We start from the raw sequence: 72,089 nt of genomic DNA on the forward strand, positions 1-72,089 counted from the left end.
AGCCCGCGCACCGAAATGAAAGATCCCGCACACCTCAATGAAGATCCAATGTGTTGCAACTAAGACCCAATGCAGCCAAAAAAAAAAAAAAGAGAAAAAAGTGGTATAATGGTTAATTTCATGTGTCAACTTGGCTCGGCCACAGTGCCCAGATATATCATCAAACATTATTTTGAATGCCTTCTGTGAGGGTGTTTCGGGTAAGATTTACATTTAAATTGGTAGACTTTGAGTAAAGCAGATTGCCCTCCATAATGTGGGTCAGCCTCATCCAATCAGCTGAGGATCTAGATATAACAATAGACTGACCTCCCTGGAACAGCGTGGAATTCTCAGGCAGTCTTTGGACTTGAACCGCAACGCTGGCTCCTTGCTGAGTTTCCAACCTGCCAGTCCACCCTGCAGATTTTGGAAACCCCAGCCTTCACAATCATGTCAGCCAGTTCCTTAAAATAAATCTCTTCATCTATATATCTATCTATATCTATATCTATCTATATATCTATCTATATCTATATCTATATCTATATACTATTGGTTCTGTTTCTCTGGAGAACCCTGGCTAATACAGGAGGCAGAGAGGTAACCAACTTCCAAGTAGCTTTTAAATACTAAAGGCTTCATTTTGTAATTATATGTGATGGTCCACCTCATTTGGGGCTCCATTGACATCAGATAGAGGTATGAAAAATTTAGTCAGTTCTGAAAAAAATTTCTCTGAAGAGAAAGAAAATTCAGAGTATCAGTGAATTATGTGTCTCTCATATATGGCATACAGCAGTGTAGCTGATATAAGTGATCTAGCTACAGTAATTATCAGAATAGCTTTCCTACACAGTTGCTTGTACACAGAATGTTACACAAGTTTTCAAACCTAATTTAATTTGCAAAAAATAATCTCCAGGGACTGCCCTGGTGGTGCAGTGGTTAAGAATCCACCTGCCAATGCAGGGGACACAGGTTCGATCTCTGGTCCGGGAAGATCCCACATGCTTCAGAGCAACTACTGAGGCCCACATGCTCTAGGTCCCATGTGCCGCAACTATTGAGCCCACGTGCTGCATCTGCTGAAGCCCAAGCGCCTAGAGCCCATGCTCCGCAACAAGAAAAGCCACCACAATAAGCCCTCGCATGGCAACAGAGTAGCCCCCGCTCTCCGCAGCTAGAGAAAGCCTGAACGCAGCAACAAAGACCCAACTCAGCCAAAAATAAAATAAAATTTTAAAATAATAATAATCTCTAAAGGAGTCTAAATATATCTTTAGATGTTCTCTTTGTCCTCCAGGATATATTTTCTATTTTAAAATAATGTAGCATGCGCCAACTTTAAAAACATGTTACTGTAAAAAACTTAGAAAATATAGGCAAGCAAAAAAGTAAAAATAACAATCTTCCGTAATTCCCCTACGCAGAGATAGTCACTGTTAACATGTTGTGTTTCCTTTTAATCTATTTTTATCTATGGGACTATATCTAGATTCCCTGCCTCCCGTATTTTTTTTTAACAAAAATGGATGTATACTGCACATAGATTTGAGACTGCTATTTTCAGGTAATATGTTTGTAAATTTCCCTGTGACCTATTTTTGGTTATCTCATGCACTTTTAAGAAATTTACCTTTTCTTCCTTTCCAGTTAAGAGAGGATATTGTCAAACAGAAATATATAAAGTATATTACTACACTGAGGAATTCAAGTATATGTGTTAAATTTTTCTCTTCTGAAATTGTACTTTCAAAACTTTGAAATCACTAAGATTTTCACATTTAACTACAACACAAAGTCTATAATACAGAAAGAATATTAATAATCTCTTTAAGCTAAAATACAAATTCCCTTGGGATCGACATATACACACTACTCTTCTTGCCTCAGCACAAAAGAATTCAGAGATGAAGTGATAGGTAAGAAATGGATTTATTTAGAAAGAAACACACTCCACAGACAAAGTGTGGACCATCTCAGAAGGCGAATGAGCCTCGAAATATGCTGTGGTTTTTATGGGTTGGGTAATTTCATAGGCTAATGAGTGGGAGGATTATTCCAATTATTTCGGGGAAGGGGTGGGAATTTCCAGGAATTGGGCCACCGCCCACTTTTTGACCTCTTATGGTTGGCCTCAGAACTGTCACGCCGGTGGGTGTGTCATTTAGCATGCTAATGTATTACAATGAGCATATAATGAGGCTCAAGGTCTACTGGAAGTCAAATCTTCTGCCATCTTGGACTCAGTTGGTTCTAACCAGTCTTTGTCATGTCCTATGGCTGTATCATTGTTTTAAAGGTTGTGCCCTACCCCCTTCCCTCCTGTTTCACTACTATATATAAAATAGATAACCAATAATGACCTACTGTATAGCACAGGGAACTCTATTCTGTAATGACCTATATGGGAAAAGAATGTAAAAAAGAATGGATATATGTATATGTACAAGTGATTCACTTTGTTGTACACCTGAAACTAATACAACATTATAAATCAACTATACTCCAATAACATTTTTAAAAAATAAAATATAAATTTCCTTCCATGAAATAATAAACTCAAATGAAATAATCAACTCAAACGTCTACTTTACATAGATATTCTCTAGCAAAGGTTGGCAAACTACAGACTATGGGCTGAATCCAGCCTGGTGCCTAATTTTGTACAGCCTACAGCTAATATGGTTTTTACATTTTAAGTGACTGGGGAAAAAATAACAGTAACATTTTATGACACAAAATTATATGAAATTCATATTTCAGTGTCCATAAATAAAATTTCATTGGAATACAGTCATATTTATTTACCTATTGTCTACAGCTGCTTTTACACTACAATAACGGAGTCCTCATGACTGAGACCATATGTAGCATTCTGAGCTCTTATTAGTGCTGCTACACACTACAAATCACAGTAACACTTTTTTTTTTTTTTTTGCGGTACGCGGGCCTCTCACTGCTGTGGCCTCTCCCGCTGCGGAGCACAGGCTCCGGACGCGCAGGCTCAGCGGCCATGGCTCACGGGCCCAGCCGCTCCGCGGCATGGGGGATCCTCCCGGACCGGGGCTCCCGAACCGGGGCACGAACCCGTGTCCCCTGCATCGGCAGGCGGACTCTCAACCACTGCGCCACCAGGGAAGCCCATATTAACACATTTTTACTTGACAGCATTTCATGTGCCATGTGTATCGCCATACTGTGACATTTTATTATTAGTTTTATGACCAGCATATACCTATCATGTCAAAACAAAAAAAAAGAAAATGGTAAGCTTAAAATATTCCATCTTTTTTTTTTATTGCGGTGCGCGGGCCTCTCACTGCTGTGGCCTCTCCCGTTGCGGAGCACAGGCTCTGGACGCGCAGGCTCAGCGTCCACGGCTCACGGGCCCAGCCGCTCCACGGCATATGGGATCTTCCCGGACCAGGGCACGAACCCGTGTCCCCTGCATTGGCAGGCGGACTCTCAACCACTGTGCCACCAGGGAAGCCCAAAATATTCCATCTTTAAGATACTGTGAACTGCAGATTATTTTGTTAACAAATTAGATGGCAAAGCATTATGTTTATTACGCAGTGAACCTATATGCTAAAAGAATACAATATATGTCGACATTACCAGACTGAGCAGTCATTATAATATTCAAATCACAGAAAATAGAAAAGTTAGAAAAAGTAAATAGAATATCTCATCATTGTAAAATTTCTTCACCAAAAAAAAAAAAAGAGAGAGAGAAAGAAAATTAGGCTGCAACCAAAGTAATTTCCAAGTGGCTCATTTGTTAGGCAAGCAAGGAAAGTCATTTACTTATGGTGTGTTAATTAAATGATGTTTGACTGCAGCAGCTGAAGAAATGTATCCAGAAAAAATAAACTTGTTTAAGATCATTAGCCTTTAGGTAAGAACAGCTGCTTTAAGGGTTGAGCACACTGGGAACATCAATAGTCAATTTAAATTATTTAGTGAAGCCTAATTATTTTGAATCGTTTTCCTTGGCTCTTAATGAGTTGACAGGTGTTATTGAAACTGCTCCTTTGTTCTGTTTATTCAAGAAGTCAATTTTTCAAGTGACTTTAGAATTAGCCTTTATGAATAGGCTGTATTGAACAGGTGAGAATATTTTTAAAGAAGTTGAGAAAACACTAATTCAATACACCTAAGTGGAATCTTCTGTTTTAAAAAGGTAGAAGAAGCCTTAGTTTGACAGATTTACAACACTTGTGAAAATGTAAGGTGTAAAGCCTATGGTTATAACATCATTGTATTATTAATTAGCAGATTCTTTGTGGAAAACATTTGAATCCACCACGTGTTGAGCCAGTGGTGTCAACAATAAACTTCATTTGTTCTTATGGGTTTACCATCATCAGCCCATGAATTTTTGTCAGAAATAGCAGCTGAATATCCTGACTTGCCCTACCACACAGTGTTTGATGACTTACCAGTGGTATCATTTTATTATTATTATTAATTTTTTTTAGCTCAGGGCCAAGATTGAAATTTTTTCAAATGAAAAGAACCTCCCTTAACCACTATTTTGGAACACTTATTGAATGGCTTTAGGATTCGTTTTTTGCTAATTTTGATCATGTGATGATGCTTCTTAACAAACTCAAGCTAAGGACAATGCAGCACTTACATGCAAAACTTATTCTGTGGTAAAGTCATTTCAATAATCACTAACGTTATTTGATTCAAAAGTTAAAAAGGAAGCTGTCCATTCTCAAACAAATTTGCAGTGGTTATATTTTTCGAGCTCAAATTACAGTTTTAGTAGTGTTGTTGAGACCTCAATGCAAATGCAAAGAAAATTTCCATGTTTCAAGACCAATTTAACTGTGCATTTTGGAGCTTTCACTTAACTTTCAATTGGAAATAATTAATCTGACATGCTAAAAGGAAAATATCAAGAAAATAGTCTAATTCTATAATTGCCTTCCAAGAGATTAATATGTTCAATTTAAATCATATGTCCTTGGATTGATGGCAGTATTTGTCAGGGTGAAAAGACATTTTTCAAAGACAAAAGTTGTAAAATCTCATTAGAGATCAGGATTAACAGATTAATATTTGCAATTGATTTTGATGATAGGGAAATGTTAAGAGAAATGTTATCCTCCCCCTCCCCAAAAAGAATTTCATTCTTTTCTTTAGTAGATCTGTTTTACAAAAACGTACTCAATATTATTATATTTTAAATTTTGTCAATGGATATATTGTGGAAATTGGTTTTCTCTCTTGTTATAGAAATACTTATATAAATATTCTCAATTTTGCCTCTTAGCCCATGAAGCCTAAAACACTTAATATTTCCAAACCTCTGTTCTGGAGGAAATAAAATCTGAGTAGGAAATTAGCCAGTGAAAGGGAGGAAAGATTCCAGCCAAAGAAGACAGCTTGGGCACATGCGTGAGAACCAATAGAGTATGTGAACAGTACTAAGCAGTTATTGCATTCTGAATCATATAAATACCATGCTTCGTTCCTCTTGCATTTTTGAGCCAATCGGTAATACCAGTTTCTTCCAGAAGATGGCTCCCTTCATTTAGCCAAAATTTTATTATGAAACATTTCCAACATACAGAAAATTTGAAAGAACTTTACAGGGAACACTCATAAACCCACCACTTTGATTCTCTTATCAACATTTTATTATACTTATTTTATCACATATCTATCCCTCCCCTCCATCCATCTCGTTTTTTGATGTATCTCCCTATATACTTCAACAAGTATTTCATTAACTAGTGTTCAAAATTTATTTAGTTTCCTGTTTTTTTTAAATAATAGTTACGGTAATTCCCTGGCGGTCCAATGATTAGGATTCCGAGCTTCACTTCAGGGGGCACAGGTTCAATCCCTGGTCGGGAACTAAGATGGTGCATGCCCCGTGGTACAGCCAAAAAAAAAAAAAAAAGATATAAAGTAAAATTTACATGAATACTCAAATCTTAAATGAACATTCACTGAGTTTTGACCAACTGTGTTTAATTAACCCAAAATCCATAAAGACATAGAACATTACCATTAAAACAGAAAGTTCTCTCATACCCTTTCCCATTCAATAATTCCTCTCCCACCCAGAAGCAACCACTGTTCTGATTTTTTTTTCCATCATAGGTTAGATTTGTATGGTGTAGAACTTGATACACACAGAATCATACAATATGTACTTTTTTTTTTGGTAAGGCTTCTTTCATTTAGCATAAGGTTTTGGGGACTCATGTTGATGAGTAAGTCAGTAGTTTATTCCATTTTATTTGAGTAGTAGTCCATTATATGAATATATATTATAGTTTGTCTATATATTCACATTTGATACAACACCGAGAGTGTTTCTTGTATGTATTATGAATAAAGATGATATAAACATTCTTGTATAAAGTGGGTTTTTGTTTGTTTTAAAAATTTTTTAAATTACAAAATAATACAGGTGGTACTTATTCCTCCTATTTTCAGGATTGAATTGCGGGGCTTAAATCTTTCAATCCCTAAACACTTTATAATTGTTTGAAACTTTTTATCATGGAAAAGTAATTAAAAGAGTACATAACAGGACTGCCCTGGTGGCACAGTAGTTAAGAATCCACCTGGCAATGCAAGGGACACGGGTTTGATCCCTGATCTGGGAGGATCCCACATGCCGCGGAGCAACTAAGCCCATGCACCACAACTACTGAGCCTGCACTCTAGAGCCTGTGAGCCACAACAACTGAGCCCGCATGCTGCAACTACCGAAGCCCACACGCCTAGAGCCCGTGCTCCACAAAGAGAAGCCACCGTGATGAGAAGCCCGGGCACCGCAATGAAGACCCAATGCAGCCAAAAATAAAGAAGAATAATAATTTTTTTAATTAAAAAAAAGTACATAACTATATAGACTATTGTGATGAACTCTCCTACACAACACCCAGCTTCAACTATTATCCACTTCTGGCCAATCATTTTTTTCATCCATGCCCTTACCCACTAGTCCCTTCCTCAGATTATTTTAAGGCAAATCCCAGCCATCCTGCTATTTCATCTGTAAATATTTAGTATGTATCTCTAAATTTCAATATAAGAACTCTTTTTTTTTATTAAACACACAGTACAATTACAATAGCTAAAGAATTGACAGTACATCTTAATATCAAAAGTCCAGTCAGTATTCAAATTACCCCTATGGTTTATCCAGCTTGGTTGTTCAAATCAGGCCTCAGTTAAAATCCATATGTTGCAATTAGTTGAGGAGGCTCTTAAATTTTTTTTAATCTATAGGCAGAGCCAGCTTCAAGTTGTGCAACCTATGCAGTCACACTGGGTCCCTTGCTCAGGGGTATCCCATGCTTGGAGTTTAATGCTCTGCAGTCGCTGTCTTGAAAGTCTTAATAATTGTATCCTTGCATTTGTGTTTTTTAAGTGAAGTATAATGGGACGATAAAGCATGTGCCTGGGGCTTGCCACCTCAGCTCCCTTGTAGGCCCACTCCTTGCAGCCTCCTCTCTTTCCAGGGATGGGTTCCAGAGGGCCGCTGGTTCTACAGTCCCTTGACTCACTCCTTCCCCTCCCCCTCAGCTCTCTCCAAAGCAGGCAGCACCATCATGCATTATGCCAGTTTGACATCTACCCAGGAGAATGGTGGAAGGAGATGGCTGGCTGAACTTCCCAGCAGCACTGAGGCAGTTTGTTGGTCCGGTGCCTCTAAGGAGGGGGACCTGAGAGCAGGTAGGCCTGGAATGTTCATGCACAATGTCAAGTCACAGGGCAGGACCCTGGGCACCTATGAGGGGCTGCATTGGCCCAGCGAATGTCCTTGCCTGAGAGAGCATGAAGTTAAATAGCAATTGAAAAAATATCATGAAAGGTCGAGAGATAGATTGCAGAAGAAAGGAAATAGCTTATTTTAGTACTTTAAGGACATCTTTTTCCTGCTTTTTGACAAAGGGACCCCATACTTTCATTTTACACTGGACCCTGCAAATTATTTATATAGCTGGTTCTGTTCATTCGTTCTTCTCTCTCTCAATTTTACATGATGTTGAAGAAATTAAGTCATCCTGTAGATGCCAGTTGCAACCATGTGGAGTCATTTCACATGTTCCTCTGTCCCCTATAATTTATATAATGGGTAGATATGAAAACTTGATTAGAGTTATATTTTTAAGAGAATTCTTTAAATTTTAATAATGCTTCATAATTTTAAAGAAAGATTCATAATTGTTCACTGAGTAATTTATTGATTGATTTATTTATTTATTTTGCTGTACGCGGGCCTCACTGTTGTGGCCTCTCCCGTTGCGGAGCACAGCCCCCGGACGGGCAGGCTCAAAGGCCATGGCTCACGGGCCCAGCCGCTCCGCAGCATGTGGGATCTTCCCAGGCCGGGGCATGAACCCGTGTCCCCCGCATCAGCAGGCGGACTCTCAACCACTGAGCCACCAGGGAAGCCCCACTGAGTAATTTTTAAACCTAGTTATTTTCTAATCTAGTTACTAGGCATTCCTTTCAAAGCCCTCCCTGAGGCCAATGCCTGAGAGTCTTGGGATTGATCAGCCTACTGGGAACTCTGATGATAGATTCTAAAAAGGCAGGATCCCTCCCCACAAATGAGGAGAGAATGCTATTGGAAGAAAACACTAAGATTGGTGCCTAAGTCATTCCGAAGGCATTCGTGTTTACACATTCCTGTTGTTGTCTTATTTTAACTTTTTCTGCCTCTTAACGCTGTCAAAATTCTTCCATAGGCTTCTGTGAGATGACTGTCATGGATATCTATTTCCTTTGACCTCATCTGCTCAGCCTCCTTCAGTAGATTCTTTCTCCATTTCTCCTATCCCATAAATATTAGTATTTCCTGATTCCTTTGGCTGACTCACTCTAGTCACTCTTTCTAGGGGTGGCAGACCCAGAGATGCCCTATCCAGATCCCTCTTCAAGCAAGAGCTTGAAGACATCATAGTTAGCAATGTCCTCCAGCTGTCAGCAGAGTCTGGCTCAGCTGCTGAGCACCACCTCACTTAGGTCATGAACTCCCTGGGTCAACCCACATCTGCTGACTAAGCAAGGTGGGGGTATAAAGAGAATTGATCATTTGACTCAAAAAGGGATACTCTGACAGGCAATAATTGTTCCCGAGCTCCTGGCAGGGTTGACTGGGGTTTAGTTGGGCCAGTAATGCATTTGCCTTCTTCTGCCTAACATTGCTTCCTCCTTCCTTTCATAGGACCTGGTCCCTAATAAATACCTTTTGCTCTAAACATAGTCTCAGTAAGTGCTTCCAGAGAAGACAGCCTGTGACAGTAGGTGATGCTCTCCCACATATTCTACTATCACCTATAGATCCATTACTCCTAAAATACATCCTATTCCAAACACTCCTCTAAACTTGTTTATCTTCCCACTACACAATTCCACCTTAACATCCTACGGGCATCGTGAACTTGGTCTTTCCCAAAGTGACCCTTTCCTCACAAACACGCTCCTTCCTCTTATCTGTCTTCTTTTGACAAATGATACCGCTATTCACTAAGTCTCCATCTTCAAATTTTCCTTACTTCCTGCATTATCTATTGCTATGTTAACAAATTATTCCTAAAACAAAGTAGTTTAAAACAACAAACATTTATGATCTCACCGTTTTTATGGGTTAGGAATTCAAGAGGGTTTATCTGGGCGGAAACTGGAAGAGCAAGAAACATGTTCTACCCCAGAGCCTCCGGAGGGAGCACAGATCGCTTGACTTCAGCCTAGTGATACTGATTTCAGACTTCCAGCCTCTAGACCCATAAGAGAATACATTTGTCATGTTTTAAGCCATCAAGTTTGTGGTTATTTGTTACAGCAACCACAGGAAACTAATACAGCAGGAGACTATGTATAAAAGGTGAAGAAACAGTGAAGAGAATGCTCTGTTCTCAGGAAGTATATAGACGCCCAGAAAAGCACCAATTTTGGAGTGAAGCTGTCTTTTGCCTATGAAAGAGAAAGGATAAAGTCTGCAAAAATTTATGGATGGTGTTGGAAACTGTGCTTTATGACACTATATAAAATGCTTTTAGGGGTTTCTGTATAATTTCTTCTTATTATAAGAGTGTTTGAACACAATGTAAGGTGTGATACATACAAAGTGTTATAAAGAACCCTGAAATGCCAGCTCTAGGAAAGAGTAAAAGAGCTAAAATCCATAAGACCGAGTCTCCTGCTTTTCCTCCACGGAGTTAGACCAAAAATAATTTCGAGGACCGACAGAACAAAATCTTCCTAAAATGCTTGGGAAGGGACTATAAATTCTGGGGTTCTGTGAAGTAAACAGATCCAAAATCCTGCAGGTAGATCTTGGCTCCACCCTCTACTCACATCCAGCTCTGCCTTGTGGAGCTTGTAGAAGCCAGGACTATTCCAGAAAGATTTTTTTTTAAGTGATCAAACAATTTTATCACCAGTAATTTAAAACAAAGAAAGTTAGATGGATGTCAGAGTCAAGTTCAAAAACCATGGAAGCTGAGGTATCCATCTGCCTGTAGTCTATTTAGACAAAGTCTTCTAAGTATACCAGACACTCTCAACAGCTGGTCAGAGTTGGTCAGGCTGTCAAATTCCTTCCCTTTGCTTCTTTGGTTTTTCAACTCCATTCATATCTCTATTCATTCATTCTTGAGATTGTTTCCAACATATGTGCAGCTTTCTTAATATCAGTCAGCCACCTTGTTGGACTTTTTAAATCTCTTCAACCACCTATTTGCAGAACTTTTTAGGGTGCGTTGCTTATATAGAGAGTGTCCAGAAGAAGGAAATTTCCTACTCTACCCATTTTGAGTTCTTGTGGCTGGACTAATAATAAAATCAACACACAACAGATGAACAGGAGAAAAAGAAAATTAAACAAATTTAATTCATGTGCACAGAGGTCTCACAGAAATAAGTCCTAAGTAAGAAGTTGCAAAAGCAGGCAGCTTGTATATTTTTTAGACAAAGGAACAATAATTAGTAAGGAATTTAAGCAAAGTTTGGGCTTTGGGTAGTAAATTAGTATCAAAGTTTGTTTATACAAGCTTCTGTGCCCTGAATTCCCTATCTCTGGTAATAATGATGTCTTCCTATCTTCTGGTACAGTACAGCGAGAGAGTATGAGAGATTTATTTCCTGCTTCCAAGGGGACACAGAGGAGGGTCTAAGTATCCCTCTTGCACCTACCGGTTCTTAAGTAACATGAATGCAAAATATCCACTATGCCATTGAGGCATACTTTGGAGCAGCCTGCCAATGGGCTCCAACAACAGCATAAACCGATCATTAGATTTGTTTCCTAGTCAAGTACTCCAGCCTCGCACACAATTCAAGGATTCTCTCTTGCCATTCCCCATCATTTGCTGAACTACCGAGCATTACAGAAGGGGTCAAGCGATCCAGGCATCGGCCTTCCCGGTGGGCCCGGGCAGGGCTGCCTTTTCCAGAGAAGGGCTTTACCGTTTCCTGAGCAACCACCGGCCGCTACCCCCACACCCCCGCCTCTAGGTAGCAGCCGGCAGCCTGGCAATCGACCGCCACCGGCAGTCGTCATTTTGCAATGCTTCGGCGCTTACTTAATATAGAGTTTGTAAACTAAATGAATTAATGTATGCATATGATTTAGCACGAGTCCTGGCACACAGAAAGAGAACACTCAACGAACGTTAATTATAATTAATGCAAAACGCCATCAAGCACAATTCCATTTGCACGGCCTCAGAGACAGTTCAGATGTCCTTATTTTTTTGCAAATGTGGAAACTATTACAATTTAATTTTGTTAGTTAAGGAAATGGGCCAGCACAGAAGGCAAAATATGATTTTAGGTTTTACCTAAGCGGTATTCATCTATACATCACTAAACTATAATAGGGAGGGGAGAGAGGAGCCTCTTCTCTTTACCTCACGTTCCCTGCAGTAGGACGAAGCTCTAGGAGAGACGACAGAATGACTCAGAAAGCAACTGCCTGCCTGTCCCTCCCTCCCCGCCTGTAGAGCCTTAACGGCCTCTAGCGCAGTTACTCCAGAGGCAGACGGCCACCGGGGAACTCTAGACGTGTCTCCCCGGCGAGGTGACGTCATCACCGAACGCCGGGGTTAGGGAAGAGAATTGTGGGAGGAGATTGCTTTCCCACGACCTTATAAGGGCTTTTCCCATGATCCTTTCCTTCTTTTCGCCATCTTTTCTTCTCGCCGGCGCTAGCAGCAATGAAGTAAGCAGGAACCTTATATCCCAATCCTCTTGCATCTTCGGGCAAAGGGCCTCTCCGGCATCCCAGGCATGGCTTCTTCTTTCCGAAGATATCCCCTACCCCACCTAATGTGCTTTCGCTTTTCGTTACAGGGTCGAGCTATGCAGTTTCAGCGGGTACAAGATCTACCCAGGACACGGGAGGCGCTACGCCAGGACCGACGGGAAGGTGAAAGGCCGCTTGGGCTAAACGCACCTTTGCTGCTAAGGAAAGACCGGTCTCGTTCAGTCTAGGCGGGATCCTTCACCACATGACCCTTGGTCCCTGAAAAGCTTGTTCCGGGGACCCTGTGTGCAATGATTGTTAGGATCAGAAACCTCTAAGTGAATCAGTCTTGAGCTTTGATCGAATGTAAATCAGGTCGGAAGTTAGGAGCTTGTGTAACAGTAATGTTCCAGTGTAAGGGCAGTGGGCCACCGGGGTATTTGGCTATTTTATGGGCACCAGGTCCTTTTGGAATCTCGGGAGGGACAGGAGTTAGATGCCTTCCAGAATTTGACACCCAACTCTCTTCTGCGTTATGAAGTTAGGTTTGTCTACTCGAGAAAAGACAGGGCGAAACGCAGAGTTTCCTGCCAGTTCTGTGATACAAGCCTTTTGGTCTGTATGGGCCTCAGTTTTGTAAAATGAGAGGATAGAATTAGAATATTAATTCACTAGTAATTTCAAGCTCAAGACTCCTACTTTGAACTTGTCACGACAGGTTTTCCAATTTCTTAATGCAAAATGTGAGTCGGCATTCCTTTCCAAGAGGAATCCTCGTCAGATCAACTGGACTGTCCTCTACAGAAGAAAGCACAAAAAGGGACAGTCGGTAAGTGAAATGCACTTTCATGTTGTTGAAACTCTGAGCATCATTTACTGCTTTTTAAAATTAAATGAGACAGTGTGAAAGTACTCCTAACTGAAAAGCATCAGACAGTGAAGTGAAAATGATTGATATAAAGAGTGCCTCCTTATACATCTTAGGCTCACAGTAAAAATATCAAGTTGAAATTTGAAAGCATTCCCCCTTCCAGAGTTAGGTAAATTACATTAAGCTCACTTGGGTTATAGTGCACCATTAAACTGTTTAAGATGTTCAAGTGGTGGCAACTAAATAGTTCTGTGAAAACTTGGTATTGGTTATAATGCTTATAGAATTATTCCCAATGTAGGTATCATATTGTGGAGTCTTCCAGCATATTAGTTCTTAAAACTGGTTGTGTTTTTTGAAGTGGTCTTTTAGGTTGTTGAAACAGATTTTTGAGAAAAGGTTTGAGTGTCATGGCAAGAGAATTAGTATTCAGGAGGCTTGTGAATATTTAGTGAGTGAGCACCTCCTGGGTGAAAGACATGGCTAGATATTATGGGAGTTCAGAGGAAGGAAAAATTCTAAATAGGGGGATGTGACATACCCAGTAGGGTGGCCGTTATCCAAACGGGGGTGGGGGTGGGAGGAATTACAAATGTTGGTGGGGATGTGGAGAAATTGGAACCCTGTGCATTGCTGAATGAAGATGGTGCAGGCACTGTGGAAAGTGGTTTGGCAGTTTCTCAAAAAGTTAAAGAGAATTACCGTCATATGATGTAGCAATTCCATTTCTAAGTCTATATACGCAAAAGAATTGTAAGCAGGGACTTAAACAGATTACTTGTACACTGATGTTCACGGTGCTGTTATTCACAGTAGCCGAAAGGTGGAAACAACCAAATGTCCCATCAGTGGATGAATGGATAACTAAATGTGATAAATACATACAGTGAAATATTATTCAGCCTTAAAAAGCTGACAGGCCTGACATTATGCTAAGTGAAATAAGCCAGACACAAGAAGACAAATATTGTATGATTCCACTTTTATGGGGTACCTAGTTGTGGACAAATTCATAAAGACAAAGTAGAGGTTACCAGGCAGGACTAGGGGGGAAGGTGGAATAGGGAGCTATTATTTAATGGGTGCAGAGTTCGTTTTGAATTATGAAAAAAGTTCTGGAGATGGAAGTTGGTGTTTGCACAATATTACAATGCCACTGAATTACACACTTAAAAATGCTTTAAAATGGTCAACTTAATGTTATATATATTTTACCACAATAAGAAAAATATTTTTTAAATGGATTTGAGGTAAGAAAAATATAAACAGGTAAATACTGGCATTTTCTACAATAAAATTTCACCTCTGTATAAAGTTTAAAGTATTGGTAAAACGAGCATTTTGGTTAACCACAAATGTGCCCTCTTTTCTCCATATGTCCTGTTTAAAAATTTTAAGATATTTTGCGTATCCCTGCTTTAATAAATAGTTCATTTTATTTTTTCTTGGACTTAGAGATGCACACAAGATCTTTTTTCTCACAAGCACTGTAGCATAGGTTTCAGTATAGAATCTGCAGCAGATGTGTGAATTGTACTGTCTTGATTCCCAGACATTCCCTACATTTGGTGGCTTTCCTGTCTTAAATCATCTTCTAACTTGACTATTTCTCCCAGTGTCAATACTTGGAGTAAAAACAAAATAGAGTTGAGGTTTGATAATTTTTTTCCGAAAGCACATTCTTTATCATAAAGTCTTGTTAAGAGCACTTTTAAAGTACTATTCAGTTAACTTCCTTAGAGTTTAACTTTCTGTTCTTCTAAATAATGGCCAGGATTTGTAATAGATGGTTTAACCAATCCATAATCGGAAAACTTATCTGTGTATTGTAGTATTTTACATATAGATACTTTAAAAATATATATTTGTATGTATATTTCATTTCAAATAATTGCATGGATTATTTTTGGTCTTTTTTTTTTTTTTTTTTTTTTGCTGCACTGTGCAGCATGTGGTATCTCAGTTCCCCAACCAGGGATTGAACCTGGCAGTGAAAGCCCAGAGTCATAACGACTAAGCCACCAGGGAACTCCCTGGTTGTATATTTCTGTGGTCTGAATTGTGTTCCCCCCCAAATTCATATGTTGAAACTGAGCCTCCAAGGTGATGGTTAGGAGGTGGGACCTTTGGGAGGTGATACAGCCATGAGGGCAGAGCCCTCATGAATGGAATTAGTGCCCTTATAAAAAAGGCCCGAGAGAGAGCTCATTTGCCCCCTTCTGACATGTGATATATTTCATTTCTTCCCGACATTCATGAAGCAAGGTTGCTAAGTGTGGTCCCCATCTTTTTGTTCTGTAGGAAGAAATTCAAAAGAAAAGAACCCGCCGTGCAGTCAAATTCCAGAGGGCCATAACTGGTGCATCTCTTGCTGATATAATGGCCAAGAGGAATCAGAAACCTGAAGTTAGGAAGGCTCAACGAGAACAAGCTATCAGGTGAGGAAGCTTTCATTATGAGCATTTCAGCTGTTGGAATGGATTTTAGGTTATGTTTGGGTTTATAGGCACAGAAATCTTAATCTCATGTTATTTTGTGTTGTGTTACTTGCATCTGTATAGGAATTGTGAAATTGTAAACACTCATGTTTAATAATACAGAAGTTTATACTATAGTCTAAATGATTTGTTGAAATTCTATATGCAATTATAAAGATACTGTACAATTTCTAACAAATGTTAAGCTGACTTGGTGGTTAATGACATTTGTTAATAAATCCTTTGGATTTATCATACAAATAATTGCAGGTGGGGAAGGAATATGTTAATTCTACTTTTCCCAAACACTAACCTCTTGTTAATAGACTATACCCTTAAGGAGTAAAGTGCTTTGCTTATGTTATTTTTAACCCCACAGGGCTGCCAAGGAAGCAAAAAAGGCTAAGCAAGCATCTAAAAAGACAGCAATGGCTGCTGCAAAGGTAATTGTGGGATTATCTTGGATTTCTCATTTAAAGCAACAGAAAGATTTATTTTTAATCCAAATTGTGGTAAATGAAAGTTTCAGTTTTTTTAAGGAATTTAGTTCAAGGCTCTAATGGAAATGATGTCCATAATTGATTTCTGAGTGAGTGATTCCGGTCTCCAGAGAGGTCCCTTTGCTAAAGCCAAATGCGTATGTTAGTGCTATATAGAAATAGAAAGGGGGAAAATAAAGGTGTTTTAAAGTTTATTTTGAAATAATTCTAGATTTTCAGTAAAATTTTCTATAATTGTACAGAATTTACCCAGCTTTTATCAGTGTTAATTTCAATAACCATAGTAAAAATTTCAAACCAAAAAATTAGCATTGGTCCTTCTTCTGTTCTTAGGATACAGTTCAGGGTCCCACACTGCATCTAGTTGTGTCTCTTAACTCCTTCAATCTGATATCTTTGTCTTTCGTTTATATTTCATATAAAGGTGGACTTCGTAATATTAGGAACACAGATAATTAGGAAAGCAGTCTAGGAAACAAACAGAATCTGGGCATAAGAGAGCAGTGATTGGGGGAAAAAAACCAAAACAAAACCTCACACGGAATAATGCCACATAACATATTGTCTTTTTACAGGCTCCCACAAAGGCAGCACCTAAGCAAAAGATTGTGAAGCCTGTGAAAGTTTCTGCTCCCCGTGTTGGTGGAAAACGCTAAGTTGGTAGCTTGGATTTTTAAATAAAGATCTGACTATAACTAGATTGTGGTGGAATTTTTACTCCTAAATTAGGCATGTTCAGCCTACACAGTAATAGCTAAACTACACAGTTAGGAATTTAAGAGCTAGGTGGGTTTTTTTGTTTTAATAAATTATTTATTTATGGCTGCATTGGGTCTTCTTTGCTGTGTGGGCTTTCTCTAGTTGCAGTGAGCAAGGGCTACTCTAAGTTGTGGAGCATGGGCTCTAGGTGCGCGGGCTTCAATAGTTGTGGCGTGTGGGCTCAATAGTTGTGGCGTGTGGGCTCAGTAGTGTGGCTCACGGGCTTAGTTGCTCCGCGGCATGTGGGATCTTCACAGACCAGGGACCGAACCCGTGTCCCCTGCATTGGCAGGTGGATTCTTAACCACTGCACCACCAGGGAAGTCCAAGAGCTAGGTATTTTTTAAAGATTTCATTTCTTGGGAATAGTGCCTCCTAATGTAAGCCTCTTGGAGAGATGTTAAGCAAGATTATGTAAATAAAATAAGATCTATATGGTTGAATGCAAGCTTTGCTCAGCTGAGGCTATAAGGGCATGTTACAGACTGCATTGTCTAAACTTTTTTTGTTACATAGCTACAAGTACTAGGATGTTGCATAGATTTTAGCCAGGTTGATTGCTAAAAGATGCATTTTTTTCTTCTGTCTGCAGAAAGGAAGCCTTCTTAATGAGTTATTTTCTTGTTAAATTACCCTTCTCCATAATAGACACATTTATTTCATATTGGGGATGCCTTTTGGTTCACTAGTATCTCACCTTTTAATGATTAGCTTATAGCTGAGTTAAAACTACTTAGAACTATCACCTGTATAATCTGCTCTTGCTTCCAGAAAATAAGCTTAAATGAATACAATTTCTTTTACATAAATGGGGTAAGGAAAATAGTAATTGTAATTGTTGTTAAGAATAGGCTTACAGGGCTTCCCTGGTGGCGCAGTGGTTGAGAATCTGCCTGCCAATGCAGGGGACACGGGTTCGAGCCCTGGTCTGGGAAGATCCTACATGCTGCGGAGCAACTGGGCCCATGAGCCACAATTACTGAGCCTGCGTGTCTGGGGCCTGTGCTCCGCAACAAGAGGCCGCGATAGTGAGAGGCCTGTGCACTGCGATGAAGAGTGGCCCCCACTTGCCACAACTAGAGAAAGCCCTTGCACAGAAACGAAGACCCAACACAGCCATAAATAAATAAATTAAAACTTAAAAAAAAAATTGGCTTGCACTTCTTCAAAAAGCAGATCATCACGTACCACACTGTGCTAAGTTGCAAGGAAACGATGAACAAGGTACATCCTCTTGAGAAACATGCTTTTTATACATAGGAATAGTATGTGAAGGTAAAATACATCAACACTGCCCCTCACCTCCATTCTATCCAGGGTGATGGAATTAATGAGTATATCTGGTGCTTGTTAAATTCAGGCATTGGTCTAGGTGTTGGGGATAAAACAGTCTTTGGAGGACTTGAAAACTGAAAAGGTTTATAAAGTAAATATACATATACAAGGTAAGCTGGTTGGCTGGCTTTTGCTTAGATTTTGTTTGGAAAAAAACCCTTTTTATTGTGATTTTTAAAAAATATATGAAAAAAGAGGTCATGCAGCTGTGAACAGAGAAAGCTTAAAAGCCAGTCAAAATACCCAACGTGAATGCAGAGCTACATGTTCTTACTTCTGAACACAATAAAATGTCCCCTTAAAAGCACTGCTTTTTTCGTCTAAATGCCTTAAAATGGAACTGCCCATTCTGATTACCTTTGAGTCCTGAACAGCTTGCAGCTCAGGACAGTATAAACACTAAATACTTGTTCTCACAGGACAGCAAGTTTAGCTTTTCTCAGGAAGACCACTGGACCACGTGTAAAACATTTTACTAAAACATTTCTCTATTGGCCCAAAGGCACAGAGGAGAATCCCAAGTTTCAGTGGACTTCTCAGGGTTTTCACGGGGTGTGTTTTGATAGAAACTGATTTGGGTGTGGAGGGATTTCGACTAACTTAGCTTCTCTTAGCCATGTCCACAACTTGTTTACTTAAAATTTTAATCTACTTACATTAAATTTAGTTTTTTTTAATGTGTTTTCTTTAAAGGTTTATTTTTAATTTTTATTTTTTTGGCTGCATCGGGTCTTAGTTGCGGCACGTGGGCTCTTAGTTGTGGTGGTGGGTTTTCTCTAATCTAGTTGTGCGCAGGCTCCAGAGTGCATGGACTCTAGTTTGGGCAGGCAGGCTCTAGCTGAGGTGGGCGAGCTCAGTAGTTGTGGCATGCAGGCTTAGTTGCCTCGCGGCATGTGGGATCTTAGTTCCCTGACCAGGGATCGAATCCGCATCCCCTGCACTGCAAAGCGGATTCTTACTACTGGACCACCAGGAAAGTCCCACATTAAATTTAGTTTTAAAGGAAGTCTATTTCACAGCAAAACTGGTGGTGCTGGCCCAGCACATATACATCCCTTGGAGGGTGGATTTGGAAATCCATTCTGGGTGCCCCACCCCTTGGGAGCAGGGGTGTGTCTCCATCTTCTAATTCCTCCCTCACCCAGCTGTAGTCTGTGGAATGAGTGGCCCTAAGGCCTGGTAGTTCTATCTTTCCTCAGGGCCTGGGAGCTCATGTACCTACAGCTAGAATGTTCAACTGCCTCAAACAACCGGGCCGTTTGGAAATTCCTGCAATCCCCACCCCCAAGTGCCGGGGAACTGAGTGCATCCCGCTTTTTTTTGTTGTTTTAATTATTTCATTTATTTAGCTTGCGCTGGGTCTTAGTTGCGGTTCGTGGGCTCCTCTGTTGTGGCATGCAAACTCTTAGTTTGCATGTGGGATCTAGTTCCCTGGCCAGGGATAGAACCCGGATCCCCTGCATTGGAAGTACGGATTCTTAACCACTGCACCACTAGGGAAGTCCCGCATCCTGCTTTTTGAGCCCACTGTTCTCACCATCTGTCCACACCTATCTCCAAAGGGTCACCTCACTCTGACTGCAGACTCTAGGCTGGGAAAGGAGAGGGTTGGCCCAGAGTTTTCAGGCTCCAATAAAGCACCGCGCAGTCTGAGCCGCCTCGGCCTTTTGTGCATTCAGTATATGTTGGGTGTAAAATGGAGAATTTTTTCCCCTAAGTTTATGTAAAAATATATGCCAATAAAGCTGTAAGAAAACACTGCTAGCTGATCTTCCTCACTCCTTGCCAACATGACTACCTTCATAGGTAAAAAATCGTCAATACATAAGCTGATCATTCCAGAAAAATGACTATTCCATGGGTAGTTAGGAACCAGCAGTCGCTTAGAAATTACATTAACTCCTATCACGGAGGGATTTAGATTTTATAACACTTAACTGGAAGCTACATTTCCATGTGAAAGGGCTTTCTTTGGTCTTACATCCAGTGGCTAATATTATACTAGGGGCCTCAAAATCTGGCGCTTTTATGTTGTCGGGTGTCTCAAAACGTAGGCGGGGTCAAAAAGACTCCTTTACACCTTGGGGTATTTCCGACGGGATTAACAACTGCCCACCACCGCCTCCTACACGTGCTCAGATCCTGGGAAAGAAGGGAAAAACAAAAAGGGAAACTGCCAGGACTTAAGATGTCTGCTCAAAACCACTTCGATTTCCCAGGAAGGGCCTACCCGCTACCAAAATGTCCGTCCGCAGTCCTAACGTCACTTGGTCGGCTAGATCAAGCTAGAAAGCCATTGCGCTCCAATCAGGTCTTAGCCCCCTCACCCACTGCCCTTGATTTGCGTCACTTCCGGTGGTGCAGCAGCCATTTTGTCAGTCGCCAGCGGATCCCGCGCGCTGGAGAAGTGCAGTTCCTCTTGGTTACCAACTCGTCAGTTCTCCCTCCACGGTGCGGGCGCCCTCGAAGAGCACTCACCACAGACACAGCCAGTCCTCCCTACAGTGCCGCCACTGCTGTTGCATCCGCCCGGAACTAGTGCGCTGTCTTCCTCCCTTGCCACTGACAGGCGCCCTCGGGGAGCCGCCGTCAGCGATGTCAAGCGAGGAAAGCTACCAGGCCATCCTGCGCTACCTGACGAACGAGTGCGAGCCGTACGCGCCGGGCACCGAGGGTAATGTCAAGCGTAAAATCCGCAAGGCGGCCGCCTGCTACGTGGTGCGCGACGGAACGCTGTATTACCAGCGGAGGCAGCGGCACCGCAAGACCTTCGCCGAGCTGGAGGTGGTGCTGCAGCCCGACCGGCGCCGGGGGCTTATCGAGGCTGCGCACCTGGGCCCGGGCGGCACTCACCACACCCAGCATCAGACCTGGCACGACTTGTCCAAGACGTACTGGTGGCGAGGTAAGACCTCGCCCGCGGTAAGGGGGAGGGCGGGCGGCTTGCTCCCAGAAAAGGCCCGCAGCCAGAGGCGGGCCTGTCTGGGCACCCGCGAGTGTGAGGGTCCGGCACCCTCCTCCCGGACGCCGCTCGCGGGCCCAGCCTAGCCCGTGCCCGGCGGCGGAGCAGCTGCCAGGCGGAGCCGAGAGGGTGGGGGACGCGAAAGGAGCCGCACTTCCCACAGGAAGGAGGCCGGGGAAGCTGGGGGCGGGCCCTGGCCCGGGGTGGGGCGAAGGGGGCTTCGCCGGGGGCCGGCCCAGCCGCGGGGAGGGGCCGGGACGCGCGGGGTGCGCTGGGCCCGCCTCCTTCGGCGGCGCGGGAGGCGGTGGCTTCTTCCCTTTGCGGACGCTTTTGGGCGGCCGTTGCAGGTGCAGTGTGTGTGCGTTTAAAAATTCTGTTTGTGCGGATGGTTTGGGAGCGGCGCGGTCCGCCCAGAGCCCGGCCGCTTTCTGCAGTGCGTTCCGCTAGGGTGTTGGCCAGCGGGTTTGAGCTTCTGCTGATCCGCTTGCCGGGGTTCCTCTTTGTGCTACTGCGGCGTGAATAAGGAATCATACAATTGTGTGCAGAAGTGATTTCGAGTGACTGTGTGGAAACAGTCATTTGAGCCTAGTTTTTAGGACAAGAATTTTAAAAGCAGGTACTCTCAATTCTGGGTATTTTAATATTCTTCCGTTTGCCGTAGTGAAGAGCGATTTGGACACTGTGAGGCACTGTGTATACCCCAGAAAAGATGAGGTTTCTGGGACTGTTATGGTTCGGGAGTGTGGCTTTAAAGTTTGACTCCTTGGGAACCAGGTTAGGGAAGGAGAGAAAGGGTCCTTCGGGTTTTTGTTTTTGTTTTTTACCGTCCTCACTCTCCAAAAAGTTGATGAATATTCAAATCGTTTATAATTTGTAAAAGTTTGCAGGTCTATAGAATAGGTTTCGTCAGGAACGATTCCGTATGGTTCTGCAGAAATTAACTTATGGAACTTAATCTGTGAGTAAGGAAGTTAGACTACTGAATATGAACTTTTCTGGACAGGTCTTTTTGCATCTTAAATAATTTTTTCGTGTTTTCAAAAACAGTCCAGCTCTCTATATTCTTCTTAAAAGCTTTTCCTTATTTTATATTTTAAACCAATATCTGACTTAAATTCCTATAGCGACATGACTGAAGGGTAAATATGGAGTAATTGCTGCATTTTGTTAGGATTGATTTGGTAAGACATAGGTTTGTTGAACAAATGTCTCAGGTTTAATATTTTATGACATGTTAAAACGATAATTATAGCTAAAGATAACACGGATCAAGCTTTTACATGCAGGCATAGTGCTGAGCACTTAATTTATTTTTACATAGTATTTAATCCTCATCAAACCTTGTAAGATGGAAACATTTGTCTCTGTTTTACAGATGGGAAAACTAAAAGCACCAGGAGCTGACCTTTGGGATTTCAAACTTTTCTTAATCACTATTATATGGTGCTAAATGGGCTTAGTGTTCAGAATTTTCCTTCCCTAAATTGATTATCTGTGAGTGATAATCTAATCCAGTATTTTGTTTGTTTGATTTTTGTTTTAGTGTGCAGTGTCTTAAAAGACAAAAAAAAAAAACCTGGGACTGTGTTGATGTTTATTTTTTTTAATGAGAGATACATTTGTGGATAAGTAGACTTTTGAAGTCCTTAAATGTCCAGAACAGCTGTTCTCTAAATTTGGTACTAAACCCCTGAACAGGGAGGCCCTGAGATCCTTTCAGAGAATCCCCAAAGTCAAAATTATATTCATAATAATACTAAGGCATTATTTGCCTTTTTACTTATTATATCACAAGTATACAGTGGCGTTTTCCAGAGGCTACATGACATGTGATAATATGGCAATAGATTGAATGCATATATGATAATCTGTCTTCTGTTAAACCACGCATTAAAAAGACTTGCAAAAGGGGCTTCCCTGGTGGCGCAGTGGTTGAGAGTCCGCCTGCCGATGCAGGGGTCACGGGTTCGTGCCCCGGTCCGGGAAGATCCCACATGCTGCGGAGCGGCTGGGCCCGTGAGCCATGGCCGCTGAGCCTGCGTGTCCAGAGCCTGTGCTCCGCAACGGGAGAGGCCACAACAGTGAGAGGCCCGCATACCGCAAAAAAATAAAAAATTTAAAAAATTTAAAAAAAATTTAAAAAAGACTTGCAAAAATGTAAAGTAGCACACTTTTCTCACTAATTTTTTTATGTTTTGGTAAATAGTATTTTTCGTATAAATGCTATTTTTGTTAATATGTAATGGGTTTATCATACTATTTTATATCATTATTTTTATTATTTTAATATTTTTTCATTTAAAATGAGAATTCATAGCATCAGAGAAGTTTGCCCTCGATTATTAGCTATTCATTTTGATGTTTATTACATTAACACTTTGCTCATTTTACTTGTTTGTTATAGGCCTATTAAAATTATCAACACTGGGGACTTCCCTGGTGGTTCAGTGGTTAGGACTCCACGCTTCCACAGCAAAGGGCGTGGGTTCGATCCCTGGTTGGGGAATCAAGATCCCGCATGCTGCTTGGGACTGCCAAAAAGAAGAGAAAAAAAAAATTAACAACGCTGCATAGACAGAAAAATAAACATTCTTGGACCTGGAACTGATAGCTGATAAAACATTCTTAACTGTCAGTTTTTAATGTGTCATACACTACAAATGGACCCTTTTTATAACAAACATACTCCAAAGCCCTGTAGATGTTTATCTGGGAATTAATAAGATCTAATCAGTGTAGATGCCAAGAAAAAAACGATTCCAAAGTCAGGGGTAGTTTACTGGGATTTATTATTTATGCTGCTTTTTCTAGAATGTTGCCATCATAAGCAATGCCATTATATCCTGGTAATCAAGCAAGTTTGTAGCAACTTCACTTGTTTGAGCACAGTGAAAAACTGGCTCAGTGCCTAAAGTTGACATATAGCAAATTTATTTCAGAACGTAAAATGTTAGTAGATAGTCTCACCCTCTCAACCCCTTATTTTATCCTGTATTATAGTTGTATGCTGGAGTTTCAAAATAAATGACTCTCTCCCCTGCCTCAGTCAAATGCTGACTTACGGGGATCTACAATTAATGCAAAATGTGAAGAGAAAATTAAATTAGTAGGAAAAAAGATTAAACTACGAAAATTATGTAATAGGTTAAATTAGCCACCCGCAGAGGTTCCTACCCTAAGAACTGATTTGTTTTATGGGGATAAATTGATGCTGACATTATCTAATCTAGAAGAGGAGGGTGTAATTTCTGAAAACCCAGCAAGAACTGGGTCTATGTTAATACAGCTATAACTGATCACTTTGTAACCTCTTTGAAAAAAAAATCTGAATGACTAATATGTATGGAGAAATAGAAATAGGAGCCACTATTCTCTGGGCCTCATCACTGATAGGGAGGGAGGGAGGTTCTTGAACAGCTAACAGGAGCAAATTGTTCAATTTGGCAGATCTCCGGAGTAAGGGTTCTCAACCCTGGACAGTTTTGCCTCCCAGGGAACATCTGACTATGTCTGGAGACAATACTGGTTGTCATAACTGGTGGTGGTGTTTGAGGGGCTGCTCTTGACGTCTGGTTAGGTGGAGGTCAGGAATGCTCCTAAACATTCCACAGTGCACAGGACAGGACAGTCTACCCACCTCTCCCTGCCCCACAAAAAGAATCATCTGGCCCAAAATGTCAACACTGCTGAGGTTGGAAAACGCTGCTCTAGAGTGAGAATCTGTTCCTCGAGTTGTTTTATCAGAGGTTGTTTACCCACTAAGTCTATGCTCAGTAAAGAACCTTTTAATGCTAATTTGGTATTTTAGGTGGACTTTCTTTTTGGGGGGAGGGGCTGCATTGGGTCTTCGTTGCTGCGTGCGCTTTCTCTAGTTGCGGCGAGTGGGGACTTCTTTTGGTTTCAGTGCACAGGCTGCTCATTGTGGTAGCTTCTCTTGTTGCGGAGCACAGGCTCTAGGCGTGCAGGCTTCAGTAGTTGTGGCATGTGGGCTCAGTAGTTGTAGCACATGGGTTTAGTTGCTCCGCAGCATGTGGGATCTTCCTGGACCAGGGCTTGAACCTGTGTCCCCTGCATTGGCAGGTGGGTTCTTAACCACTGTGCCACCAGAGAAGTCCCCTATGTGGACGTTTTTATGGAGGTTGACCATTGAGCATCATTTAATGCTTACGTAGTAGTTACCTTGTCTCAGACACTGTTCAAAGTGATTTATAAATATTAATATTTTATCATTATAACATGCTGTGAAGGTAAGTGCTCTTATCCCCATTTTGGCACAGAGAGGTTAGGTGACTTGGACATGGTCACAAAGCTAGTCAGTGGATTCAAATTTTCCTGCATAAAGTAATTTCTACCCCTTGTGGTAATTACCCACTCTTAAAATAGTAAGTTAACTACCTTTACACATTTATGTCTTTTCAGTGATTAATTTGAGTCAGATTCTTTCAGCTTAATCAGCTCTGGGCAAGCTAAAGAGGTCAGGTTCATGAATCTGTAAAGCTAGATTTAAGATGCATCCCATCAAAACACTAACACTAGAGTTAAAGAACTCCTAAAATATGATAGGATGATTTTTTTCAGACAGTTGATCGACTGTCATACATTAATATCTTTTTTTCTATAAATTTATTTATTTTTTTATTTTTGGCTGCGTTGGGTCTTCGTTGCTGTGCAGCGAGCACGGGTTACTCTTCGTTGTGGTGAGTGGGCTTCTCATTGCAGTGGCTTCTCTTGTTGAGGAGCAAGGGCTGTAGGCACACGGACTTCAGTAGTTGCGGCACGCGGGCTCAGTAGTTGTGGCGCTTGGGCTTAGTTGCTCCGCGGCATGTGGGATCTTCCCGGACCAGGGCTTGAACCTGTGTCCCCTGCATTGGCAGGCGGATTCCTAACCACTGCACCACCAGGGAAGTCCCGAGAATATAATTTTCCGAATTCATTAGTCCAGTGTGTACTTCTTTTAGTAAGTATGGGATATAATACAATTTGAGGAATATTGCTTAAATACTATCTGAAGGTTGATGTGCAAGTAATTTGGTATAATTTATCATCTTGAAACTCTTTTCAGGAATTTTCTATATACCTCTGTATCATTTTAGCTAATTAACAGCCTTTTCATTGGCATTTTACTTGGGGATTGTGGGGGAAGAAGTTTCTGTCACAGGGATTGATAAATGTGTTCCTGGGTAAGTAGCATAGTATCCTGAAAGTCATATGACTTCTGGAGGCCCACTTATGCAGTTTACTAGGTGTGACTTTGGACAGGTTACCTCTTAGGGCTTCATTCTCCTTGTCTGTAGAATGGGAATTAATTGGTCCTCCCTTACAAGTATGATGGAGAGGGGGGAGTGTGTGTTAAGTGTTCCTCCCTGCTTCCTACCCCATCCCAACATATTGAGTTGAAAGTTGAAATTCAAGGAGCTTCCCTGGTGGCGCAGTGGTTGAGAGTCCGCCTGACGATGCAGAGGACACAGGTTTGTGCCCCTGTCCGGGAAGATCCCACGTGCTGCGGAGCGGCTGGGCCCGTGAACCATGGCCGCTGAGCCTGCGCGTCCGGAGCCTGTGCTCCGCGACGGGAGAGGCCGCAACAGTGAGAGGCCCGTGTACCGCAAAAAAAAAAAAAAGTTGAAATTCAAAGTAGGGTTTTATGAGTGGCTCGTGTATAATCAACTTTTGATAGATTGTGTATACTGTTATTTAATAAAACTCTAAAAGCTCATAGCTTTCAAAGACAAGAGATATATTTTACACTCATTACAAGTTTTGGTTGTGGTCCTTTTCAGGTTGCAGATTGGCTCCACCTGTTTTTTTCATCTACATTTCAGGCTAAAGGGCAGTATCCATCTGGAACATGCTGCTCTTTGACAGAGGGGACATAAGTCAGGGAACCGATGGGAAACATTGCTTCTTAAAGCTTCTGGTGACACATGGTATCCATCATATTCATTCATATTCCATTGGCCAAAGCTAATTGCATGGTGAAGCCTGATGGTAGTAGGGTGGAGAGTTATTAGCGTGAACCACATTATTATATTACTGTTTATGAAGGTCAAAAACAGTTGAATATTGGCAATTTCATATAGTTCCTATTGCATGAGTGAGTTGAAACTCACATGGAGATGGATGGTGCTACATAATCATACAGCGAGTAAATGAATAACTAAGAGTGAACAACAAAACAGTCTACTTCGGCATGGAGACAAATTGTCATTATAACATATCTTTGAAAAAATGTATCTTAAATTCTAAATAATTCACTCTACATACTTTATGGGCATGTGTGTGTCTGTATACATGCACTTGAATATACATTAGTATACACAGATTAAATAATGAACAGTATAATCTTCAGTTTTCACATGAGAGCCGTATTAAATTTAACTAGTTAATTTTTGTTTCATTGTAGGTATATTAAAGCAAGTCAAAGATTACATTAAACAGTGTAGCAAATGCCAGGAGAAACTAGATCGATCCCGTCCTATATCAGATACTTCAGAAATGTTGGAAGAATTGGGACTAGACCTTGAATCTGGAGAAGAAAGTAATGAATCAGAGGATGACCTGAGCAACTTTACTTCGCCTCCAACTACAGCTTCCAAGCCTGCAAAAAAGAAGCCAGTATCCAAACATGAACTTGTATTTGTAAGTGGAACTTTCCATTCAGCTTAACATTGGTAACTAGTGTGTTAGTATTTATAGTCTTAACTGAATTTTTTCTTAAACCACTAAAACTGCTTCCCTTTTGGCACTGTCATTGTCATGTTGTTATATGCCCTAAAAGTTTGCTAATACTGCCTCTTCCTTAATCATAAGTATTCCTGTTGTTTCTTCTCATCAGAATGTAACTTGTTGGTTTGTTGTTAATTACTCCTCCTCTCTTCTTTTTAATAGTATATTGGTACAGGTAGACAGAATACATTTCTGGAAGCAGTCTCTGGGTCATGCAGCAAGGTAAAATTAAGCTGACTAGGTCTTTGTTTTTTGCCTGCATTAGTTTCTTATATCATCAAATAAATTTCTGACTAATAAGAGGAGGCAGCAAGAAGTGAGATGCAGATTTTCATTGGGTCAAGTAGAATGAACATAGCAGAAGATAGTGAGAACAACGTATCTTTTTATTGAAATACATAGGTAATAAAGAATATCAGGTTATTTCTTCATATTAGTGGAATCTTTTACAAGGGAATAATGTGTCTTGTTTTAAATTCTGTTAAGGGTAAAAATACAGATGATATGTAATGCAACTCTTGGTCTCAAACTTATTTTGATAGGTTGACACCAAAGGAGTGGTGAAACGTTCTTCTCCAAAACATTGTCAGGCTGTCTTAAAACAGCTGAATGAACAGAGACTCTCTAACCAGTTCTGTGATGTTACTTTGTTAATTGAAGGAGAAGAGTACAAAGCTCATAAATCTGTTCTGTCAGCTAATAGCGAATATTTTCGAGATCTTTTTATTGAAAAAGGAGCTGTTTCCAGTCATGAGGCAGTGGTGGATCTTTCTGGTAAGAATTTTCTGATATTCTTGTTTTTTGTTAATAAGTATATACTAGAAGAGGGGTGTGTATATCTTACAAACTCAGGTTTTATGCTCAAGTGAGAGAAGCCCACTTACAGAAACAGACTAAGCTGAACTGTAAGGTCCTTCCTTTTAGTAGGGTTTCCAAGATAGAGTTATGAAAAGGCTGTCATTTCCTATCACTATCCGTTAGCGGAGATGATTGTAGCAGTAGTAGAATTTCTGGGATTTACACTGTTAAAAACAGTTTGAGAGAAATCCATAATTGCACCAGTGTTATTACACTAAGTAAATATATTACTTTAAAATTGACTGCCTGAATCTTATGTTGTGCAACATGAAATTGTAGAGCACTTATGTAGGTCTGTTGTTTTTCATTTTTTAAGATTAATAATCGTCATTCATTAGATTCGATAATCAAATTGTCAATATAGAATAATCAGAATTCCAGATGTGGTTTTTTCGTTTCTTTGGGGCTGCTGCTGTTGTTGTTATTATTATTAAATGAATAATTTGACTTTCTTTTGGCCTCACTAGAATTTATGTATTGGCTTAGGAGTCAACAAATGAAAATTTAGGAAGCATTAAAATAGGTAACCTTATTTATACATTTCCTCATAATATTAATTTGCTGTAATTCTTGAATTACTGACACCACTGTGTGAAATGTCATTTCCCCTTACTTAAACAAAAAAATGACTTTATCCAGATATATAAATACTTACCTAGTTAACCACTGATCCTTTTCTACCTTATACTTGTTAAAACTCACCTTCTCTGGAAAGACAAATTCATATATTTTTCCTTAACAGTAGCTATATGTTTAATTACTAAAAAATATTTCTGAAGCATCCATTGTTTGCAAGGAACTGGCCTGGGCTATGGGGATACAGTGGTGAACAAAAACTTTTACAGAGCATAGAGTTGCATTACATCCTAGATTCGTGATATTTACTTTGGTGACTCAGAGGAGAAAATACATCTTATTCTGGGCCATCTGAATAATAAAACCTATCACAAGTGTAGTCTTGATGTGTTAGCTTTGGAATTTTTTCCTTATCTTTCATGCATCTTTTTTTTTTTTTTTTTTTTTGGCGGTATGTGGGCCTCTCAGTGTTGTGGCCTTGGGCCCAGCCACTCCGCGGCATGTGGGATCTTCCCAGACCGGGCACAAACCCGCGTCCCCTGCATCGGCAGGCGGACTCTCAACCACTGCGCCACCAGGGAAGCCCTCATGTATCTTTTTTTTTTTGCTGTATGCGGGCCTCTCCCACTGCGGAGCACAGGCTCCGGACGCGCAGGCTCAGCGGCCATGGCTCATGGGCCCAGCCGCTCCGCGGCATGTGGGATCTTCCCGGACTGGGGCACGAACCCATGTCCCCTGCATCGGCAGGCGGACTCTCAACCACTGCGCCACCAGGGAAGCCCCTTCATGCATCTTTTATGCATCTGAAGCAGAAAGAAGAGTGTGTTGCTCTTTTCCAGTTTCTCAGCAGCTTATAATAGCAAATGAAATGTCTGCCCCCAAATAACTGCAGCACAGCATTCTATTATTCCAACAAAATATCTCATTTATTCTTCATTCTATATGCTTATTTTTATATATTATTCAGCAAATATGGTGTAAACCAATAGCAGGTGAAGTAGACATTGTTAAAAATTTTGTTTGATTTTTAAATATTTAGTAGACTAATTATAAAATATGTGTAATGTATAAAAAAGCAATGATAAATGACATCTGTTTTCTAATTACCTAGTTTAATGGTTGTTGAATTCATCAGTATTTTCCTTTATGTTGTTTATGCTTTAAAAAAAAATTCTTCCCTACTCAGTCGTAAAGATATTTTCATATACTGCCTTATAGTTTTCCTTTCATATTTAACTTTTAATCTATTTGGAATTTTTTTTTTGATGGTGTGAGATAGGTGTTTGATTTCATTTTTTCCCATTTTGTTTCAGAACCATTTAGTGAAAACTCCCTTCTCTTCCTACCCATCAGCCATGCAAATTCTCTTAAAAAACACATTTTCACATGTTTGGTACTGATTATAAGCTTTTTTCCAGTCTATTGGTTGTCTCTTCTCACATTATTATTGCTTGGTCTTAATGACCTTAGCTTTATAATAATGAAAGTCTCCCACCTTAATTATTCAGGTGGGTCTTAGTTATCCATAACTCTTTGCTGTTCCATATAAACTATTAAAGCAGCTTGTCTGCTTCCATAAAAAGAAGAAAAATGTATTTTGTTAGGGATTACATCGAATTAATAAAGTTTTAGAGGTTTTTCCATAAAAGTCTCACACATCTTTTGTTAGATTATTCTAACGTAGTTTATACTTTTTGATACTACTATAATTTGTTTTCTTAAAATTATATTATTTCTGATTTATTTTTGGTAACTGTTGATTCTATATACAGTAGTACTGAATATAGAATCAACAAAGTAGTACTGTATATAGAGTACTGTATATAGAATCAACAAAGAATCTATAGATAAATGTCTGAATGACTACTAGTCATTCAGACATTTATCTATACTCTTTGAGATTTTCCATATAAAACAAATACTGAATATATTAATATATTATCTGCTAATAGTAATTTTTTTTCCCTACCTTTCCAGTCCTTATATTTTGAACTTTTTTTTTCTCACTTTACAGTGCTGTTTAGGACTTCAAAAGAACCCCAGCAGTTAAATAGAGGTAGTGATAGAGGGTTCATTTATTCCCATGGTAAAGAAAAACATGGGAATGCTTTTTTTTCTTTTTTAACCATGAAGTATATTATTTGGTGAATGTTTTAAATAGATAACCCTTTACCCCCTTTAACATTAAGGAAATTCCCTCTGAAATAGGTGTGGACTTACCACATACTTTTTCTGTATCCGTTGAGACCATCTTTTTTTCATTAACGTGGGAAATTACATTGGTTTACTAATGTTAACTCAATTTTTCATTCCTGAGATAAATCCAGTTTAGTCATAATATATCATCTTTTGTACAAACTGCTGTGTTTGGTTTAGAATGCTAATATTGTTAGACTGTTTCCAAGTGTATTCATGAGTAATTTTCCTTTTTCACACTGTTTCTGTCATGTTTTGATATCAGAGTTGGTTTAGTCTTATAGATTGTGTATTCCGTCCAATTTTTTACATTCACTGAAGTAGTTACTATGAGATTAGAATTATTTGTTTCTTGAATTTTTGGTAGAATGGTGGCTAAAATTGACTGGACTTTTGGGGGAAGATTTTTAGGTACTAATTCGACAAGTTTAATGGTTAGGGAATTCTTTAGGTTTTCTATTTCATCTTGAGTAATTTATAGAAAGTTTTGCCGTAATATGTCCATTTCATCTAAATTTTCAAGTTTCTTGGCACAATTTTTGTTGTTGGTGGTGGTGGTGCCACGCGGCCTGTGGGATCTTAGTTCCCGACCACAGACTGAACCTGGACCCTCGGCAGTGAAAGCGCAGAGTCCTAACCACTGGACTGCCAAGGAATTCCAGCACAAAATTTTTTAATATTCTCTTCTAAATGCCTCCAGTGACTGTAGATTTGTCTCTTTCATTCCTTCTGCCTTCTCTCTCATTTCTGAATTTTTTTTACTAGAGGTTTACTGACTTTTTTAAAAAAAAGTTGGCAGACTATAACTTGTAGGGTGGCCCACTGCCTGCTTTTGTAAATAAAGTTTTATTGGGAGACAGCCACACCCATGTATTTATATATTGTCTGTGGCTGCTTTTGAGCTTACAAGGGCAGAATTGAATAGTTGCTACATAAACTAGTGACCCACAAAACCTAAAATATTTGCTTATCTTGCTCTTTACAGAAAAACTCTCCTAAGCCCTATGCCAAAGCATAATTTTTTAAATGTTAAAAACCTAACTTTTATGCAAATACTATAGTACAAGGTTTTATATGATTAATTTAGGAAACCAGTAAGATGTTAAAACTGTTTCTAATAGAATTCTGAAGAAAAGAATTGTATATATTGTCTTTCAACCAGAGGAATGAATTTGCTCAAAATGAGTTTGCTAACAGATTGGTTAATACTCTATAGAGAAATGAACTGTAAGTTTTGGAGTTATATTTCCTACCCTGATAGAAAAAGCTTCTTAATCTTTCACATTTCATTTGCATTTGCAATTACTTTTCTGTAAATTAATTTTTAGAGTTATAAAATAATCTAGTCAATAGCAGTCAATCAGTGGTGCCTGCTCAACACTACTTTTTTAAAAATTTTATTTATTTATTTTGGCTGCGTTGGGTCTGTTGCTGCGCGTGGGCTTTCTCTAGTTGCAGCGAGCAGGGGCTACTCTTTGTTGTGGTGCACGGGCTTCTCATTGCAGTGGCTTCTCTTGTTGTGGAGCACAGGCTCTAGGCACACAGTCTTCAGTAGCTGTGGCATGCGGGCTCAGTAGTTGTGGTACATGGGCTCTAGAGCACAGGCTCAGTAGTTGCGGCACACGGGCTTAGTTGCTCCACAGCATTTGGGATCTTCCTGGATCAGGGCTTGAACCCGTGTCCCCTGCATTGGCAGGCGGGTTCTTAACCACTGTGCCACCAGGGAAGTCCCTCAACACTACTCTTAAAGAACACCTGACTACAAGGATATATTATACAGAACAGAAAATATAGCCAATATTTTACAGTAACTATAAATGGAGCATAACCTTTAAAAATTGTGGAACACTATGTTGTATACCTGAAAATTATGTAATACTGTACGTACACTGTACCTTGATAAACAAAAACCCAATATTTTTGCCTGATAACCAAATTTTTCTTTATTGAAGTAGAGTTGGTTTACACTGTTGTGTTAATTTCTGCTGTACAGCAAAGTGATTCAGTTATACATATATATACATTCTTTCTTTTTTTTTTTTTTTTTTTTTTTTGTACGCGGGCCTCTCACTGTTGTGGCCTCTTCCGCTGCGGAGCACAGGCTCCAGACGCTCAGGCTCAGCGGCCATGGCTCACGGGCCCAGCCGCTCCACGGCATGTGGGATCTTCCCGGACCGGGGCACGAACCCGTGTCCTCTGCATCGGCAGGTGGACTCTTAAGCACTGCGCCACCAGAGAAGGCCCCTATACATTCTTTCTTAATTCTTTCCATTATGGTTTATTACTGGATATTGAATATAGTTCCCTGTGCTATACAGTAGGACCTTGCTGTTATCCATTCTACATATAATAGTTTGCATCCACTAACCCCAAACTCCCACTCCATCCCTCCACCACTCCCCCTCCCTGTTGGCAACTACAAGTCTGTTCTCTATGTCTGTGAGTCTTTCTGTTTCGTACACAAGTTCATATGTGTCATATTTTAGATTCCACTTAAAACTGATATCATATGGTATTGTCTTTTGCTGTTTGACTTACTTCACTTAGTATGATAATCTCTAGGTCCAACCATGTTGCAGCAAATGGCATTATTTCATTCTTTTTTATGGCTGAGTAATATTCCATTGTATATGTATGTACCACATCTTTATCCATTCATCTGTCAGTGAACATTTAGATTGTTTCTATGTCTTGGCTATTGTAAATAGTGCTGCTGTGATCATAGGGGTGCATGTATCTTTTTGAATTATAGTTTTGTCTGGATATATGCCCAGGAGTGGGATTGCTGGATCATATGGCAACTCTATTTTTAGTTTTTTGAAGAACCTCCATACTATTTTCCATAGTGGCTGCACCAATTTACATTCTCACCAACAGTGTAGGAGGGTTCCCTTTTCTCCACACCCTCTTCAGCATTTGTTATTTGTAGACTTTTTGGTGGTGGGTGGGGCGGTGGCACAGCATGGCTTGCGGGATCTTAGTTCCCTGACCAGAGATTGAACCAGCAGCGGTCCTCAGCAGTGAAAGCACAGAGTCATAACCACTGGACCGCCGAGGAATTCCCATTTGTAAGATTTTTTTTTTTTTACATCTTTGTTAGAGTATAATTGCTTTACAATGGTGTGTTAGTTTCTGCTTTATAACAAAGTGAATCAGTTATACATATACATATGTTCCCATATAGCTTCCCTCTTGCGTCTCCCTCCCTCCCACCCTCCCTATCCCACCCCTCTAGGTGGTCACAGAGCACCAAGCTGATCTCCCTGTGCTATGCGGCTGCTTCCCACTATCTATCTATTTTACGTTTGGTAGTGTATATATGTCCATGGCACTCTCTCACTTTGTCACAGCTTACCCTTCCCACTCCCCATATCCTCAAGTCCATTCTCCGGTAGGTCTGTGTCTTTATTCCTGTCTTACCCCTAGGTTCTTCTTGATATTTTTTTTCTTAAATTGCATATATATGTGTTAGCATATGGTATTTGTCTTTTCTCTTTCTGACTTACTTCACTCTGTATGACAGACTCTAGGTCCATCCACCTCATTACAAAGAGCTCAATTTCGTTTCTTTTTATGGCTGAGTAATATTCCATTGTATATATGTGCCACATCTTCTTTATCCATTCATCTGATGATGGACACTTAGGTTGTTTCCATCTACTGGCTATTGTAAATAGAGCTGCAATGAACATTTTGGTACATGACTCTTTTTGAATTATGGTTTTCTCAGGGTATATACCCAGTAGTGGGATTGCTGGGTCATATGGTAGTTCTATTTGTAGTTTTTTAAGGAACCTCCATACTGTTCTCCATAGTGGCTGTACCAATTCACATTCCCACCAGCAGTGCAAGAGTGTTCCCTTTTCTCCACACCCTCTCCAGCATTTATTGTTTCTAGATTTTTTTGATGATGGCCATTCTGACTGATGTGAGATGATATCTCATTGTACTTTTGATTTGCATTTCTCTAATGATTAATGATGTTGAGCATTCTTTCATGTGTTTGTTGGCAGTCTGTATACCTTCTTTGGAGAAATGTCTATTTAGGTCTTCTGCCCATTTTTGGATTGGGTTGTTTGTTTTTTTGTTATTGAGCTGCATGAGCTGCTTGTAAATTTTAGAGATTAATCCTTTCTCAGTTGCTTCATTTGCAAATATTTTCTCCCATTCTGAGGGTTGTCTTTTGGTCTTGTTTATGGTTTCCTTTGCTGTGCAAAAGCTTTGAAGTTTCATTAGGTCCCATTTGTTTATTTTTGTTTTTTATTTCCATTTGTCTAGGAGGTGGGTCAAAAAGGATCTTGCTGTGATTTATGTCATAGAGTGTTCTGCCTATGTTTTCCTCTAAGAGTTTGATAGTTTCTGGCCTTACATTTAGGTCTTTAATCCATTTTGAGCTTATTTTTCTGTATGGTGTTAGGGAGTGATCTAATCTCATACTTTTACATGTACCTGTCCAGTTTTCCCAGCACCACTTATTGAAGAGGCTGTCCTTTCTCCACTGTACATTCCTGCCTCCTTTATCAAAGATAAGGTGACCATATGTCCGTGGGTTTATCTCTGGGCTTTCTATCCTGTTCCATTGATCTGTCTTTCTGTTTTTGTGCCAGTACCATACTGTCTTGATTACTGTAGCTTTGTAGTATAGTCTGAAGTCAGGGAGCCTGATTCCTCCAGCTCCGTTTTTCATTATCAAGATTGCTTTGGCTATTCGGGGTCTTTTGTGTTTCCATACAAATTGTGAAATTTTTTGTTCTAGTTCTGTGAAAAATGCCAGTGGTAGTTTCATAGGGATTGCATTGAATCTGTAGATTGCTTTGGGTAGTAGAGTCATTTTCACAATGTTGATTCTTCCAATCCAAGAACATGGTGTATCTCTCTATCTATTTGTATCATCTTTAATTTCTTTCATCAGTGTCTTACAATTTTCTGCATACAGGTCTTTTGTCTCCTTGGGTAGGTTTATTCCTAGATATTTTACTTTTTGTTGCTATGGTAAATGGGAGTGTTTTCTTGGTTTCACTTTCAGATTTTTCATCATTAGTGTATAGGAATGCCAGAGATTTCTGTGCATTAATTTTGTATCCTGCTACTTTACCAAATTCATTGATCAGCTCTAGTAGTTTTCTGGTAGCATCCTTAGGATTCTCTGTGTATAGTATCATATCATCTGCAAAGAGTGACAGCTTTACTTCTTCTTTTCCGATTTGGATTCCTTTTATTTCCTTTTCTTCTCTGATTGCTGTGGCTAAAACTTCCAAAACTTTGTTGAATAAGAATGGTGAGAGTGGGCAACCTTGTCTTGTTCCTGATCTTAGTGGAAATGCTTTCAGTTTCTCACCGTTGAGGACGATGTTGGCTGTGGGTTTGTCATATATGGCCTTTATCATGTTGAGGAAAGTTCCTTCTATGCCTACTTTCTGGAGTGTTTTTATCATAAATGGGTGTTGAATTTTCTTGAAAGCTTTCTCTGCATCTATTGAGATGACCATATGGTTTTTCTCCTTCAGTTTGTTAATATGATGTATCATGTTGATTGATTTGCATATATTGAAGAATCCTTGCATTCCTGGAATAAACCCCACTTGATCATGGTGTATGATCCTTTTAATGTGCTGTTGGATTCTGTTTGCTAGTATTTTGTTGAGGATTTTTGCATCTATGTTCATCAGTGATATTGGCCTGTAGTTTTCTTTCCTTGTGACAGCCTTGTCTGGTTTTGGTATCAGGGTGATGGTGGCCTCGTAGAATGAGTTTGGGAATGTTCCTTCGTATGCTATATTTTGGAAGAGTTTGAGAAGGATAGGTGTTAGCTCTCCTCTAAATGTTTGATAGAATTCACCCGTGAAGCCATCTGGTCCTGGGCTTTTGTTTGTTGGAAGATTTTTTTTTTTTTTTCTTTCAGTACGCGGGCCTCTCACTGTTGTGGCTTCTCCCGTTGCAGAGCACAGGCTCCGGACGCACAGGCTCAGTGGCCATGGCTCACGGGCCTAGCCGCTCCGCGGCATGTGGGATCTTCCCGGACCGGGGCACGAACCCTTGTCCCCTGCATCGGCAGGCAGACTCGCAACCACTGCACCACCAGGGAAGCCCTGTTGGAAGATTTTTAATCACGGTTTCAATTTCAGTGCTTGTGACTGGTCTGTTTATATTTTCTATTTCTTTCTGGTTCAGTCTCAGAAGGTTGTGCTTTTCTAAGAATTTGTCCATTTCTTCCAGGTTGTGCATTTTACTGGCATAGAGTTGCTTGTAGTAATCTCTCATGATCATTTGTATTTCTGCAGTGTCAGTTGTTACTTCTCCTTTTTCATTTCTAAATCTATTGATTTGAGTCTTCTCCCTTTTTATCTTGATGAGTCTGGCTAATGGTTTATCAATTTTGTTTATCTTCTCAACCAGCTTTTAGTTTTATTGATCTTTGCTATCGTTTCCTTCATTTCTTTTTAATTTATTTCTGATCTGGTCTTTATGATTTCTTTCCTTCTGCTAACTTTGGGGTTTTTTTCTTCTTCTTTCTCTAATTGCTTTAGGTGCAAGGTTATGTTGTTTATTCGAGATGTTTCCTGTTTCTTAAAGTAGGATTGTATTGCTATAAACTTCCCTCTTAGAACTGCTTTTGCTGCCTCACATAGGTTTTGGGTTGTCGTGTCTCCATTGTCATTTGTTTCTAGGTATTTTTTGATTTCCTCTTTGATTTCTTCAGTGATCAATTCGTTATTAAGTAGTGTATTGTTTTGCCTCCATGTGTTTGTATTTTTTACAGATCATTTCCTGTAATTGATACCTAGTCTCATAGCGTTGTGGTCAGAAAAGATAATTGATACAATTTCAATTTTCTTAAATTTACCAAGGCTTGATTTGTGACCCAGGATATGGTCTATCCTGGAGACTGTTCCATGAACACGTGAGAAAAATGTGTATTCTGTTGTTTTTGGATGGAGTGTCCTATAATATCAGTTAAGTCCATCTTGTTTAATGTATCATTTAAAGCTTGTGTTTCCTTATTTATTTTCATTTTGGATGATCTGTCCATTGGTGAAAGTGGGGTGTTAAAGTCCCCTACTATGAATGTGTTACTGTCGATTTCCCCTTTTTTGGCTGTTGGTATTTGCCTTATGTATTGAGGTGCTCCTATGTTGGCTGCATAAATAGTTACAGTTGTTATATCTTCTTCTTGGATGAATCCCTTGATCATTATGTAGTGTCCTTCTTTGTCTCTTCTAATAGTCTTTATTTATTTATTTATTTTTGCGGTACGCAGGCTTCTCACTGTTGTGGCCTCTCCCGTTGCGGAGCACAGGCTCCGGACGCGCAGGCTCAGCGGCCATGGCTCATGGGCCCAGCCGCTCCGTGGCATGTGGGATCTTCCCAGACCAGGGCACGAACCCGTGTCCCCTGCATCGGCAGGTGGACTCTTAACCACTGTGCCACCAGGGAAGCCCTAATAGTCTTTATTTTAAAGTCTACTTTGTCTGATATGAGAATTGCTACTCCAGCTTTCTTTTGGTTTCCATTTGCATGGAATATCTTTTTGCATCTCCTCAGTTTCAGTCTGTATGTGTCCCTAGGTCTGAAGTGGGTCTCTTGTAGACAGCATATATATGGGTCTTGTTTTTGTATCCATTCAGCCAGTCTGTGTCTTTTGGTGGGAGCATTTAATCCATTTACATTTAAGGTAATTATTGATAAGTATTGTTCCTATTCCCATTTTCTTCATTGTTTTGGGTTTGTTATTATAGGTCTTTTCCTTCTCTTCTGTTTCTTGCCTAGAGAAGATCCTTTAGCATTTGTTGTAAAGTTGGTTTGGTGGTGGTGAACTCTCTCAGCTTTTGCTTCTCTGTAAAGGTTTTAATTTCTCCATCAAATCTGAATGAGATCCTTGCTGGGTACAGTAATCTTGGTTGTAGGTTTTTCTCCTTCATCACTTTAAATTTGTCCTGCCAGTCCCTTCTGGCTTGCAGAGTTTCTGCTGAAAGATCATTAACCTTATGGGGCTTCCCTTGTGTGTTACCTGTTGTTTTTCCCTTGCTGCTTTTAATATGTTTTCTTTGTATTTAATTTTTGACAGTTTGATTAATATGTGTCTTGGCATGTTTCTCCTTGGATTTATCCTGTATGAGACTCTCTGTGCTTCCTGGACTTGATTAACTATTTCCTTTCCCATATTAGGGAAGTTTTCAATTATAATCTCACATATTTTCTCAGTCCCTTTGTTTTTCTCTTCTTCTTCTGGAACCCCTATAATTCGAATGTTGGTGCGTTTAATGTTGTCCGAGAGGTCTCGGAGACTGTCCTCAGTTCTTTTCATTCTTTTTTCTTTATTCTGCTCTGCAGTAGTTATTTCCACTATTTTATCTTCCAGGTCACTTATCCATTCTTCTGCCTCAGTTGTTCTCCTATTGATCCCTTCTAGAGTATTTTTGTTTTTTTGTTTGTTTTTGAGGTATGCGGGCCTCTCACTGTTGTGGCCTCTCCTGTTGCAGAGCACAGGCTCCGGATGCGCAGGGTCAGCAGCCATGGCTCACGGACCCAGCCGCTCTGCAGCATGTGGGATCTTCCCGGACCGGGGCACGAACCTGTGTCCCCCGCATCGGCAGGTGGACTCTCAACCACTGTGCCACCAGGGAAGCCCCCTTCTAGAGTATTTTTAATTTCATTTATTGTGTTGTTCATCGTTGCTTGTTTCATCTTTAGTTCTTCTAGGTTCTTGTTAAATGTTTCTTGTATTTTCTCTATTCTATTTCCAAGATTTTGGATCATCTTTACTATCATTATTCTGAATTCTTTTTCAGGTAGACTGCCTATTTCATCTTCATTTGTTAGGTCTGGTGGGTTTTATCTTGCTCCTTCATCTGCTGTTTGTTTTTCTGTCTTCTCATTTTGCTTATCTTACTGTGTTTGGGGTCTCCTTTTTGCAGGCTGCAGGTTCATAGTTCCCGTTGTTTTTGGTGTCTGTCCCCAGTGGCTAAAGTTGGTTCAGTGGGTTGTGTAGGCTTCCTGGTGGAGGGGACTAGTGCCTGTGTTCTGCTGCATGAGGCTGGATCTTGTCTTTCTGGTGGGCAGGTCCACGTTTTGTGGTGTGTTTTGGGGTGTCTGTGGACTTACTATGATTTTAGGCAGCCTCTCTGCTAATGGGTGGGGTTGTGTTCCTGTTTTGCTAGTTGTTTGGCATAGGTTGTCCAGCACTGTAGCTTGCTGGTCATTGAGTGAAGCTGGGTGCTGGTGTTGAGATGGAGATCTCTGGGAGATTTTCACCGTTTGATATTATGTGGAGCTGGGAGGTCCCTTGTGGACCAGTGTCCTGAAGTTGGCTCTCCCACCTCAGAGGCACAGCACTGACTCCTGGCTTCAGCACCAAGAGCCTTTCATCCGCATGGCTCAGAATAAAAGGGAGAAAAAGTAGAAAGAAAGAAAGAGAGAAAGAGAGGAAGGAAGGAAGGAAGGATAAAAGAAAATAAAGTAAGGTAAAATAAAATAAAGTTATTAAAATAAAAAAATATTTAAAAAAAAATTTTTAAGTAGAAAAACAAAAAACTGGTCGGATAGAACCCTAGGACAAATGGTGAAAGAAAGCTACACAGACAAAATCTCACACAGAAGCATACACATACACACTCACAAGAAGAGGAAAAGGGGAAAAAATAATAAATCTTGCTCTCAAAGTCCACCTCCTCAATTTGGGATGATTCGTTGTCTATTCAGGTATTGCACAGATGCAGGGTACATCAAGTTGATTGTGGAGCTTTAATCTGCTGCTCCTGAGGCTGTTGGGAGAGATTTCCCTTTCTCTTCTTTGTTCTCACAGCTCCCAGGGGCTCAGCTTTGGATTTGGCCCCGCCTTTGCATGTAGGTCGCTGGAGGGTGACTGCTCTTCGCTCACACAGGACGGGGTTAAAGGAGCCGCTGATTCGGGGGCTCTGGCTCACTCAGGCCAGTGGGAGGGAGGGGTACGGAGTGCGGGGCGAGCCTGCGGCGGCAGAGGCCAGCGTGACGTTGCACCAGCCTGAGGCTCGCTGTGCGTTCTCCTGGGGAAGTTGTCCCTGGATCCCAGGAACCTGGCAGTGGCGGGCTGCACAGGCTCCCGGGAGGGGAGGTGTGAATAGTGACCTGTGCTCGCACACAGGCTTCTTGGTGGCGGCAGCAGCAGCCTTAGCATCTCATGCCCATCTCTGTGGTCCGCGCTTTTAGCCGCGGCTCGCGCCCGTCTGTGGAGCTCCTTTAAGCGGCGCTCTTAATCCCCTCTCCTTGCGCACCAGGAAACAAAGAGGGAAGAAAAAGTCTCTTGCCTCTTCGGCAGGTCCAGACTTTTTCCTGGACTCCCTCCCGGCTAGCCGTGGTGCACTAACCCCTTCAGGCAGTGTTCAAGCTGCCAGTCCTCTCCCTGCGCTCTGCTCCAACTGAAGCCAGATCCTCAGCTCCCAGGTGAGCTGACAAGCCTCTTGGGCTGGTGAGTGCTGGTCGGGCTGGTGAGTGCTGGTCGGCAACGATCCTCTGTGCGGAAATCTCTCTGCTTTGCCTACTGCACCCCTGTGGCTGCGCTCTCCTCAGCAGCTCCAAAGCTCCCCCCGCTCCGCCCCCCACAGTCTCCGCCAGTGAAGGGGCTTCTAGTGTGTGGAAACCTTTCCTCCTTCACAGCTCCCTCCCACTGGTGCAAGTCCCATCCCTATTCTTTTGTCTCTGTTTATTCTTTTTTCTTTTGCCCTACCCAGGTACGTGGGGAGTTTTGTGCCTTTTGGGAGGTCTGAGGTCTTCTGCCAGCGTTCAGTAGGTGTTTTTTAGGAGTTCCACGTGTAGATGTATTTCTGATGTATCTGTGGATAGGAAGGTGATCTCTGCGTCTTACTCTTCTGCCATCTTTGCCCTCCGAGCACCCATTTGTAAACTTTTAATGATGGCCATTTTGACCAGTGTGAGGTGGTACCTCATTGTAGTTTTAATTTTCACTTCTCTAATAATTTAGCAATGATGAGCATCCTTTTTTTTTGTTTGTTTAATATTTATTTATTTGACTGTGCCAAGTCTTAGTTGCAACATGCAGGATTTTTAGTTGTGCCATGCAAACTGTTAGTTGCAGCATGTGGAATCTAGTTGCCCAACCAGGAGTCAACCCCAGGCCCTCTGCATTGGGAGTGTGGAGTTCCAGCTCCTGGACCACCAGGGAAGTCCCTTGAGCATTTTTTCATAAACTTATTGGCCATCTTTGTGTTTTCTTTGCAGAAATGTCTCTTTAGTTCTTCTGCCCATTTTTTGATTGGGTTGTTTGTTTTTGTTGAATTGTATGAGCTGTTTGTATATTTTGGAGATTAAGCACTTGTCAGTCACATCTCTTGCAAATATTTTCTCCCATTCCATAGATTGTCTTTTCATTTTGTTTATGGTTTGCTTTGCTATGCAAAAGCTTGTAAGTTTAAGTCCCATTTGTTTATTTTTGCTTTTATGTCTATTGCCTTGGGCGACTGACCTAGGAAAACATTGGTACAATTTATGTCAGAGTATGTTTGGCCTATGTTCTTTTCTAGGAATTTTAGGGTGTCATGTCTTTTTTTTTTTAATAAATTTATTTATTTTTGGCTGCATTGAGTCTTCGTTGCTACGTATGGGCTTTCTCGAGTTGTGGCGAGTTGGGGCTACCCTTCGTTGCGGTGCACGGGCTTCTCATTGCAGTGGCTTCTCTTGTTGTGGAGCACAGGCTCTAGGCACGCAGGCTTCAGTAGTTGTGGCATGCAGGCTCAAATAGTTGTGGCTCACAGGTTCTCGGGTGTAGGCTCAGTAGTTGTGGCGCATGGGCTTAGTTGCTCCGCGGCCTGTGGGATCTTCCCGGACCAGGGATCAAACCTGTGTTCCCTGCATTGGCAGGCGGATTCTTAACCACTGTGCCACCAGGAAAGTCCCGCCCCTTTTATTTTGATTAAAATGTTTTCCAGAGTGTGTGTATGTGTACACAAAAAGGCTAGGAGTAAAAACAAAATATCAAAATTATCTTGTGGCAATAGGATTATGAGTGGGTTTTTTTTTTTTTCCCCGGTACGCGGGCCTCTCACTGCTGTGTGGCCCCTCCCGTTGCAGAGCACAGGCTCCGGACGCGCAGGCTCAGCGGCCATGGCTTACGGGCCCAGCCGCTCTGCGGCACGTGGGATCCTCCCGGACCGGGGCACGAACCCGTGTCCCCTGCATCAGCAGGTGTACTCTCAACCACTGCGCCACCAGGGAAGCCCCTATGAGTGGTTTTTTTATCTTATTTTCTTTTGTGTTTTATAGCATTTTACAGTAAACATTTGACTTGTATCTTTGGGAAAAAATGGTTTTTGATATTTAAAGTTACTTGGAGCAGAGTTATTTCTTTCATGGAAAATTTTTCTTATGACTTCAACTTAGAAATTAAAAAGGTACTAGGTAAAAGACCAAAATACATTATTTTGTTGGTATCTGTTGCTTTTTTTTTAAGAAATATTCTTTCTTACCTCAACCTTATTTAACCCGGTTTCATAATTTGTAGCAGTATTAATATGACTTTAGCCTGCTTGATTATCAGCTTTCCTAGGAATGGCTGAATTAGCTATGATGGTCATGTTGATGTGTAGTCTCCCCAGCTTTCAACCTGAATCCTAATAGATCTCACAGTTTAAGGTTTCCCTGTATGCTTGTTACTTGTTTATCCACTATTTGCCTATATAAAAGGACCACATTTTATGTATCTTGAGTCAAAACTGAAAAACACAGCAAACATGAGTTTTTTGGTTTTGGGGGTTTTCTGGCCATGCTGCATGTCTTGCGGGATCTTAGTTCCCTCACTGGGGATTGAACCCGTTCCCCCTGCAGCAGAAGCGCAGAGTCCTAACCACCGAGCCAGCAGGGAATTCCGAAACATGAGTTTTTAAAAGGTTGCTTTGGCTCCCTGTATTTTAATAAAATATCTCTTAAGATAAATTATTATATGAGAAAAGCAAGGCACAGAAAAGTATGTGTAGCATAACACCTACTATAAGAAGGAGGCATAAGAGTATTTGTTTGACTGTATAAAGACTCTAAAAATCTGTACAAATTCTTAATCATTCTGGTCATGGAGATGGAGTTGGACTTTTCACTGTGTAATCTTCTGATATTTGAATCATGTGAATTTTAAAAATGGGTTTCGAAAGTGAAGTACTGAGAACTTAGAAATAAACTGATCTTATTTTCTCACATAAAATGAGAACCTAATACCTCATGTGTATAGTAATTGTCTTATTCCTTAGAACAAAGATAAGCAAACTATAACCCAAAGACCGCCAGTCCTCCTTTCCCTCCCTTTTTCTGAATAAAGTTGTATTGTACCATAGCCATGCCCATTTGTATACATATTATAATATATGGCTTCTCTTTCCAGCTACAATGGCAGAATTAAGTAGTTGCAACAGACACTTTATGGCCTGCAATCTTTATTATCTAATTCTATACAGAAAAATTTTGCTGACCCTCTGCTGTAGACCTTGTTTTAAAGTTTTTAATAGTAGAACCCTCTGTTTACAGTCAAATTTTTATATGGACTTCTATTATTAAAATATACAGCTATACTTATTGCAGTGAGGTTAGGGGACAGGTTGGTTGAACCCTGCCTACTCACCTGCCTCCCTCTCTTTTTTTACCCTCCATTCTCCAGCAGATGATTCTTGAGGGGAATTTGAGGAACCCCCGGGGTTCTAAGGAGTACATTTTGAAAATGACTGCCTTACAACAACTCTTTGAGGCAGTAAGTGTGATATTATTTTCTATTTTAGGTATTGAGAGACTCGGCTCATAGAAGTTAGTTAGTCAAGGCTTAATAAGCAACCAGAACTCAAAACAAATCCAGGATATTTAATTGCAGAATAAATGGTCATATTTGCCTTTATATTCTATTTTATATTGTCATAATTATACAGTAATTGTTTCTACAAGGTGTTTTAGTGGTGATTTGACTTTTTTGTCTTTCATCTTTCTTGTTTCGCATAGGCTTTTGTAAGGCAAGCTTCCTTCCTTTACTGGAATTTGCCTATACTTCTGTGCTAAGTTTTGACTTCTGTAGCATGGCTGATGTAGCCATCTTGGCTCGTCATCTTTTCATGTCAGAAGTTTTAGAAATCTGTGAAAGTGTACATAAACTAATGGAAGAGAAGCAGCTAACAGTATATAAGAAGGGTGAGGTACAAACAGTTACATCTACGCAGGACTTACCAGAACAAAATGGAGGTACAGCACCTCCTGTGGCTAACAACGAGGGAACCACAACAACTTTATCCACTGAACTTGGGGATTGTGAAATTGTACTGCTGGTGAATGGAGAATTGCCAGAGCAGAATGGAGAGCTAGGACAACAGCCTGAGCCCCAGGTTTCTTCACAGACCGAAGCTGCTCTGTCACCTGTAGGCTGTGTAACTGATTCCCATCCTGAAATGGAGTCTGTTGATTTAGGAACAAAAAACAGCCAGACAGAACTAGAAACTTTAAACAGCAGAGAAGATGGCACAGTCTCTAATACTCATCCTAAGCTTTCAAAAGAGAATGTAATCAGTAGCTCTCCAGAAAACAGTAATATGGGAAATGATACAGCAACAGAGGATATCTGTGCTGAAGATATCTCAGAGCATAGGCAGAAGCTTGGCCAGTCTTTAAAAGATCAGGAAAATCTAGTTGAACCGACAGCACAGACAGACCATAGTCCCGATGATGATGATACTTACAGAAGCAGGCTTCGGCAGCGTTCTGTTAACGAAGGAGGATATATCCGACTACACAAAGGGATGGAGAAGAAGCTGCAGAAACGGAAAGCCATTTCCAAGTCAGCAGTTCAACAGGTATGATGAAAAAAGAGTTTACCTTTGTAGTTTTAGCTTTAAGTTGAAAACATTCTGCAGTTAAACTTATGGTGATAATTATCTTGGGGGGAAGGGGAGTGGATGCAGGAAAGCAATTTAATGTTTTAAATACCAATATTAAGATAATGTGAATTTGAGATAGTTAGTTTATTTAGATTGTGTTTTCTGTTCTTTAATTAGGTGGCTCAGAAATTAGTTCAAAGAGGAAAAAAGATGAAACAACCAAAAAGGGATGCTAAAGAGAATACCGAAGAAGAAGCATCCCATAAATGTGGGGAATGTGGAATGGTTTTTCAGAGACGATATGCTCTTATAAAGCACATACTGAAACATGAAAGAGCTAGAGATTACAAGTGTCCAGTAAGTATCTGGAAAGCTAATTATAGGTGGCTATAACTTCATTATAAATAGAATCCAATTTACTGCTTCATTATTATCCTGCCATTTGTGTTCTCTCTTCTCTCTGTCTCCCTTACATTGCCGTAAGAGTTATCTTCTGATTTGTACATGTCATGTTCTTGCCAAAAAATATTTACGTCTGCTTCTTCTTGATACCCTAGTAAGACAACAGTAAAACGATCTTTTTAAAAAGCTCATAGAAAGGCAAAAAGAACAGGAGACCTTAGCAACTAAATTCTGGATTCTGATAAATAGATGGAGTGTTTTTTGTTTGTTTGTTGGCTGCCCCATGCGGCATGCGGTATCTTAGTTCCCCAACCAGGGATAGAACCTGCAGTGGAAGCACAGGGTCTTAGCCACTGGACTGCCAGGGAAGTCCCTAGATGGAGTCATTGATTCAGCAGATTTGAAAGGGCTCATTCCCAGGCTTTCAGTGTGGAAAGCTAAGAATCAATCTAAATTGTATTGCAGAACTACCAAAAGGCTCAGAAATTAATGGTACTAGCTACCTTGAAAGTAGAGATGAGTCTGGTTGTTAGAAAGTCTGTTTTGGTTTTTTTTCTGGCTGCGTTGGGTCTACATTGCTATACATGGGCTTTCTCTGGTTGCGGCTAGCGGGAGCTACTCTTCATTGTGGTGCGCCGGCTTCTCACTGCGGTGGCTTCTCTTGTTGCAGAGCATGGGCTCTAGGTGTGCAGACTTCAGTAGTTGTGGCGCACGGGCTTCAGTAGTTGTGGCATGCAGGCTCTAGAGCACAGGCTTAGTAGTTGTGGCACACAGACTTAGTTGCTCCACAGCATGTGGGATCTTCCTGGATCAGGGCTCAAACACGAGTCCCCTGCATTGGCAGGCGGACTCTTAACCACTTTGCCACCAGGGAAGTCCCTAGAAAGTCTTTCTAAGAAGTAAGTAAATCACTACCACCATGCCTTCAGCCAAAAATCCATCTTCTACTCTCTGAAAAAGATAAAACCCACCACTGCTCTAGGGAACACTGTGAATAATGAGGGTGAATGTACTATATACCAAACAAGGGAAGGTAAAAGCATATATACTGAATATTGAATCCTTTCAAGCTCTCTTTCCCTACTCAAGTTCCAGAATATTAACAACCAAGCCCTTAATCTTAAAATAGAAGGATTTCTTAAAGGTGAGAAATCCGAAGTCTGATAACAAAAGATCTAAAGATACTGCTCATTAAAGCCTGTGGTTAATAGTTTACTCCTCTGCTTACACACAAGTTCCAATCGGTTTTTAAATGTCTTATTTTGAAATGTGAATAGACATCAGGTATATAGACTCACAAATATTTGAAGCAAAAAAACAACTTTGAGGAATCCAATACTATGCAGTTAAAAGAAAACTCAAACACCCCCCCACACACAACCCAAACCACAAACTATGATTTATATTAGAGATAAATAAAACAATTACATCAGTAAAACAATAACCATGTACTGTGTTTTTAAAAGGACACATCAAGAGAACAGAAGAGTTTTTCTTAGGAATAAAATACATAATAACACATATAGAAAAGTTAGGAAATACAATTGACTAAATCACCCAGAAAATAAAGCAAAAGACAAGGTAAAAATGGGAGTGAAAGAAATTTTAGAGGATTGGTCTAGGTTGTCTTCTAATATCCAGATAATTCCAAACAGCATGGAGAGAAAGAAATCACTAATGCAATGAAAAAAAATTTGAGAACTTGAAAATAGAAGTTTCCTTGTTAAAAGGGTGCGTTGAATGTCCAGAATCATGGGTGAAAATAAATCTATACCAAGATATATTATGAAATTTCAGAATCAAGGTACAAAGAAAATCTTATAAATTACAAGAGAGAAAGGATAAGGGTCAGAATAGCTTCAGGCCTTTCAGCAGCAACAGTGCAAGTTAGAAGACAAAGGCACAATATCTTTAATATTATAAAAGGAAATGATTTCTAACTTGGAATCAGTATTCAAACTATATTTATGATGGTAGAATAAGAACAGTTTCAGACATGCAAGGTCTGCAAAGTTTTACCTCCCAAACTCCCTTTCTCAGGAAGCTGTCGGCAGAGGTAGTCCTCTAAAATGAGCAAGACATGGGAAACGGGAAACATGGGGTCCAATCTGTAGAGTCCAAGCGTGGGAAACAACCGCCCCAGTCTGGAACACCAACGTAGTGCTTTGACAGCGATCTCCCACAAGGTGATGTTTTAAACCTTCTCCCAATAGACAGTTGAGAGAAAGGTTTGATGATGAATTAGCAGTAAATACAAAGATAAATAAAACAGAAAAGGAAACGAAAGGAAAGGAAAGAGACTCATACTGTCTGTATGGTCCAGCTGTAATAACATGTATGTCATCCAGATAATGTAAGCACTGAAATTGATCTCATCAAAATGATCATAAAGCTGTATTGAGAAAGTATGGTAATGGGAAGGATCATGTACGTGTAGAGAGTGGAGAGGTAAAGGAGAGGGTCACTTCCTATTATTCATATTACTCAGAATTACAAAGATAATCATTAAGAAAGAGTCAAAAAAGTAGAGTAGTGAACCAAGAGGCCAGTTTTACTTATTAAAAAAAAGTTTTGTAGATCATGACTATAAATAACTCTGATTTTAAAATAAAGAACAGAAGCTTTCAGGAATACTCAACAAGTACAGGGTAAAACCCAAGGACTATCACAGTTTTATCTTCCTACTTTTTCCAGCCCCTATTTTTGCTCTTCCTAACAACTGTTAGTACTCATATAATAATAGTATTCTTGTCTTTGTCTGTGTCTTACCATTCCTTCAACACCCAGCCTCGGTGATGATGCCTTTCCTTATACTCTGATTATTCCCTCTTCCTAAGTATTGATCTTTCACCTATTTACATATAAATCCTGTTTTTGTGGTTAGATTATAAATCTTTGCAGAGTAGAGGCTGGGTCTGTCCCTTTCATTTCTATAGTGTGGTACCTAGCATATTGTCTTTTACATAGTATATATGTTTATTGAGTGATATAATTGTAACAAAGATATGGAATGTTGAAGTACAAGTTGAGTTTCACTTAACATTTGTGATGGAAATATATTCAGGCAGAATTTTGTTTACTTTTTCTTTTAGTTGTGTAAGAAACAGTTTCAGTACAGTGCCTCCTTGAGAGCACACCTTATTCGACATACCAGGAAAGATGCACCTACTTCATCCTCTTCCAGTTCTGCACCTAATGAGGCATCAGGATCATCATCTGAGAAGGGCAGAACCAAACGCGAATTTATATGTTCGATATGTGGAAGGACATTACCTAAATTATATTCTCTTCGAATACATATGTTAAAGCACACAGGGGTAAAACCACATGCATGCCAGGTAAAGCCATTATATTTATTTTGTTATTTAAAGAAGATTGGAACATAACTGGTGATAAGACTGGTTGATTCTGGCGTCACATCACTTTGGTAAAATGTCACAGGAAGTCCATAACTTTTTCAGTTTGTTGTCTAGGTCAAGGGTGATTCCCAGTTCTGTTCTTTAATTTGGCTGAAGTTGTAACTTGAAATTAATCTATTTAGGATGTTCGGGAAACTTGCTAGGATTCAGAGCGATACAGGGTGAGAATAACCAATTCATCATCTCAGTCATCCCTTAACGTTCAGTAGGACCAACCTGGCTTGGGAAGGAACCTGTGAGTTAAACACGTCTTAGTAGAAATTCTGCCTAAGCTATGTGTCCTTCTCTAGAGCTGAAGACTAAATGCCAAAATGTGATTCCTGGGTAAAGAATCCTGTGATAAGCCAGCTTTGGGCTATTTGCAACAGTGAAAAATTTCTAGTAGCACTTATAGCCTTGCATATAAGGATGACCCACTATTTTTATTAATAAACAGTTTTGGAACCAGTGAAATTTTTAATGTTTTTCTCTCTCTCTTTCGTTTCTTAAGCTTCGTATTATAAGAAAAAAGAATGTAAGAGAGTAGAATAAACCCTCATGTACTCTTCACCCAGCTTTAATAGTTATCAACACATGGTCAATTGTGGGATTTTTTTTTAATTTTTATTGAAATATAGTTGATTTACAATGTTGTGTTAGTTTCAGGTGTTCAGCAAAGTGATTCATTTATTTATTTATTCATTCATCCATTCATTCTTTTTTAGATTCTTTTCCATTATAGGTTATTACAAGATATCGAGTGTAGTTCCCTGTGCTATACAGTAGGTCCTTGTTGGTTATCTGTGGTCAGTTGTATTTTATATGTACTGTCTCTCACTCCCTTACTTCCCCCTCCCTTCAGTTATTTTGAAGCCAAGTCCTAAGCATCATTTTATTCATATATTTAAAAACTAAGTGTTAATTCGGCCTCTGGTCTTCTGGTGTAGCACTACTCAAAATGTGTGGTCCATAAAAGATAAGTGCAAAGATGGAGAGTAGCATGTAGAAACTGTCATGGTAATTTGATACTGTGACATTTTCATTGTGTTTAACAAAAATCTCTCCCTAATAGATTGGGGAAAGAAAAAAACTGGTTCTTCATCATAGAGAGTTTAAGAAGCACTGTTCTAGTTGGTATAGCAGGAGTTGAGTATATTGTTCTTGATTAAGCTCCCATGTCTCTTTTAATATAAGATATATTGTTTACCAGTCTCACAAAGGACAGTATGAGGTTTTTTTGCGTACTGTTTTGAGTTCTTCTAGTGATCTCATGGGTGTAAGAAAAATAGCAATATTGGTTAACTACTGAATCAGAAGATGATCAGCCAGCTAAAATCCTTGGCCCTTGTATCAACTTTAACTTTGTCATTTTGTTTATAATTTAAGTTTTTAATTTAAAATAGCATAGTAGATTCTGTGTCCTCATTCTTCAGAAACAGCCCTTATCTCTTTTCCTGTTTTACTGGTTTAAACACCTGTGCTCTCTTAGGTCTGTGGAAAGACTTTCATCTACAAGCACGGTCTAAAATTACACCAGAGTCTCCATCAATCACAGAAGCAGTTCCAGTGTGAACTATGCGTTAAGTCATTTGTTACCAAACGGAGTCTTCAGGAACATATGAGTATTCACACAGGTAATGAGAAACTTATATTGACATAGTTACATGTTATATACTATTAATTTACTAGTATATTGATTATGCTGTAAGATGACTGTATGTGTGCAGTTTTTTATTAATGAGAGTAAAGGTTTTTTTTGTTTTTTTGTGTTTTTTTTTAGAGTAAAGTTTAAAAGTTGTTCTTATAATCTAGTTTTAGAGCTATCTTATTTGTGTAAAAATTTTGTTTCAGTCAGTGCAGAAAAATGTGTACTGAGTATTAAATCCAGGCACCTAAGGAAATGGTCTTGCTTTTAAAAAGTTAAGCAGTAGACAGATGTAACTGTCAGCATGGTATGTGGCTTATAATTTTATTAGAACTTTTAGTCCACATATACTTATTTTCAGGTGTTTAAAGCAGTTATGTGGAAAATGGCTGATGAAGGGTAGATAATCTGCTCTAGAACTTGTATACAACTCTACACTGTTATAATCCAGATGATCATGCAAGCCTGTCACATTCTGTGGGTAGTAGTAGTAGCCTCTCTAGTACTCTGGTTGAGAGAAAATAGGGATTTTGACATAGTTTGTTATTCTTAGAAGGTGGATGCCACATGTTACAGCTTCCGTGCCCACTTGATAAAATAACTTCTGAAATACAACGTAAAGCATTCTGTTGGAAGAGCACCTGATTGCTGGATTTGTGACATGGTTTTTATTTTTTATAGGAGAGTCCAAGTACCTTTGCTCAGTTTGTGGAAAGTCTTTTCACAGGGGTTCTGGGCTCAGCAAGCACCTAAAGAAACACCAACCAAAGCCTGAAGTTCGAGGCTATCATTGTACTCAGTAAGTATTTAATATGTGAACCATTCAATTAATTTCCTTGTGTTCTTACTCAGTTTATTTGAAAGTTGTTTCAAAAGAAAATATTTGAGGTGACTATAGTTGATAACACTGTATAATATGATTGAATTCTGCTAAGAGAGTAGGAACTTGAATATTCATATGTAATTATACACACACGTATATATATGTGAGGTGATGGGTGTGTTAACAAGTGGGAGGATTCCTTTCACAGTGTGTACATGTACTGAATCATCACAGTATACACTTTAAATATCTGACAATTTTATTTGTCAGTTACACCTCAGTAAAACTGAAAAAGCAGAATACTTGAAGATAACATTAAACTGTTATTTGTTTACTCTTGATTTTATCAGTTTGTTTTTGTCTAGATGTTCCTATTTATTTATGTAACAGTTTTATTTAGACACAAATTTCATACCATACAAATCACTCATTTTAAATGATTTAAAGAAGTTGTTCAAATGTGCAACCAGTTCTTTCCTACAGTAGGGACTGTAGGAAAGAAGGGTCCCTTGGTGCCAGCCAGAGATTCTTCTTAGGCAGTTCCTCGGAAGTACTTGGCCCTCTGCTCATTTCTCCCTTCTTCAGATTCCTTTTTCCCTCTTTTCATTTTCCAAAGCCTCTTGAAATCTTTTTTATAATTGAAGTAAAGTTCATAGAACATAACATTCATCATTTTAAAGTGTTCAGTTTAGTGGCTTTCAGTACATTCACGGTGTTGTGTGAGCATCACCACTAATTCCAGAATGCCTTCAATACTCAGGCCAGGCAGTTTACAATTCTGCCTTGGTCTTCTCTTTCTGTTTGTACAGAGTCAGCCGTTGGTGAGAGTATAGAGCCTTTTCGGGTCTTTTCTGAGCATGTGCCCAGCACTGGGCAGATATTTGGACTTCTAGATTCCTGGGAATATGTGAGAGTTTTTCAAAGCTCTCATTCCCCAAAACATCTCGGTCTCCAGCCTTTTCCTCACAGGCTTTTGGTTTGGATATTGTTTGCACCAAACTGCTGTTCCTTGCCCCAGCAGCTGTGGCTAATACATTTGCCTGTAAGTGTTTCCAGCCATCTGCTCCTCTGTACTCCCCACCCCTCCCCGAGTCCTCAGCCCTGGAAGAGTTAGGGTAAATACAAGCAGACCCTTTGAGGGGTAACCTCAAGAAGTCATCAGATAGCTCAGAACAACTACAGCTCTGTGAGAATAAGTTCCTCTGGTACTAGGGACCCGTAGCAGGAGTGCAGTCTGTCTGCTGAGCTGAGGAGCCCGGGGATGGGGCCAGGGTGAGTTGAAATGCCACAGAGCTCTCTTACCAAGATTCAGCAATTGCTTTCTTGATTAAATATTTACCTGGTCACTGTAAACTTTTAATTAGTTTCCAGAGGTCCAATAAAATTGATTCTGACAGTTTTTGCCCATTTGTTTACTGCTTTCATGTAGGGATGGGCTTTTGGAGTTACCTACTCTGCCCTATATGCTGATGTCACTCTATAATCAGTCTTATTTTAAAACAAAGATAGTTTATTATTCATACATTTTTAGTTGCAAGTATAAGAAAACCCAATTTAAACTGACTTGAGGGCTTCCCTGGCTTAGTGGTTGAGAACCCGCCTGCCAATGCGGGGGACATGGGTTCGAGCCCTGGTCCGGGAAGATCTCACATGCCGCAGAGCAACTAAGCCTGTGTGCCACAACTACTGAGCCCACGTGCCACAACTACTGAAGCCCGTGCGCCTAGAGCCCATGCTGCACAACAAAAAAAGCCACCACAATGAGAAGCCTGCGCACCACAAAAAAGTAGTAGTCCCACCTCAACAAAGAGAAAGCCCGCGCACAGCAACAAAGACCCACACAGGCAATAATAAAAACAAATAAATAAATTTATTCTTAAAAATTTAAAAATAAAATAAACTGACTTGAATGAAAGTCGAATCTAGGAGTCTGAATAGTTTAATGTAAACTGGTTTCAGATTCATTAGCACTTGATGTCTCTGAGACTCCGTATGGACAAGGCAGTGGCAATGATTTCAGCCTTACATCCTCTCAACTCCCAGATTGTCAAGCTGCTTTTCTCGTAGTTCCTATAAAAGCCCTGATGTTCGCTACCATTGGATCTGGTTAAGGCATTTGGTTTTCTGTGAATCGATCACTATGGCTAAGAGAATGCTGTGCTCTGATTGACCTAGGCCTAAGTCAGTTGCTCCATCCTTATGGTCAAGAGTGAGGCCTACTTCCAATAGATGGACAGAGACTGGGAGAGGGTGAAAAGGGATGTAAAAAGGGGAGATCAGATGGGGTTGAGGAGGAGACAGAAAATAATAACACCTATGATAACCCTTGGGAGCTGTGCAGGATTCTTTCTAAAATGTTTCTAGTACTCTGCAGCTAAAAGAACTTAAGACCCTGTAGCCTTGATGCAAGATTGGAATAGTAAGAATTGTTTTTGTTTTAAATTGGGATCATCTTGTGGAGTTCTAGAAACCCAAGAATATACTGAGTTCCTGGAAACTTCTTTTAAAAGAATAAGATGATCCAGTTGGGTGAATGAACTTTGTTATTGCAGATGTGAGAAAAGTTTCTTTGAAGCTAGAGATCTTCGCCAGCACATGAACAAACATCTTGGTGTGAAGCCATTCCAGTGCCAATTTTGTGATAAGTGCTATAGTTGGAAGAAAGATTGGTATTCCCATGTGAAGTCTCACTCTGTCACTGAGCCTTACAGGTGGGTAAATCTGAGGAGGATCTAAACTTAAGATATAAATGTACTTGGATTAATTATTATGGATTCTGGTGCTTTGGAAAAAATAATTTGGGGTTTTCCTTTATTTTAGGTGTAATATATGTGGCAAAGAATTTTATGAAAAGGCATTGTTCAGAAGGCATGTAAAGAAAGCTACCCATGGAAAAAAAGGAAGAGCAAAGCAAAACCTGGAACGGGTGTGTGAACAATGTGGAAGAAAATTCACTCAGCTGAGAGAGTATAGGAGACACATGAACAACCATGGAGGTAACTATACTTCATATAGTTTTTTATATATATATATATATATATATATATATATATATATATATAAAAATATAAAACTTTCAGTAGAATAAAAGCCAGTCCAGTAGTGATTCTCCTTTTACCATTCCTCTTGCCTATTATCTCGCTTTCCTTAATAAGAGATTAATCCCATGTTGTGGAAGATTTATTCAAGTGATAGAGGTGATCCTGAACCTGACTACCTAATTGTTGTGTAGATAGATAGATTCCTGTTTTAGTGAGCTTAATACTCTATATCAATATTTTTATGCTGGAATGGACTACTTGAAGTTTCTGGTTTTTTATCCTAGGATTATAGGATTGCTGTGAAGGCTAAAAGAGACTATTCACAGAACCTCAGGATTGTCTCTCAGTAACTTCTATCAATAGGAACATCTTTAGAGAGATTATGTCCAGAATCTGCTTTATTCTAAGAGAAACCATTTGGTTCTAAATAAAAGACCGCCATAGTCAAGATAGAAACGTTTATGGGCTACTGTACTTAAAAGAAAAGCATTATTTATCAGGCAGCTGTAATATATTTTGGTACTTGGACCTCACCACACATACACCTCTCTTGTTTCTTTTTTAATAGGAGTTAAGCCATTTGAGTGCTTAACATGTGGAGTAGCTTGGGCTGATGCCCGATCTCTAAAACGCCACGTCAGAACACATACAGGTGAACGGCCCTATGTCTGTCCGGTATGTAGTGAAGCCTACATAGATGCTCGAACACTCCGTAAACATATGACTAAATTCCACAGAGATTATGTGCCTTGCAAAATTATGCTGGAAAAAGATACCCTTCAGTTTCATAACCAAGGAACTCAAGTGGAGCATGCTGTTAGCATCTTAACAGCAGATATGCAGGAACAAGAAAACAGCGGTCCTCAAGAACTTGAAACTGTGGTAGTGACAGGAGAAACTATGGAAGCTCTCGAAGCTGTTGCAGCTACTGAAGAATGTCCGTCAGTATCTACACTTTCTGACCAAAGTATTATGCAAGTGGTTAACTATGTGTTAGCACAACAGCAAGGACAGAAGCTGTCTGAAGTTGCAGAAGCTATTCAAACTGTTGAAGTAGAGGTGGCCCATATTTCAGAAACAGAGTGAATGTAGTAATCGAGATGAACAGAAGGGACATCTCACATAAACTGAACTCACAGAACATTTGTTTACAGTACTATGTGGCTGTCTGCCTAGAGTTTGTACATCAAGGCTCTGGGCTGTTTTGGTGGTGTTTTAACATTTCTAAACGGTTTGTCTGGCTAATGGGTTCTGTAGAAAAGTCCATTTACTGTAAAGAAATTGAAAACAAATCTGTTTGATGGCAGTGGATTATCATGGTATACTTTTTATGAATTAATGTTTATAAAGAACTGTACTAAATAAATTAAAAACCGTACAGTTTCATTTGCATTTTGACATTATTATATACTTTGAGTTTAAAAGGCTGTACTAATTGGCTTTTCTTCTCTTTTATTCTCAAAATATAGAGGTTCTGTGATTTCATTTGCCTTGTTTATGGTTTAAAAATTCTAATATAAAACGTTTTAGTGCGATGCATAAGTATATTACATTTTTTTAAATGCTTCAGATCTGTGATTCTTGACTTACTATTTATTTTAACCCCTTATAAAGTCAGGGATTCTTTATTTTAAAGCACTTAATGAGTTACATGTTGTAATCAAGTTTGCACAGTGTACTTAATCTATATGGGGAACCCCTAAATGAATAGCTGATTTTTTAAAATGCCATTAAAATGCATGAAATGCCTATTAAAGCCTTACTCTACTATCCTTCAAGGCAAGTAAATTGACCATGAGCAAAGAACATTGTTATTAAACTGTTGATGGGAAATTTCTCCATGATTACATAAGATGATAAATGGGAAAAAAGTTAAAACTAGGTTTGGTATGTTTGCAGCTTTTGTATCATGTTTAATTGTTCAATTTTGTTGAAGAACTGCAGTTTAGAAGTAGGATAGCAATATAGACATCTACAGCGGTCCTGTGGATACCATGTAATTGTTAAGTAATTTCAGAATATTGAAAATTCTTCAGCCCTCATTACAGTATACTACTTAAAGAAATTGATTATGGCCCACCAAATTGTTAAAATTAAATTCTTTTTAAAAGTTGCCTGAAAGTTAAATTAATTTGTGTGTTTGATTTTTAAATTCCCACCTCTTTAAGCTATCCAGTTTTCTCGTTTTTCAAAATAGCCACGGGGAGATGCCACATTTCTCTCCTGGGAAACTACCACTCAAGCTGTAATTGTTAAAATTAAACTTCTAAGTATTAGAAGCTAATATAAGTTGTAAAATTAAGATACAAGCAGATCACATGTAAGTCATTCCTAAAGCACAAGAAAAGAATGTGCCTTGATGTACATATATTATTAAGATGCGTATTCCAGTTTACTTTAAAAGTGGCTTAAAAGATGAAGAATAAATGTGATGCCATGCATGCATTGTACCTGTATATGTAATATTTGCATTTGCAAATTTCCCATTGTTTTGATAGCTGTGTGGCTGACTTTCAATTTTAAGTGGATTAACATACAGTCTGTAACTTTATAATGGCTGCTTGTTTATCATATCTTTCAGTTAGTGAAAATGTATTTCAACCTGACAAAAATTTGGAATTGTGTCTTTATGTTCCCTTGTCACCATTGTTATTAGATTTAGTTAATTGTATAAGACCCATTAATGTATGTCATAAATATGTAAATAAAAGATGTTGAATCTTGTTTAAGGCATAAGCTTTGGAGTTGAGCTTGTCACTATTTTCAGCTCATAAATCAGTTGCTGTTATTTGATATGTTATTGAGTTAATCCGTTTGTTTGTTTGTTTGTTTTGCGGTAAGTGGGCCTCTCACTGTTGTGGCCTCTCCCGTTGTGGAGCACAGGCTCCGGACACACAGGCTCAGCGGCCATGGCTCACGGGCCCAGCTGCTCTGTGGCATGTGGGATCTTCCCGGACTGGGGCATGAACCCGTGTCCCCTGCATCGGCAGACGGACTCTCAACCACTGCGCCACCAGGGAAGTCCGAGTTAATCCATTTTTAAAGGGGAGGAGAATTGAACACATTAAAAAATAACCATTGACAGAACACATAATACTATTAAGACTTATTACACTTAATCTTACCACAAAATTAAAAGTAGTACAATTAACCGCCATCTTTGGATCATTTAAATGTGTTTAGAGAATTACATAAATTACGTGTAGAAATAAGTGTTAAGGTTCCAAAAATTCAGTTTTTTATTTCCATGGGGAAAATTATTTAGTTTATAATAATTCATTTTTAGAAGCACACGTTGATTTGTTGTTGTCAGATGACTTCCTTCCTGATTAAATCTGCTTGTTACTGCTGTTTTATTAAAAGCCATTGGCTGTTTACATAATTTCACAAGGTTACCTAAACTGATAAATTTAGAGTTAATCCAGACCTTCAGTGTCTTGTCTTTTTTAAAATAATAGCTTTGATATAAACTGCATGATGCTTCCCACTCATAATTGAATCAGGAAATTTAAACCTATAATCTTCATGGAGGTTCCTAAACAGGGGTTTTACATCTGTTTGGAAAATAAACGAAAAAAGTCTTTGTCTCCCCTGATGTTATAAATGTATAGTTATAGTTTGTAAAGGCTTAGAGCAAAGATGCAAAGATAACTTGTTTAATTATTTTAAATATACCAGTCTTATAGTCTATTATCTGAAGTTTTGAAGTTGAATACTGCTGTTTATTGGATTTCTCCAGAGTTTTATAAATGTTAGAGTATAAGCGCATCTCCAATAGGGCCTTATCTTTGGAATCCTGTGCCACCTGCCTACGTTGAAAAACGGTCCTCCCAGATCAGTTTTATGTTTGCTTTTGTTAGATTGTTCCAAGAGTATCAATGGCTAGGCACTATTTTCATATTAATTTCTCAAACTCTGGTTTCCTAGACCAGCAACTGTAAATTTGAACTTTAGACCAGTGTGAGAACAAGGTCATTGTTCTAAATCTTAAAGGGAGGCTGTTTGCCCACCTCGTGCCCAGTCTGGGACAGACAAATATCTTTGCCTGGGTTGGTGAATGGAGTTTTTTTCTGGCTTGTTCTTTCACTGAAGGTGTAGCTCTTCAGTGGTTCCAACCCAGCTTTGTGTGGAATTCTTAGTTCCGATCTCTGTGGACCTAAATCCTGATCTCTTGTCACCTTTGGGCTTTCAAAAGCCAGCGCTTTTGAAACTGGCAGTCCCATCTATCACAAGGTTACTACAGTTTCAACTCAGTTTCCTCTGATTTGGGGACCCTAGGACATTTCGTTTCTTAAAGTCTTAGTACTACGATTTTCTTTTTTTTTTTAGTTTTTATTTATTTGGCTGCGCCAGGTCTTGGTTGCGGCCTGCGGGCTCTTAGTTGCAGCATGCATGCAGGCTCTAGTTCCCTGACCAGGGATTGAACCCAGGCCCCCTGCATGGGGAGCGTGGAGTCTTAACCACTGGACCACCAGGGAAGTCCCACTATGATTTCAAAGGAGTTTGTTCTAGCAGAGATTTATAGGTTAGTCTTTTCCAAATCCTGGAAAACAAATAGTGTTGTTTCTTTAAATATTTTTCTCCTCTGGTTACTTCTTTATTTCTAAGAGAAGGTTTTATTTCTACCCTCAATACCTGTCTCATTCTCTCCTTTTTCTCCATTCCTGATAACCTTATGGGAGTTGCTCAACTTCATCTTTAACTGTTTTTTTAATTGAATTATCTATTGAATTCATTTTAAAATTTGTATTTCTTATACTAGCATTTCCACTTAGTTCTTCATACGTGCTTATTCCTGCTTCTCTTTTCCATTCTTTCCTTGTTGATTGGATTTATTGTGCTCATTTGAATTCTTACTGTGTTCTGTGTGCTCTACAAAAAACATTACTTTCTGTGAATATACCACAACTTTACCTTTCTACCACAGTTAGATATTTGGGTTATTTTCAGTTTGGGGTTATGAAGAATGCTGCAAGGCCCATTTTTATCCTCTTGGTATATATATGAACATGCATTTCTGTTGTGTACATAACTAAGAGTGGAATTTGAGTCATTTGGATTTGAGGATGTTCAACTTAAGCAGATAATATCGAAATATTTTCCAAAGAAACTGTGCCATTTTACACTCAGCAGTGCTGGTTGCTTCACATGCTTGCCAAGTACTGTTGGTCTTATTACTTAGCACTCTGCAAGGACTTCTAGTACAATATTAAATAGCTGTTGTGTTTGCCATCTTTGTCTTTTTCCAGTCTCAGTGAAAATCTGAGATTCACATGGTGGGCTAGATGGCTTCACCATGGGGGCTTATTGCCAGAAGAAAAAACAACCATGTGATTAAAGGGTTGAAATTTTCTGCCCCACCCCCTGACCTCCAAGGGAGGGGAGAGAAGCTGAAGACTGAGTTCACTCACTATGGCCATTAATTCATTAATTTAACCAATTATGCACTGTATACAATGCAACTTCAACAAAAACTTGAAGAGGCTCAGAGAGCTTCCTGGTTGGTGAGCATATTGATGTACTGGGTGGGTGGCACACTCCAACTCCACAGGAACAGAAGCTCCAGCACCCCTCCCTCCCAGTCGTTGCCCTATGGGTCTCTTCCACTTGGCTCTCCCTGAGTTGTATCCTTTATAATAAAATTGTAATTGTAACTTTAGTGCTTTAAGTGAGCTCTGTGAGTTGTTCTAGTGACTCACAGAGGGGGGGGGCTCCATAGAAGCCCCTAAATTTATAGTTGGCCAGGCAGAATTGCGGGTGGTTTGGGGATATCCAAGACCTGCTGTTAGCATCTGAAGTGGGTGCAGTCTTGTGGAATTGAGGCCTTAACTCATGGGGTATGTGCTAACTCTGGGTAGTAATGTCAGAATTGAATTGTAGGACACCCAGCTGTCAGAGAATTGGTGCTGAAACATTCCATCCACGTAGAGGATTGGTCTGAATTGGAGTGTCAGAGATCAAGTGGGGTTAGAGGGGGTGATGTCCATGTGGGAGGTTAAGGCAACCTAGGCAATGGGAGATTGGTTATATAGAGAGGATGAAATACGTAAACACTAAGGATATTGAAAACCAGCATTTTTGCTGTCGGAGAAGGGCGTCGCAAAGGTAGAAAAGGAGATGATGAAATGTGAAGTATTGGTTAAACTGGCAGTTGTCAGACACAAATGCTATGTAAATGTGTGTATATGTATATAAGTGTTTGTGTATACACGCATGTATTCTCTAGTTGTTTATTGAGATGGCCTGGGAGCAGTGATACCCACCAGAAATGATTACACCTAGTACTAAGTATTGGTTTCTAAAAGCCATTCCCCAATAGAACAAACTAGGGCTTCTTGGGGAAATGGCTAATTTCAGGGCTGGGTCAGGAAAAGTACAAAACGAGTCTGGAAAATCTTCTGTCAGAAAGCAAGTTAGATGCTCAGAGAATGATGGGGACATGTCAACAGGGCACAGAAGTCCTCGAAGGGACTTCTACTGGCCAAATCATGGCAAATTGAGTGAGCATAATAATAATGAGAGTAACAGATTATACACCATCAAAGAAAATAGGAAATCGTAAGTCCACTATCAGGAGTCCTTAAAACCATCCCCAGGTTCAGTGATTCACTAAAAGCACTCACAGGAACCAGCAAATACACACACTCATGGCTATGATTTATTACTGAGAATGGATATAAGACAAAATCAGTGAAGGGAAAAGGCAAAGTCCAGAGGAAACAAGCGTAAGTTTCCAAGAACCCCAGTGGAGCCATGCTTAATTCCTCCAGCAATAAGTTGTGACAACACACGTGTGGAGTGTTATCTATCAGCAGGCTCATTAGAGATTCAGAACCCAAAGTTTTTACTGGTGCTGGTCACATAGGCACCCTCTGCATAGCACATTCCAAAATTCCAGACTCCGGGAAGGAAAGCAGTTGTTCAGCATAAACCACACTGTTTGCATAAGGAGTTTAAGCACAGAGAGCCACACTTTTTAAGAAAGGTTTTGTATCAGTAGGGAACTGTTTACCAGTCAAGTTTCCAATTGCCAGCCAAAGGTCAAACTTTGGCCTTAACAGTCCTCCTAGCAGGACTCTAAGGTAGCAGGCTCAGACCTGCTGTATTAGTCTTTTCTTCACAAACAGTAATACAAATAAATGAAAGAATAAATTGAGGGACTTCCCTGGTGGTACAGTGGATAAGACTCTGCTCCCAATGCAGGGGACCCGGGTTCGATCCCTGGTTACAGAAGTAGGTCCCACATACCTGCCGCAACCAAGAGTTTGCATGCTACAACTAAGGAGCCCGCCTGCTGCAACTAAGATCCAGCACAACCAAATAAATAAATATTTTTTTAAAAGGAATAAATTGTAAAGTTGAAGAGGAGCAGGACATTTCCATAGTTTCCCCCACAAAATACTTATTAATATTACAAAGGAGAGGGAGCTGTTACAGTGGAGGATTCCTGGACTGAATGTCAATATTATGACATAGTGTGAGTGTGTTTCGTGTTTGGTGATTGCAATCATTGTTGCTTTTGTTGTGGTCATCCATTTACAATGCTTGGTGTCAGTTTATCTCTTGTAAAAATAAAATACAGTGTGTGTGTGTGTGTGTGAGTTGTGAAAAAAAAAAGAAATGTACACTTAAAATGGGTGAGTTTTATACCTCAATAATTCTTTAAAAAAAGCTATTTGGAGGTCTAAATAAAATACATTAGCTTATAAAAAAATATTACAAAGGAGGAAAGAGAAACTTCATGGGGGAGAAGTCTGACAGACACCTTAATCAAGTAATCAAAGTGATCATGGTCAGTAATAGGATAAATCAAAATTGTGTACCACTTATATAGAATGCAATTAGAAGAATATAACATCATGTGATATTTCTGTCAAAAATGCATAACTTTAATCATGAGGAAGCATTAGACAATCCCAAATTGAGGGATATTCTACCAAGTAACTGGCCTGTGATATTCAAAAGTGTCAAGGTCACACACACACCCACACACACAAAGACTGAAGAACTGTACCAGACTAAAGGTGACTAACCAGACCTGACAACAATGCAGTACATGATTCTGAACCAGATTATTTTGCTGTAAGGCAATTGGTGAAACTTGAAAGCGGTAAAAAGATTAGATGGTGGTATCCTATCAATGTTAATTTCCTGGCTGTATGCAGTTATGTAAAAGAATGTGCCTATTCATAAGAATACTTAATTCAGATGTGATGTGGCATCAGGTTGATAAGTTACTCTCAAATGTCTCAAAACTTATTCTACTTGTAATTTTTCTGTAAGCTTGAGATTGTTTCAAGATAAAATTATCTTTTAAATGAGTTGGAGGATTGACTTCTGGTACGACAGATGAGGTACTCTGCCGATATGTTTCCCAACGAAACTGTAAAATTGTGAAAACAAAAACAACTATTTAAGGGGTCTGTAAATAGTCCTAAGGGCAAACAGCAAATGAGGAACATCTGTTCAAGAAGAATCTATGAGAATTCACTAAGAAAGGCAAGAGTCTGTGGTATTTGCATATGATATCACTTATATGTGGAATTAAAATATGACACAAATGAACTTATCTACGAAACAGAAAAAGACTCACAGACATAGAGAACAGACTTGTGGTTGTCAAGGGGGAGGAGAGGTGGAGGAGGGAGAGTGGTAGTTAGGGATAGTATATATAGGATGGATAAACAACAAGGTCCTACTGTATAGCACAGGGAACTATATTCAATATCTTGTAATAAACCAGAATGGAAAAGAACATGAAAAAGAATGTATATATGTATGTAAAACTGAATCACTTTGCTGTGCAATAGAGATGAATACAGCATTGTAAATCAACTATACTTCAATAAAATAAATTTTTTAAAAAGTGTCTGTGGTGTTTTTTTTAAATATTTATTTATTTATTTATATTTGGTTGCACCGGGTCCTGGTTGCGGCAGGTGGGCTCCTTAGTTGTGGCATGCATGTGAGACCTAGTTCCCTGACCAGGGATCGAACCTGATCCCCCTGCATTGGGAGCATGGACTCTTAACCACTGCACCACCAGGGAAGCCCTGCGCCTGTGGTATTTGAACAAAGACCACTCCTTCCCTTCCCTGTCTCAGCTCAGTAAGGTGGCAACGCCACGCCAGACTGCTGCATCCTAGAATATCAGGCTCCCTCTCCCATCAGCTCCCGGTTGCAGGGTGGTCCTCCCAGGAAGTCCAGGCCGTCAGTTTTTCTCATCCTTTTCCCAGCTACCTGTTGCTGAGATAAGGCCTGAGCAAGTGAGAGGTTCCTTCTCAACCAGGAAGGAACCTCTGGGGGTTCCTTCTTCCACCCAGCTCCCACCTGTGGAACAGAGGTTCTACGTTGGGCCAAGTGAGCTGAGAAGACAGAGGCCCTGCCTGCCCTTGTCTCTGTTCATGAACTGGCGGTTCCGTGACAGGAGAGGAAGGCCGAGAAGACCTCAGGCTGCAGCCACCTCTTGGCCAAGAACTCAGCTTGCAGAGAAGGGGTGTCACTCAGAAACTTGCCATGGTCTTCACCTCCAGTTCCAGAATCCTGGCAGAGACTTTGCCTGGAAGTAGAAGCAGACTGTCGAAAGCTCCTAATCTCTTCCCAAAGGGCTGACTGCATTTGCAACTGAGTCTGAGGATATTGAGGCCTATTGAAGCAATTGAGAGGAGACTCAAGATATAGGATAAACTGTAGGCCTGCTGGTTTGTAGGAGAGAACTAGGGAAAAAGACAGCTGAGGGGAACCCTCTTGGAATCAGAATGAATATCAAACACTGACCTCAGAAATTATTATTGCAGGGACTTCCCTGGTGGTCCAATGGGTAAGAATCTGTCTTGCAACGCAGGGGACGCGTGTTTGATCCCTGGTCGGGGAACTAAGATCCCACATGATGCAGGGCAGCTAAGCCCATGCACCGCAACTACTGAGCCACATCTAGAGAGCCCACGTGTTCTAGAGCCTGTGCACCACAACTAGAGAGAAGCCCACGCACCGCAACTACTGAGCCCATGGGCCACATCTAGAGAGCCCACGCACCACACTAGAGAGAATCCTGCACACTGCAATGAAGAGCCCTCGTGCCGCAAATAAGACTCGACCCAGCCAATGAATAAATAAATAAATATTTTTTTAAAAGGAAATTATTATTGCAAAGGAACCAGAGTTTGACTGGATTAGCTTGTTTGAACACCAAATTATTTCTCTAATAATCTAATCCCAGGGTATTATTCAAAACAAATGAGCAATTAGCCAGCAATTAATGGAGTTTAACAGCTCATGTGATCATGGAAACAGAGGAAGAGAACAGTACTAAAATAACTGTCATCCCAAGGTGACTTGGCGTACTGAGAAAAATCAGAGGCTTAGACTATTGGAGGGAAAATAGACCACTAAAATAATCCAGCTATTCACTAAACAAACAAACAAGCAAAAAACAATAACCAAGCCTTGGGAGGGGAGAGGGGCATGGGATCAGTACCCCGACTTTCTACAATATGTTATCTAAAACGTCTAGTTTCCAACAAAAAATTACAAAGTATGCAAAGAAGCAGGAAAATATTCCCCATACACTGGGGGAAAAGTAGGCAACAGAAACTGCCTGTGAGAGTAACTACCTGACAGATTTAAAGAAACAGAACTAAAGAAAGCCACTGTCTTAGTCTGTTTGGGCTGTCATAACAAAATACCACAGGCTGGTGGCTTAAACAACAGAAATTTATTTCCCACAGTTCTGGAGACTGGTAAGTCCAAAATCAAGGTGCTGGCAAGGTAGGTTTCATTCTGAGTCCTCTTCTCTTGGCTTGTAGGTGGCTGCCATTTTGCTGTGTGCTCGCAGGACCTCTTCTAGAGAGAACATTCTGGTATCTCATCTTATTAGGACAGTTATTCTGTCTGATCAGGACCTCACCCTTATGATCTCCTTTAACTGTAGTTACTTCCTTTGAGGCCCCATCTCCAACTACAGGCACACTGGGAGTTAGGTATTCAACATATGAATTTGGGTTGTGGTGGGGGTAGCACGGACACAGACATTCAGTCCATAGCAACAGTGACTAAACAAGCAAAGGAAGGTGTACATATATCACCTCAAATAGAGAATAAAGAAAAAGGAAAAAAAGAACCAAATAAAATGAATTGAAAAGTAAAATAACTAAAAGAAAGGAACTTCAAGATAGATGGACAGAGATCATGCAAACCAAAGAACAGAGAGGAAAAATGATGAAGAAAATGAAGAGCCTCAGAGAAATGTGGGACATAATAAAATGTACTAATATATACATAATAGGAGTACTAGAAGGAGAGAAGAGAGAAGCAGAAAAAATTTTTTTTGAAGAAATAATAATTGAAAACTTCCAACATTTATTGAAAAATAATAACCTACACATCCAGGAAGCTTAATGAACTCAAATCAGAATAAACAGAAAGAGGGGACTTCCCTTGCAGTCCAGTGGTTAGGACTCCACGCTTCCACTGCAGGGGGCTCGGGTTCAATCACTGTTTGGGGAACTAATCCACCAGGCTGCGCAGCGCAGCCCAAAAAAAAGAATAAACATAAAAAGATCCACAAACAGACTCATCATACTAAAAATGCTGAAAGTCAAAGACAAGGAGAAAACTGTAAAAGCAGCAAGAGAAAAACAACTTGTCACTTACAAAGTCACCCCAATAACAGATGACATCTCAGCAGAACAACAGAAGACAGAAGCAGTGAGATAACTTATTCAAAGTACTCAAAGGAATAAACTGTATACCAAGAACCTTACATCCAGAGAAGCTATGTTTCCAAAGTGAGGTTACTTTACCAGATAAACAAAAACTGAGAGAATTTGTTGTAACAGACCTGACTTTATAAGAAATACTTACAGGAAATTCTTTAGGCCAAAAGCAACTGAACTCAGATGCTAATTCAGATTCACATAAAAGAACAAAGAGCACCAGTAAAGGTAGTTATGAAATTTTAAAAAATAAATTTATTTATTTTTTGCTGTGTTGGGTCTTTGTTGTGGTGCGTGGGCTTCTCATTGTGGTGGCTTCTCTTCTTGCAGAGCACGGGCTCTAGGCACGCGGGCTCAGTAGTTGTGGCTCGCAGGCTCTAGGTGCGTGGGCTTCAGTAGTTGTGGCATGTGGGCTTAGTAGTTGTGGCTCGTGGGCTCTAGAGAGCAGGCTCAGTGGTTGCGGTGCACAGGCTTAGCTGCTCCGCAGCAATGTGGGATCTTCCCGGACGAGGGGTCGAACCCGTGTCCCCTGCACTGGCAGGCAGATTCTTAACCACTGTGCCACCAGTGAAGTCTGGTAGTTCTGAAATTATAGCAGGTTGTATGCACAATTATTCTCCTTTATTCCCTTAATTGATTTAACAAGCAGTTGTATAAAGTAATGTGTAGAATGTATTACTGAGCCAATAACATATAGAAATGTAATATATGTGTAAAATATATGCCAATAACAACACAAAGGAGGTAAGAGCAAAAAGGTATTGGATAAGGGAGTGGCTGTGGATGGTAAAGTAATAATTATATTAATGTATTGTCGGGGTTGTAACATTAATAGATGTAACAAGTGTAACAGGACCACAGAAAGGGGGACAAGGGAACAGAGTAGAGCTATATAGGATTAACGTTTCTATATATAACAAACTAAGCCAGTATAAATCTGAAGCTCATTCTGATAAGTTAAAGTGTATATGGTAAACCCTAGAGCAATCACTAAAAACAAAAAAGAAAAAATCATTAAAGAAATTAAAATGCTACATTGGAAAATATTCACTCAATACAAAAGAAAGCAGTAAGGGAGGAATAGAGGAACAAACAAACAAACAAAAAACCCGACATATAGAAAACAAAAGTAAGGGTCTTCCCTGGTGGCGCAGTGGTTAAGAATCCACCTGCCAATGCAGGTGACACGGGTTCGATCCCTGGTCCAGGAAGATCCTACATGCCGCGGAGCAACTAAGCCCGTGCGCCACAACTACTGAGCCTGTACTCTAGAGCCTGTGAGCCACAGCTACTGAGCCTGTGAGCCACAACTACTGAAGCCCGCGCGCCTAGAGCCCGTGCTCCACAACGAGAGAAGCCACTGCAATGAGAAGCCTGTGCACCGCAACGAAGAGCAGCCGCCACTCACCGCAACTAGAGAAAGCCCACATACAGCAGCGAAGACCCAACGCAGCCAAAAATAAGTAAATAAATAAATAAATACATGTATATATAAAAAAAGAAAAAAAAGTAAAATGGCATACAAAAATACAACTACATCAATAAAACATTAAATGCAAATAGACTGAACAATCCAATCAAAAGGCAGAGGTTGTCAGGCAGGATTAAAAAAAAAATAAAACCATGATCCAACTGTATGCTGTCTACAGGAGACACACTTTAGATTCAGAGATACAACTAGATTAAAAGTAAATGGATGGGGACTTCCCTGGTGGCACAGTGGTTAAGAATCCGCCTGCCAATGCAGGGGACACGGGTTCGAGCCCTGGTCCGGGAAGATCCCACATGCCGCGGAGCAGCTAAGCCCATGTACCACATCACTGAGCCTGCGCTCTAGAGCCCACAAGCCACAACTACTGAGCCTACATGCCACAACTACTAAAGCCCACGCGCCTGGAGCCTGTGCTCTGCAACAAGAGAAGCCACAGCAATGAGAAGCTCGTGCACCATAATAAAGAATAGCCCCCACTCGCTGCAACTAGAGAAAGCCTGTGTGCAGCAATCAAGACCTAAAGCAGCCAAAAATAAATAAATTAATTAATATCTCTGTATGAATGTGGATTTGCTATTTCTTCTGCTTTTAATTCTGGCAATTTTTGCTTTATACAGCTTGAAGCTATTATTAGTTGCATATTGTATAGAATTGTTTTCCTGGTGAGTTGAACCTTTTATCATTATGAAAGGATAAAGTAAAGTGCCTCTGGTAATGCTTCTGGATTTAAGTCTTTTTTGACTGAAATTCAAAGAGCTACATCAGTTTTTTTGGTATTCATGTGGTACATTTTACCATCCTATTGCTGTCAACCTGTTCATATCCTCATACTTAAGGTATGTCTGTTGTAAACAGTATACGGTTGTCTTTTTTCTTTTTTTGGCCACTCCATGCAGCATGCAGGATCTTAGCTCCCTGACCAGGGATAGGACCCTTGCCACCTGCAGTGGAAGCATGGAGTCCTAACCACTGGACCACCAGGGAATTCCCTATGGTTGTCTTTATAAAAAAAAGGTCCAGGCCATCAATCTTTGTCTTTTCATGGGAATATTTAGTCCAGTTATAAAACATGACATAATTACTGACATATTTGCATATAAATCTGCCATTTTAGTTTGCTTTGTTTTCGGTCCTGCCTGTTCTACATTTCTTTTCCTTTTCTGCCTTTTTATGTTTTATTTTTACTTATTTTTACAAAAGTACTTATTTATTTATTTTGACTGCGCCAGGTCTTAGTTGTGGCATGCAGGATCTTTAGTTGTGGCATGCAGGCTTCTTAGTTGCAGCATGCATGTGGGATCTAGTTCCCAGACCAGGGATTGAACCCGGTCCCACTTGCATTGGGAGCGTGGAGTCTTACCCACTGGACCACCAGGGAAGTACCTACTTTTCTGCCTTTTTAAAACACTCCATTCCCCTCCTCCCGTTAGCTTGTGAGTTATGTATTCTTTGAACTGTTATTTTAGTAGTTAGCCTAGACATCACATTAAAGTTCTTGGCACAATGTCTTCTACTTCACAGGCATCCACTTCATGCATGAGCTGTAGGCTGTGTAAGTTCAGATACATATCAACCTTTTCAACAGATGTGAAAACAGAAAAAAGAGGCAGATTTATCAACTCCCACACCAATGGTACCCAATACAATTAGGCCTCATGTTGACCCCATTTCCCCTTGAAAACCCTCTGTGGATTTTCTGTCATCATCTGCTTTCCTAAATTCTGGCTGGAGGTTTTTCTTAAACTTTAAAAGTTATCCTGTATATATTTGTCAATTTTTTTCCTCTTTAACATCTACCATTCTCCTAGGTACCTAGGTCCAGACCTCTAGTCATCTGGATGCTTCCATTTCTTCTATCATTGATTCAACCACTGAATTCCTTAGCAATGTCTCTGATCTGTTACTTCTATTACATTACCTCTAATTAATGTTAACATATTACTCTAAGATTTTATAAACTCATGCATGTAGTGTATTACCATTATCTTGGTTTCCTAGCTCCCATGCTGGCCCTGTTTTCCTTTCTGCCTTACACACATTACTTCCAGATTAATATCTGAAATTGCTCTTAATCTTGAAGCTTCCGAGTTTTCTAATGACTCTATGTCCATAGCAAGGAAATCACAATAGGAATGAAAGTAACTAACTCTGTATGTGAAAAGAGATCACTGTTATCAAAATCTTTCTCCATTTCAGCATGGTGGCACTACCAGCAGCCCTTATTTTAAGGGTTGGCACAGCAGACTTCCCTGGTGGTCCAGTGGTAAAGAATCTGCCTTCCAACGCAAGGGACGTGGGTTCAATCCTTGGTCAGGGAACTAAGATCCCACAGGCCGAGGGGCAACTAAGCCCGTGTGTGCCACAACAACTGAGCTCCTGCACCTCAATGAGAGAGCCTGTGTGCAGCAAACTACAGAGCCCACGCGCCACAACTAGAGAGAAGGCTGAGTGCTGACAACGAAAAAAAAGATCCTGCATGCCTCAATGGAGATCCTGCGTGCCGCAACTAAGACCCGATGCCCCCCCCAAAATAAAGAATAATAAAATAAAATTAAAATATATTAAAAAAATAAAAAGTTGGCACAGAATAGCAGCTGCTTCTTAAGTTCCTCTACTGGAGAAAGCAAGGACTGTAGTAAAATTCATACTTAAGATTCCCAGTTTTCTTCCTTGGAGCATCTCATAGTCAGTGCCCACTGTAGAATTCAAATGAGATAGAATGAGAAGAAACACCTGTTTATAATTACCTGGGAAAGGGACATTTTCATTTCAAAGTGGCCCTTTGAGAATATAACTCCACTTAAATCCTGTTTTGGGAAACTTGCTGGTATGGTTATGTATGTAACTGTCTATACACAGATTAAATTAATATTCACACACCGCATTACGACAGTGTTGTTAGAATATTTGGGGAGTTTTTTATCCAACTCAGTATTATTTATATTTATGGTTAAGAGACATACCTTGTGAATCTGAGTCAAACCACTGCTCACATCTTTTTTTTTTTAAAGAAAACTTTATTTTTTTAAAGAGCAGTTTTAGGTTCATAGCAAAACTAAGTGGAAAAGTAAAGTGTTCCTATATACCCCCCTTTCCATTCTCAATTGCATCTTCAGTTAGATTTGCTTTAATGATTTGCAAGTATTTTATCATCTAATTAGTACTTACTTCCTTTCCATATTACTTTCTTTGCAGTACTTGATGTAAGTGTCCTGCTACTTGTTTTGATCTCTTTTCCTTAAAGTCAGGATATAATATATATTCCATAAATA

At 39.9% G+C, this 72,089-nt stretch overlaps 2 protein-coding genes across 2 annotated transcripts; both read left to right on the top strand.

Annotated features, from left to right (window-relative positions):
- Positions 1-12,167: 12,167 nt before the first annotated feature.
- On the top strand, positions 12,168-16,754 carry RPL24 (ribosomal protein L24). The gene is made up of 6 exons (XM_060150661.1): positions 12,168-12,187; positions 12,319-12,394; positions 12,930-13,040; positions 15,384-15,520; positions 15,939-16,002; positions 16,635-16,754. The coding sequence occupies exons 1-6, from the start codon at positions 12,183-12,185 to the stop codon at positions 16,713-16,715; spliced, it is 474 nt and encodes a 157-aa protein (XP_060006644.1). The 5' UTR covers positions 12,168-12,182; the 3' UTR covers positions 16,716-16,754.
- A 3,794-nt stretch (positions 16,755-20,548) lies between these two features.
- On the top strand, positions 20,549-58,747 carry ZBTB11 (zinc finger and BTB domain containing 11). The gene is made up of 11 exons (XM_060150662.1): positions 20,549-21,058; positions 27,516-27,751; positions 28,381-28,612; positions 45,437-46,278; positions 46,480-46,659; positions 49,797-50,042; positions 51,592-51,736; positions 52,429-52,546; positions 55,123-55,281; positions 55,391-55,566; positions 56,180-58,747. The coding sequence occupies exons 1-11, from the start codon at positions 20,749-20,751 to the stop codon at positions 56,695-56,697; spliced, it is 3,162 nt and encodes a 1,053-aa protein (XP_060006645.1). The 5' UTR covers positions 20,549-20,748; the 3' UTR covers positions 56,698-58,747.
- The last annotated feature ends 13,342 nt before the right edge of the window (positions 58,748-72,089 follow it).

The sequence above is a fragment of the Lagenorhynchus albirostris genome, chromosome 5 (genome assembly GCF_949774975.1).
Source record: "Lagenorhynchus albirostris chromosome 5, mLagAlb1.1, whole genome shotgun sequence".
NCBI classification, from domain to species: domain Eukaryota; kingdom Metazoa; phylum Chordata; class Mammalia; order Artiodactyla; family Delphinidae; genus Lagenorhynchus; species Lagenorhynchus albirostris.

Coding starts and splice junctions, on each gene's coding strand:
- RPL24 (XM_060150661.1), top strand. Junction 12,395..12,929: donor ACGCCAGGACCGACGGGAAG/GTGAAAGGCCGC, acceptor TTGTCACGACAG/GTTTTCCAATTTCTTAATGC. Junction 15,521..15,938: donor CAACGAGAACAAGCTATCAG/GTGAGGAAGCTT, acceptor TTAACCCCACAG/GGCTGCCAAGGAAGCAAAAA.
- ZBTB11 (XM_060150662.1), top strand. CDS start 20,749: ATGTCAAGCGAGGAAAGCTACCAGGCCATCCTGCGCTACCTGACGAAC. Junction 51,737..52,428: donor ACATATGAGTATTCACACAG/GTAATGAGAAAC, acceptor TATTTTTTATAG/GAGAGTCCAAGTACCTTTGC. Junction 55,567..56,179: donor ACACATGAACAACCATGGAG/GTAACTATACTT, acceptor CTTTTTTAATAG/GAGTTAAGCCATTTGAGTGC.